The 54,909-nt window shown below is 59.9% G+C and overlaps 3 protein-coding genes across 7 annotated transcripts; 1 reads left to right on the top strand and 2 right to left on the bottom strand.

Moving 5' to 3' along the window:
- The first annotated feature begins 13,219 nt into the window (after positions 1-13,219).
- Positions 13,220-34,058, top strand: HSPA12B (heat shock protein family A (Hsp70) member 12B). Of its 2 annotated transcripts, none has more exons than XM_085577377.1 (13): positions 13,220-13,304; positions 15,357-15,413; positions 18,345-18,445; positions 20,622-20,746; positions 21,385-21,571; positions 21,827-21,931; positions 22,224-22,340; positions 23,730-23,901; positions 25,861-25,947; positions 26,232-26,336; positions 28,271-28,529; positions 28,714-28,817; positions 29,820-34,058. In XM_085577377.1, the coding sequence occupies exons 2-13, from the start codon at positions 15,371-15,373 to the stop codon at positions 30,458-30,460; spliced, it is 2,046 nt and encodes a 681-aa protein (XP_085433503.1). In that variant the 5' UTR covers positions 13,220-13,304; positions 15,357-15,370; the 3' UTR covers positions 30,461-34,058. The 2 variants fall into 2 exon arrangements, with proteins under 2 accessions (XP_085433503.1, XP_085433504.1); XM_085577378.1 differs by lacking the exon at positions 13,220-13,304 and adding an exon at positions 15,185-15,259 and having other exon boundaries at positions 15,356-15,413.
- ADISSP (adipose secreted signaling protein) lies at positions 33,987-43,454 on the bottom strand. 3 transcript variants are annotated; one of them, XM_021526826.4, is made up of 6 exons: positions 43,378-43,454; positions 42,147-42,225; positions 39,217-39,371; positions 37,708-37,846; positions 35,135-35,251; positions 33,987-34,546 (listed from the first exon to the last, which is right to left on the bottom strand). In XM_021526826.4, exons 2-6 carry the CDS (start codon positions 42,163-42,165, stop codon positions 34,446-34,448), a joined length of 531 nt encoding a protein of 176 aa, XP_021382501.2. In that variant the 5' UTR covers positions 42,166-42,225; positions 43,378-43,454; the 3' UTR covers positions 33,987-34,445. The 3 variants fall into 3 exon arrangements, with proteins under 3 accessions (XP_021382501.2, XP_085433507.1, XP_085433508.1); XM_085577381.1 differs by lacking the exon at positions 43,378-43,454 and adding an exon at positions 43,239-43,318; XM_085577382.1 differs by lacking the exon at positions 43,378-43,454 and adding an exon at positions 42,947-43,207.
- Positions 43,455-46,123: 2,669 nt separating this feature from the next.
- Positions 46,124-53,455, bottom strand: SPEF1 (sperm flagellar and cilia associated 1). 2 transcript variants are annotated; one of them, XM_085577380.1, is made up of 8 exons: positions 53,296-53,455; positions 53,099-53,210; positions 51,902-52,052; positions 51,354-51,402; positions 50,394-50,451; positions 48,384-48,489; positions 46,932-47,068; positions 46,862-46,875 (listed from the first exon to the last, which is right to left on the bottom strand). In XM_085577380.1, exons 1-8 carry the CDS (start codon positions 53,414-53,416, stop codon positions 46,872-46,874), a joined length of 738 nt encoding a protein of 245 aa, XP_085433506.1. In that variant the 5' UTR covers positions 53,417-53,455; the 3' UTR covers positions 46,862-46,871. The 2 variants fall into 2 exon arrangements, with proteins under 2 accessions (XP_085433505.1, XP_085433506.1); XM_085577379.1 differs by having other exon boundaries at positions 46,124-47,068.
- Between the last annotated feature and the right edge of the window lie 1,454 nt (positions 53,456-54,909).

Below are 54,909 nucleotides of genomic sequence, written 5' to 3'. Positions count from 1 at the left end.
GACCAGCATCCTCCTGGGATCAGCATTTTCCTGGGAATGAGAACTTTCCTGAGGACCAGCATCCTCCTGGGATCAGCATCCACCTGGGAATGAGAACTTTCCTGAGGACCACAATTTTCCTGGGAACGAGAACCTTCCTGGGAATGAGGACTTTCCTGGGAACCACCATTCTCCTGGGACCAGCATTCACCTGGGAATGAGAACCTTCCTGGGAATGAGAACTTTCCTGAGGACTAGCATCCTCCTGGGATCAGCATTTTCCTGGGAATGAGAACTTTCCTGAGGACCACAATTTTCCTGGGAATGAGAACCTTCCTGGGAATGAGGACTTTCCTGGGAACCACCATTCTCCTGGGACCAGCATTCACCTGGGAATGAGAACTTTCCTGGGAACCAACATTCTCCTGGGACCAGCATTTCCCCGGCAATGAGAACATTCCCGGAGACCAGCGTTTTCCTGGGACAAAGCCCCGCCCTTGGCCCATGGTGTCCCCACGCCGCGTGTCCCGCTCTCATTCCCGGGGCGGGTGGAGCGAGGTGCGGGAGGCCGCGGCTCATTCCATGCCCGGGAGGAATGTGGGATGGGCGGCGCGCCGGAGAGATAACCGGGAATTCGGGTGTGCGAGAGGAAAACAGCGATGGGAAGAGTGGGAATAAATCACTCGTGCTTTGGCGGGTGTGGGCCGTGCCAGGGACTCCAAATCCAGGGCAAAATTCCCTCTTCCCGGGAAAACCCTTTCCACTTCCCAACACGGAGCGGCGGCCGTGGAGGGAGCGGGAGGAAGAGGAGGCAGCGCTGCGGGATGGGGCCGATTTCCCTCCAGCCCCTCCCGCATTCCTCCCTTCCCTTTCCTGGCGTGAAAAGTTGAAGGAAAAGGACAAATCCAATAAATCTGGGCTCGGGCGGGGACACCGCGGTGACAGCCGCGTCACCGTCCCGGCGCTGGCACCTGAGTCAACACAGACCGGTTTGCTTTGGCTGGGAGGACTGGGAAGCGCTGTGGGGCTTCGAACCGAGGGGAAAACTTGGGAATTCCGGCTGCTGGGACATTCCCGAGCGCCCCATTGCCGCTTCTCAGCCCCGGGCAGATGTTGGGGACAGCGTACCCCGAGCACATCTGGATTCCCTGCGGCTGGAATGCGCGGGGGTCCCAAGGGTGGGTGGCAGGTATGGAATTGTCCCGTCCCCGCGGCCAAGGGTCACCCAGGCCTGGGAACGCCGCTCCAGGGAAATGTTTGCTTTGGCACGGCGGAGGCTCCCGGCTCCCCTCGGCTCCTCCCGGATCCCGCTGGGCTCCTCCAGCTGCCCCAAATCCCCTCAATCCCCTCCCAATCCTCCCAGTTCATCCTCCTGGCTCTCCCAGCTCTGCCCAGTTCCTCCCCCAGCCCAGTACTCCCAGTTCGCCCGTGCTGGTTTCTGCTCTCCCCCCACAGCTCCCCCTGGCCCCAACCCCTCCCAGTCCTCCCAGTTTCCCCAGTCCCCTCCTGCCCTCTCTGGTTTCCCCCCCAGATCCCTTCAGCTCCTCCCAGTACTCCCAGTTCCACCCAGTTCGCCCTGCTCGTGCTGGTTTCTGCTCTCCTCCCCCAGCTCTCCCTGACCCCAATCCCCCCCAGTTCCCCCAGTTCCCCCAGTCCCCTCCTGCCCTCTCTGGTTTCCCCCCCAGATCCCTTCAGCTCCTCCCAATTCCTCCCAGTTCACCCTGGCCGTGCTGGTTTCTGCTCTCCTCCCCCAGCTCTCCCTGACCCCAATCCCCCCCAACCCCCCCCAGTTCCCCCAGTTCCCCCAGTTCTCTCTCGTTCCCCCCCAACTCCCCTCAATCCCACTCCAGTACTCCCAGTTAACCCTGGCTCCCCTTCACCTCCCCCAGTTCCCCCCCAAAATCCCCACCAGTCATCCCAGTTTGCCCTGGACCTCCTACCTCCTCCTGCTCTCCCCAGCTCCTCCCAGTACTCCCAGTTCCCCCAGTCCCCTCCTGCCCTCTCTGGTTTCCTCCCCAGATCCCTTCAGCTCCTCCCAGTTCCCCCAGTTCCCCCCCCAAATCCCCACCAGTTATCCCAGTTTGCCCTGGACCTCCTGCCGCCTCCTGCTCTCCCCAGCTCCTCCCAGTACTCCCAGTTCTCCCTGGTTTCTGCTCTCCCCAGTCCTGCCCAGCTCCCCTCGACTCCCCCAAAATCTCCCCCAGTTTCCCCTGCCCCATCCGTCCCCAAACCCCCCCACCACTGCCCATGGCTCCCCTCAATCCTCCCAGTCTTCCCAGTTTCCCCTGGCCCTGCTGCCTCCTCCTGCTCTTCCCGACTCCCTGTGGCTTTTCCCAGATCTCCCCAGTTCCCTCCAGAGCCCCCCAGTCCCTCCCAGTTGCCCCCAGTCGTGGTCCCAGTTCCCCTCAGCTTCGCCCAGCTCCCACCATCTCCCCTGGATCTCCCAGTCCTCCCAGTTTGGGTTCCACAGATCCAGAGGTGGATCCCACACTGATCCCTCCCCATCCCAGGGGTGTCCCAGCCCCGCTGGTGTCACCGTGTGTCCCCAAATCTGTCCTGGGGTGTGACTCAGCCCCACGGTGTGGGAAGAGAGGAGGGAACGTGGAGGATCCCTGGGATGGGATGGGATCCATGGGATGGGATGGGGGAAGGAGCTTCCTCAAATCTGGGGGAGCACAAGTCCAGCCCAGTGTCCTGGGGGTGTTTGGAACCCCAAAATCTGGGGGTTCACAACCCCCAGCTCCAATTTCCACCCTGGGAATGTTTTGGATATTTAAAATCCAGGAATTCACAACCCCGAGCTCCAATTTCCACCCTGGGAATGTTTGGGAGCCTCCGAATCCAGGGATTCACAACTCCTAGCCCCAGTTTCCACCCTGGGAATGTTTTTGATCTTTCAAATCCAGGGATTCACAACCCCCAGCTCCAATTTCTACCCTGGGAATGTTTGTGACCCTCAAAATTCAGGGGTTCACAACTTCCAGCTCCAAATTCCACCCTGGGGATGTTTGGGACCCTCCAAATCCAGGGATTCACAACTCCCAGCCCCAATTTCCACCCTGGGAATGTTTGGGAGCCTCCGAATCCAGGGATTCACAATTCCCAGCTCCAATTTCCACATTGGGGGTGTTTGGGGCCCTCAAAATTCAGGGGTTCACAACCCCCAGATCCAATTTCCACCTGGGAATGTTTGAGATCTTTCAAATCCAGGGATTCACAACCCCCAGCTCCAATTTCTACCCTGGGAATGTTTGGGACCCTCCAAATCTGGGGGTTCACAACCCCCCCACCCCAATTTCCATCCCAACTCCTGGGCTTATTCCAGCAGGAATTTCAGGCTGAGCTGGTGCCCGGCTCCAAGGAACCATTTTGGGTTGGATTCCTCTCATCCCGGAGCCTTGTCCACTCCCACGCGTGGGAGCTTCCAAGCAGAAAATCAATCCCTAATGCACAAACCTGACTTTTACATTTCGGGAATGCCAGGATGGAGCGGTCTCGAGCCACTGATCCCAAACGCCTCATTAGCTCCGGAGCGAGCCGGGGTCCCCGAGGAGGAGCGGGACGTGAATTATTCCTGCGACACAGGGGGCGATTACGGTCCGAGGTAATGGGATATGACACGGCCCCGCTCCTGCCGCGCTAATTCCTGATTCCCTAAATGTGCCGCAGTGCCGAGGCCAGGCAGGGACACTCTGGGGATGGCAAGGGACCGGTGGCACCACTCCAAAATCCCAGGGTTTGCTTTTCCCGATCAGTGTCTACCTGGACAGAGGTCCCTGTCCATGAGGAGATCCCAAATCCAGCTGTCACAGCCCTACCCGGGCTTGGGATGATGTTCCAACTTCCCAGATCTGGAATGATGACAGTCCCATCCTGGCTTGGGATGATATTCCAACTTTACAGATCTGGAATGATGACAGTCCCATCCCAGCTTGGGATGATGTTCCAACTTTACAGATTTGGAATCATGACAGCTCCACCCCAGCTTGGGATGATGTTCCAACTTCCCAGATCTGGAATGATGACAGCCCCATCCCAGCTTGGGATGATATTCCATCTTCCCAGATCTGGAATGATGACAGCCTCATCCCGGCTTGGGATATTGTCCCAACTTCCCAGATCTGGAATGATGACAGCCCCACCCCAGCTTCGGATGATGTTCCAACTTCCCAGATCTGGAATGATGACAGCCCCATCCAGGCTTGGGATGATGTTCCATCTTCCCAGATCTGGAATGATGACAGCCCCACCCTGGCTTGGGATGATGTTCCAGCTTCCCAGATCTGGAATGATGGCAGCCCCACCCGGGCTTGGGATATTGTTCCAACTTCCCAGATCTGGAATGATGACAGCCCCACCCTGGCTTGGGATATTGTTCCAACTTCCCAGATCTGGAATGATGACAGCCCCACCCCGGCTTGGGATGATGTTCCAGTTTCCCAGATCTGGAATGATGACAGCCCCACCCCGGCTTGGGATGATGTTCCATTATCCCAGACCTGGATCCAGGACAACTCCATCATTCCTCAGGTGATGTTCCATCTTCCCACCCCTGGAGCCACAAAAATCCCGCCTCCCTCAGGATGATGCTCCAACATCCCAAAGCTGGAGCCAGGATATCCCTGTATTTCCTTGGGATGATGTTCCAACTTCCCAGACCCAGGGCCATGACATTCCCAACCTCCCTTGGGATGATGCTCCATCCTTCCACACCCAGGGCTGTGACATTCCCATCCTGGTTTGGAATGTTGCTCCATCATCCCAGCCCTGGAACCACAACATTCCCATCCTGGTTTGGAATGATGTTCTATCTTCTCACCTCTGGAGCCACAACATTCCCATCCTGGTTTGGAATGTTGCTCCATCATCCCAGCCCTGGAACCACGACATTCCCATCCTGGTTTGGAATGTTGCTCCATCATCCCAGCCCTGGAGCCACAACATTCCCATCCTGGTTTGGAATGATGCTTCATCCTTCCACACCCAGAACTGTGACATTCCCATCTTGGTTTGGAATGATGCTCCATCTTCCCAGCCCTGGAGCCACAACATTCCCATTGTGGTTTGGAATGATGTTCTATCTTCTCACCTCTGGAGCCACAACATTCCCATCTTGGTTTGGAATGATGCTTCATCCTTCCACACCCAGAGCTGTGACATTCCCATCCTGATTTGGAATGTTGCTCCATCATCCCAGCCCTGGAACCACAACATTCCCATCTTGGTTTTGAATGATGCTCCATCATCCCACCTCTGGAACCACGACGTTCCCATCCTGGTTTGGAATGTTGCTCCATCATCCCAGCCCTGGAACCACGACATTCCCTCGGGATAATGCTCCATCCTTTCCGGAGCTCCAAAGGCATCCTGAGGAGCATTCCAGGAGCTCCAAACACCCTCCAGGTTCCATGCAGGGTGACAAAGGCGCTTGGGAATGTTTTGCTCCAAGGCCTGGGGTCGGATATGGGCTCACTCCACCCTCACAGGCAGAATCCGGCTTTCCCAGCTCCGGGGTGGGACTTGGCTCGGGAATGCGGGGATCCCAACCACTCCAGCATCCCGCAGTGCTGGTTTTTGGTTTCTTTCTGCTGAGATCGGCATTGAAGGCACTCGAGATGGTGTTTCAGGTTCAGGCTCGGGTGTTTATTTTTTCCTCTCTGTGCTGCAGTCTCGCGGCCGTGAGCTCTGCAGCATTTCCCCAGCAAGGCACAAAATGTCCAACTCTCTCTTGTTACGAGGCCTTTCAAGGCTAAACTGTCCATTCCAGAAATGACACCTAAATTATTTTCACTTTTAACCCAATAACTGATCACTCGAAATCCGCAATGGGGACCTTTTTATCCAATTACACAAAACCACCCAAACCCATGGAGAAGGTGAGGAAGACTCCGTCTTGCGCCCTGTATATCGGTATATTCTAAAACCTTAAACTTTACATTTTCCACACACTTCCCATCAACTCCACACCCACAATCCCAATTCTATCATTCCATTTTGGAAGCCTTCTCCACGGCCTCAGGTCAATGCACTGTTCTCCTGGGGGTCAGTGCCTGGCAGCACAGAAAGTCTGGAATTCTCAGCATCCAGGACTCCAGCACCACAGGCCATGGAATTCTGGAGCACAGGGGTGCAGAGCTGATTTTGTTCCATCCCGGCCCCAATCCTGAGGGATCAAACCCTCCTCTCCCAGCTCAGCTCCAGGGGGACATTCCCATCCTCTGGAGCTGTCTGGCACCACCAAAATTCCCCCTCGCTCCCACTTGTGGTGCTGCTGGGATGGGATTTTCCCGGTGGAAAATCATCCCACAGACCCAAGAATTCGTTTCTCCTGGGGGTTGTGGCTCTGTCCCTTTTTCCCACCCACCGGACCCCCAGGAGCCGCTTGGGATCCTTGGGATAAGCCCCTCGGTGCCGAGAGATCCCGGTGCGGCGATTTGGGAGGCCGAGGGATGGAGCGTGGGATGAGAAACGGCTTTTCCCATCCGGGGGAGGTTCGGCGAGGAGCAACAACAGCAGCTTTGGGTTGGGAACATCGCAGTTTGGCAGGAGAAGACCGTTCCTGCCAAAACTCCTGGCAGGAAAACCGCGGCTTGGAACTCCCGGCGCTCGCGGGGGAGTTCAGGGAAAGCAGCTTGGCTGGGAATGTTCGAGGCGTCCTCCCTCATCCCGGTGTTCCCTCAGGAGTGCCCAGCTCCAGGGGGACACCCCAGGGCTGTCACCCCGTGGGACACGGGGACATTTTTCCCCTCCCAAACCCCTCTCCAGCGCTCGGAGCCAAAACTTTGGGAATCTTTGGCTGCTTGCGGGAGAAGGTCCAGGATGTTCCTGGCTGCTCCCACCCCCTCCTGAACATTCCTGGGATAGGGATGAGGATCCCAAAGTGCAGGGTGTGTTTAACATCACTCAGGGATGGCCGCTGTCACATCGATGTCCCCAACACCGCTCTCACTTCCAGCACTGCCGGGAACGGGGGAATTGCGGCGGCTGATCCGCGCCGGATCCGTGTTGCCAATCCGTGTTCCCACTTCGCGACATCGTTTTGCATTTTGCTCCTCATTTTTGCACTTTTCACGCTTTTCAGGACCTGAACCATCAGTCCTGGCAGCTGGAGGCGGCAGGAGCTCCCCCCTTTTCCTGCCTCAGCGATGTGAGGGAATGGGAAGAGCTCTTTTCCTCCCAAATCCTCAATTTTCCTCCCAAAGGAGTGACTGAGGGGGGCTGTGCGATCCAGGGGGAATTCCCGGCTCCCCAAATCCCTCTGGCCTCATCCAGCTGGAGGGATCCCTGAGTTTGGGGTGCTCCAGAGGGGCAGGGGCACAGGGAACGCTTGGGATAGCGAGGAGTGGGATATGTGGGAAATGGGAACGCTGCTGTGGGGTGGCAAAGCCACAGCGGGACAATGGGGACAGATCCCAAACAGGGTGGGGGTCACTTTTCCCTCCCTCATCTCCAGGATGGGAATTCCTGGATTTAACCCCTCACAAGAGGTGATAAAGATCCCTGATTTCCAGGCTGCAGCCCCCACTGGCTCCTCCATTCCCAAATCCCGGCTCCCGGTGGAGGGAAGGGTCCCAGCGCAGTGCCCAGGGGTGGCTTTGCCGGGTCAGGGACAGCAGGGTGGCGACTGTCACCGCGGAGACACACCTGGGCACACCTGGGCACGGCGAGGGTGCCCTGGAGACCCCAATCCCCCCCAAGTTGGGGACCCCACCGAGGCAGCGCGGCTGCAGCCCCCCCGTTCCGCGCCCCTCACGGTTTGTTTTCCTTTCCCGGAGAACTCCGGCTGACCCGGGGCCGGGAAGAGCCTCTGGAGCGGGGGGAGCCCGGCGGGACCCCCAGAGCAGCCCCCGCCTCTCGGTAAAGGTTCGCAGCTGCCTCCTCCTCACCTTCCTCTTCCTCAGGAGGGGCTGGGGGACACCACGGCACGGCCAGCGACACCCCGGGAGGAGACACGGGGACAGAGGGGCTTGGGGACATCATGCCACAGCCAGGGACACTTGGGGAGGGACACGGGGGGCTGGGGGACACCATGGCATGGCCAGGGACACCCCGGGAGGGGACACGGGGACAGAGGGGCTTGGGGACATCATGCCACAGCCAGGGACACTTGGGGAGGGACACGGGGGGCTGGGGGACACCATGGCACGGCCAGGGACACCCCGGGAGGGGACACGGGGACCGGGGAGACAGGGGGGCTTGGGGACATCATGGCACGGCCAGTGACACCCGGGGAAGAGACATGGGGACACGGGGGGCTTGGGGACATCATGGCACAGCAAAGGACACCCGAGAAGAGGCACGGGGGCAGGGGGACACCGTGGCACAGCCAGGGACACCCCGGGAGGGGACACGGGGACAAGAGGGTCTAGGGGACACCACGGCACGGCCAGGGACACCCCGGGAGGGGACACGGGCACCGGGGGGACAGGGGGGCTTGGGGACATCATGGCACAGCCAGGGACACCCCGGGAGGGGACACGGGGACAGGGGGGGCTTGGGGACATCATGGCACGGCCAGCGACACCCGGAGAGGGGACAGGGGGACACGGCGGGCATGGGGACATCATGCCACAGCCAGGGACACTCGGGGAGGGGACAGGGGGATACGGAGACACCACGGCACGGCCAGGGACACCCCAGGAGGGGACACGGGGACCGGGGGGACAGGGGGGCTTGGGGACATCATGGCACGGCCAGCGACACCCCGGGAGGGGACACGGGGGGCTTGGGGACATCATGGCATGGCCACCCCGGGAGGGGACACGGGGACACCATGGCACGACCAGGGACACCCCGGGAGGGCGGGAGGGGACATGGGGACAGGGGGACACGGGGGGCTTGGGGACACCACGGTACGGCCAGGGACACCCCGGGAGGGGACACGGGGACCGGGGGGACAGGGGGGCTTGGGGACACCACGGCATGGCCACCCCGGGAGGGGACACGGGGACACCATGGCACGACCAGGGACACCCCGGGAGGGGACAGGGGGGGCTTGGGGACATCATGGCATGGCCACCCCGGGAGGGGACACGGGGACACCATGGCACTGCCAGGGACACCCCGGGAGGGGACAGGAGGGGCACCAAGAGGGGAAGGGTGGAGGTGTGTGTGCCCACGGCGCGCGTGTCTGTGTGTGCACACGTGTGTGTGTGTGGGTGCACATGGCTGCGGTGTCCAGGTGTGTGAGCGTGTGTGTGCACATTGTGTGTGCACACGGGGTGTATGTACGTGTGTGTGTGCGCATACGTGTGTGCACATGGGTGTACGTACACGTGTGTGCGTGAGCACATGGTCTGTGTGTGTGCACATGGGCGTGAATGTGTGTGTGCACATGGTATGTGTGTGCAAGTGTGTGTGCACACGGTGTGTGTATGTACACGTGTGTGTGTGCACATGGTGAGTGTGTGTGCATGTGCACGTGTGTGTGCTCACGGCATCCATGTGAACACATGTGTGTGCACTGTGTGTGTGCAAACGGGGGGTGTGCACACATGGAGCGTGTGAATGGGTTTGTGCGTGTGCGTGTGTGCACATGGAGTGTGTGAACAGGAGTGCATGTGCATGTGTGCATGTGTGGGAATGGGCGTGTGTGCACGTTTGCATGTGTGTGCAGGTGGAGTGTGTGAAAGGGTGTATGTGCAGTTGTGTGTGTGTGCACACACGTGTGTGAATCAGTGTGTGCAGATGTGTGTGCACACAGGTTGTGCACATGTGTGTGTGTACACGGGATGTGCACAAGTGTGTGTTTTATGTGTGCACACGTGTGTGTGTACACGGGGTGTGCACACGTGTGTGTTTGTATGTGTGTGCACACGTGTGTGTGTATACACGGGGTGTGCACACGTGTGTGTTTGTATGTGTGTGCACAGGTGTGTGAGTGTGTTTGCATGTGTGCGCATGTGTGTGTGTGCACATGTGTGTGTACACGTGTGTGTGTGTTTGCATGTGTGCACGTGTGTGTGTGTATACATGGGGTGTGCACACGTGTGTGTTTGTATGTGTGTGCACAGGTGTGTGAGTGCATGTGTGCGCATGTGTGTGTGTGCACGTATGCGTTTGCATGTGAGTGTGTGTGTACACGGGATGTGTACATGTGTGTGTTTGTATGTGTGTGCACACGTGTGTGTGTATTTTTGCACGTGTGTACGTGTGTGTGTACACGGGATGTGCACATGTGTGTGTCTGTGTGAGGTCATGGGCTGTTTGTGCAAGACCCCGTGCGTCTGCAAGAACCCATGCGTGCATGTGTAGGGCTGCGGGCATCACGCGTGTGTGTGTACACACGTGTGTGTACACGCGTGTGTGTGCAAAGGCGAGGGGAGCCGAGTCCGTGTGGGCGTGCAAGAGCGCCCGCGTGTTCCGCTGGGCGTGCAAGGGGCCGTTCTGAGCGCGTGTGCAAGAACACGCGTGTACACGAGACCCGCCCCGAGGGGAAACTGAGGCCGGCGCGCGGTGCCCGCGGGTGCCCCGGAGCTCGGGGCTTTCCGGGGGCTCCCGGGGCTTTCCAACCCCAAAATCCCCCAAATTTCCCCTCGCCGGGAACAGCGCCGGGGTGGCTGGGGAGGGGACAGCGCGGGGAGCCGGGCGGTGTGGGAACGGCAGGTTTGGGATGGGACGGCGGGACGGCCGCCGGGAATTTGGGAATTCGGGTGGCACCGCGTCGCCTCCCCGCTGGCACCGCGTCCCCGCGGGCGCCGTGCCCTTGGCGGGGCGGGGGAAGGAAGCGATCCAGCCCTTCCCGGGCTGGCCGGGATCCAGCCCTGCTCCCGGAGCTCCGGGACCGGGGCTGTGGGCGGGTTTTTGGGGGGTGTGTGGGGGGGGCTGCACCCCCCTCCCCGCGGGGTCCCCTCGGCCTTGGGGTCACCTCGGTGTGGTGGGGGGGGACAATGTCCCTCATCCCGGTTTATCCAGCTCTGCCAGCTCCGTGCGGGACATGCGGGATGGGAGTGATGGTGGTGGTGGAGATGATGATGATGGTGATGATGGTGATGATGATGATGAAGATTCCCCTCAGCCCGCTGCGGGTCCCAGCCCGGGAATGCCCAGTTTGTCCCCAAAAAAAGCTGGGAAGGAGCAAACTGGGAGCACTGGGCGGGACGGGAGGGGCTGTCCCCACGCTGTCCCCAGCTCCCCGGTTGGGGACGCGATGCCACCCCCGTGTCCTGGTGGGGGACATCGCTGTCCCCACCGGCTGTGGGGCTGGGCTGGGCTCCGGCCTCGCTTCCAGCCCCGTTTCTCCGTCCTCATCCCGGGTTTCCTGTCCCCGCAGCACTTCCATGGGCCGGGCCTCAATTCCCGGAAAGCGCTACCTCATCCCTGTCGGGGCGCCAGGGACGCAAACACGGGCGGAGCCCCCGCCCTTGTCCCTGTCCCCCCGCTCCAGAACCTTCCCCGGCTCCGGGCAGCGGTGCCAGGCAGGGCTGGGGGGGTTGGATGCCCAAAAAATCCCGGTAGAGCCCTGGGATAATCCCAAATTCCGCTCCGACATCCCATGCCTGTCCCCTTTGGGGTCCGGAGGTCCCCTGGCTCAGGAGGTGACCCTTTGTCCCCTCAGCGGTGTCACGCCCGTGGTCACAGCTGGCACGTCCCGCTCCAGGCCACCGCATTCCCGGCCAGGGCCTTCCTGACCTTGATCCGAGTGGTCCCAGGGCCTTGATCCCAATGATCCCAATGATCTCGGTGTTCCCAGCAAACGAAATGATCCCAGCCCGCAATGATCCCAAATCCCCAATGATCTCAGTGATCCCAATGAGCCAAATGATCCTAACGATCTCCGTGATCCAAATTATCCCAATTTTCTCAACATCCCAAACGGTCTCGCCGATCCCAATGTTGTCACGGATCCCAACGACCCCCAATTATCTCAGTCGTCCTAAAAATCTAAACAATCCAAATTATCTCAGCGATCCCAGCAATCTCAGCAACGCCAAAGATCCAAATGATCCCAATTATCTCAACCATCCCAATTATCTCAGCGCTCCCAATTACCTCAACTCAGTGATCCCAAATATCTCGATTATGGGGAACGATCCCAAATATCTCAAATACGGGAACAATCCCAATGTTCTGCCTGCGCTTTTGAGGCTCCCACGGGTGAATTCTTCCCATTGTGGAGATTTTTGGGAATGACAGGACAGACCCTTTGTGTGCTTCCTTCCTTTGGGGTCCCACAGATCTGATCCCAAATCTGGATCCCAAATCTGGGATCCCTCGGCTCTGATCCCACCCTCGGGATCTCCCAGCTCTTATCCCAAATCTGGGATTTCTGGATCAGATCCCACTCCTGGGACCCCCCGGCTCTGATCCCAAAACTGGGATTCCCCGATCAGATCCCACTCCTGGGACCCCCTGGCTCTGATCCCAAAACTGGGATTCCAGGATCAGATCCCAAATCTGGGATTTCCGGATTAGATCCCACTCCTGGGACCCCCCTGGCTCTGATCCCAAATCTGGGATTCCAGGATCAGATCCCAAATCTGGGATTTCCGGATCAGATCCCACTCCTGGAACCCCCCGTCTCTGATCCCAAATCTGGGATTCCTGGATCAGATCCCAAATCTGGGATTTCCGGATCAGATCCCACTCCTGGGACCCCCCGGCTCTGATCCCAAATCTGGGATCCCCGGCTCTGCTCCCACTCCCGGGACCCCCCAGCTCTGATCCCAAATCTGGGATTCCTGGATCAGATCCCACTCCTGGGATTTCCAGATCAGATCCCACTCCTGGGACCCCCCAGCTCTGATCCCAAATCTGGGATCCCCGGCTCTGCTCCCACTCCCGGGACCCCCCAGCTCTGCTTCCCGGATCCAGGATCCCCCTTTGGGAATGGGAACGGCGGCGGGGAGGAGAATCCCGGGATAACCCCGAGCTCTGGAGCCGGGCTGGGGCTGGATGTGGGGACAGAGCCGATGACCCCCGGGACACGCGCAGCGACAAACCCGGCAGAGCGATTGACACAAATTCAGGGGGGACACTTGTGGGGGTGGCGTGTCCCCCATCCCGGCCGGCTCGGGACCCTTGTCCCCCCTCAGTGGCCGGGCGGGGAGCGGAGGTTCCGCTGCTGCGGGACTGGGGCTGGCCCTGCCTCCTCCTCCTCCTCCTCCTCCTCCCGCCGCTCCCGCTCCCACATCTGCAGCTGGAATTGCAATTTGAGGCGCTGCCTGGGCCGGGACAGGGAGTGGGAGGAAGCCGGAGCGCGGGGGGCTGCGCGGGGCCCCGACGGGGACGGAGCCGCGGGGACGGAGCCGCGGGCACCGCCCGGCGGGTGACACAGCGGGGGCTGCACCGAGGTGTCCCCAAAGCCCGTGTGCCCCCCAACAGCGGTGAGTGGCCGGCGGGGGTGGCGGGAGCCGGGCGAGGGGACGTGGGGAGCAGCCCCGAACCCTGGCCGAGGTGAGGGTGGCATCGTCCCTGGGGTCTCTGCCCGGTTTGGGGACACCGGGGTTGGGGGGCGGTGGTGCCAGGATTCCGCTGCCTCTTCCCAGTGGGAATTGGGGGGGCTGTGGGCACGGTGGGGAGTGGGGATGGACACTCGGACACTCGGACACTGTCCCCGTGTGTCCCGTCCTGGGGGACACCGCTGGGACCACCGGGGACACCGCAGGGACAGTGCCACAATGTGCCAGCACCGTGCAGGGGACACCTCTGGCTGCCTCCTGTGTCCCAGTCACGGATGAGAGGACCGGGAAGGGCTCCAGGGAACCCCAACAGCTTCCAGGGAGGATTTGGGGGGTCGCCACCCCCAGAGCCATGCTCAGCCCTGGCACAGCGGGGATGTGGGGACAAACAGCTCCGTCTGTCCCAGCACAGCTGGATCGGAGCCCCACAGCTGCCCTGAGCCTCCCAGGTGTCCTGCGGGGTCACCCCGAGTTTGTGGGGTCACCATGCCCGGTCAAGCGGGTGTCCCCGTGCCACTCGTGGCCGTGCCACAGCCCCGGTGTCGCTCCTGGCTGCTCCACCCTGATCCCGTCCCAAACTTTGTTTCCTCTCCTCGTTTCCGTGAGCCCCCGTGGAGACGGAAATGGTGGAAAATCCTCAAAATCACTGCTCCGGCCGGAGGGAGCCCGGGAGCCACCGGGATCCTGCCCCGGGAGGGACCCCCAGAGTCGGGGGCTTCGTCCTGTGTCCCCTGGGTGACCACAGCGTGGTCACTGCCCGGTGCTGGGGGACACTCGGGGGCTTGAGGCCACCCACCCTGCTCGCCTGGGAGGGGAATGGCACCCTGGGGACAAAGGTGGCTGCTGGTCACCCCCTGCCAGGCCTGGAGAAGGAGGATTTTGGCCACCTGGAGCCTGAGGGTCAGCACAGACCCCAAAGTGACCCCCTGGACCTCCCCCATGGCCATGGAGGGACAGGGAACGAAGCCACCGAGCCACCAAGGGCTGGTGTGTCCCTTTCAAACCGCGGGGCTGGGGACACTGGGGACATCCCTGCACATCCAAACCACAACCCGAGCCCCAGGCAGCTGGAAAAGGACACAAATCCCAGAGCTGGGGGCTGACTTCCTGCAGGAAAACCTCCTGAGAAGCCCCATTTTGGTGGAAAAACCCCATTTTGTTGGGAAAAAACCCCTGGACCACCCCCAGGACCCCCCCGTGTGTCACCCCAGGGCCACCAGCACGGCCTTCCCTGCCCACAGCTCTGGGGTGGCCAGAGCTGGACCCCCCATTCCAGGGAAAGGCTCCCCACCTGCCGTCGGTATCCCGAGGGGGATTTTTTTGGGAAGAGGGGAGGCTGTGGGGCCGGCAGCTCGTGGGTGGGTTTGGCTGGTGGCGAGGCCTCTCCCGATGAGCTCAGCCCTATCCCGAGCCTCTGGATTTGTGGGATGAGAGCAGCCGGCGCGGGCCGGGGGGCTCGGGGGTGGTGGGAGGCTGTGGCCTCGGGAAGGGAGCCAGGAGCTGGGGTGTTATCCCGGGAAGAAGATTTGGAGCTGGTCCAGGCCGGGTTATAATCCCTGGGAAGAGCTGGGATCCCTTTGGCCACCGCGCTTCCATCACGAAAATCAACTGGGATTTTTTCCAAAACCGAAAGGGCTTTGGTTGAGGGTAAAAATGTGCAGGAGCAGCGATTTCCAGCCTGCACATCTGCATCCTGCACATCTGTCTGACCTGCTCGGTGGCAGGAACTCGGGTCCCTGTCCCCGCAGTGGTTGTGACAGCCGGGGACACCCTGGACGGTGACAATCGCATGTGCCCCAAACGGGGACAGCCGCACCCCATGGTGAGCTGGGATTTGGGGTCCCCTCCCGCCAACCCTACGGATCTCAGCCTCATCCCCGGTGCGTTTTTGGGGCGGTCAAGGCTGCAGTGACACTGAGGGGACACCGTGGCCACCGAGGGGACACAGGGATGGATTTTGTCCCTTCCTTTTCCAGGTGGGCAGCGAGGCCATGGCGATGCTGCTGGAGCCCGGGATGCAGAGCCTGCGGATGGGTGAGGATGTCCCCGGGGGGTGGCACGGGCTGGGATGTCCCCTGACCGCCCCCAGATGATCACTCCGTGTCCCTTGCTGTCCCCTCTCTGTGTCCCCTCCACAGCTCCTGTGCTGGGGGAACCAGAACCAGCTGTGGGAGGAGGCTTGATCCCACCATCCCAAACTTGATCCTGCCATCCCAAATCTGATCCCGCCATTCCAAACCCAATCCCACCATTCCAAACCAAATCCCACCATCCCAAACCTCATCCCTCCATCCCAAACCTCATCCCAAACCTGATCCCACCATCCCAAACCTCATCCCTCCATACCAAACCTCATCCTACCATCCCAAAGCTGATCCCAAACCTAATCCCTCCATCCCAAACCTGATCCCACCATCCCAAACCTCATCCCAAACCTAATCACTCTGCCCCAAACCTTATCCTGCCATCCCAAACCTGATCCCACCATCTCACACTCAATCCTGCCATCCCAAACTTCATCCCGCCATCCCAAACCTCATCCCAAACCTGATCCCACCATCCCAAACCTCATCCCAAACCTAATCACTCTGCCCCAAACCTTATCCTGCCATCCCAAACCTGATCCCACCATCTCACACTCAATCCTGCCATCCCAAACCTCATCCCAAACCTGATCCCACCATCCCAAACCTGATCCCACCATCCCAAACCTTATCCCAAACCTGATCCCACCATCCCAAACCTCATCCCAAACCTAATCACTCTGTCCCAAACCTCATCCCGCCACCCCAAACCCAGGAATGTGGAGGCTGTGGCAGGATTTACCCTCCCGACCCCGATCCTTCTCCGCAGGAATGAGGTTTCATGTCCGAGGCTCTCCAGATCTCCCGGGGGGCCACCGCTCCCGCCGGCTCTGTCGCACGCGGAGGCGGCGCAGAGCCCGTTCCCATTTGTCTGGGATCAAATATTTATGGGACAGACATGGATACAGGGAAAGGCACTTACGGAGCGGGCGTAGGGGACAGCAGAGGTGTCACCAGCACAGCCCTGGGGTGGGGGGACACGGCAACCGCCGTCCCCAGCTCTGTGATGTGGCTCTTCCCCAGACACGGAAAATCGGGATCAGACCGATCCCAATCAAATCTGAATCCCAATCCCAATCCAAATCTGAATCCCAATCCCAATCCCAATCCCACAGCTGCTGCTGTTGAGGGATCCCAGAGCATTCCCTGGGGCTCCTGAGCTTCCTGAGGGTGTCCCAGTGGCTGTCCCAGGGCAAACTGGTGGCACTGGGAGCCAGGGTGGGTTTGTCCGGACACTGGTGAAAGAGAGATGGAGTTTTGTTATTCCTGGAGGATCCTCTGCTGTTCCCAAATCTGTCCAACCACGGAGTCTGATCTGTTCCCAAAACTCTCCAACCATGGAGCCTCCTCTGTTCCCAAATCTCTCCAACCATGGAGCCTCCTCTTTTCCCAAATCTGTCCAGCCACGGAGTCTGATCTGTTCCCAAAACTCTCCCACCATGGAGCCTCCTCTGTTCCCAAATCTCTCCAACCACGGAACCTCCTCTCTTCCCAAATCTCTCCAACCATGGAGCCTCCTCTCTTCCCAAATCTGTCCAACCATGGAGTCTGATCTGTTCCCAAATCTCTCCAGAGCCTGGCTGGGGGCGGGCGCTGCTCATCCCTGCTCCCACAGCCCTGATCCCGGCAGGATCCCGGCTGGATCGGCAATCCCAAAGCGCAGGTTTTAGAGCCGACAGCCCCTTCACCTCACCGGAGTCACCGCCCAGACCCCACAGCCCCTTCCCAATGCTTCACCCCATCCCAGTCCCTTGGGAAAGCCGCTCCGTCAGCTCCCCCAGATCCTTCCAGCTGGAGCCGCTCCAGCGGCTCTTTCGTGGGCGGTGATTAATTAATGCCGGCTGCTAATTGGAGCCAGGTGCCCAGGGCAGCGCGGCTGGGACAGCCCCGTGTCCCCGCTGTGGGGTGGGGACTCTGGGGCTCACCCCATCCCGATTCTGGGATCATCGGGGGTCCCCGGCGCTGGAATTCTGCTGCTGGAGGGGACAGGGATGTGGTGGCTTCAGGAGGAGGGAAAATCTGCTGTGGCCATGATCCCCAGCCCCAGATTTTGGGATTACCACGGGCTCACGCAGGAGCTTCCAGGGTCTCCAGGAAACAGGGATGTTCTGGAGCATGGCCAGGGGTCTGATCTGGACCCACCCTCCCTTTCTGGTTCTCCATGGATTTCAACCACAGACACTTCCTTTTCCTTCTTTCCAAGTTTTCCCTCATTCCCACTGAATCCAGACCTTCCAGCTGCTGGTCCCGAGCAGCTTCCCCTGGAAGTGTCCCCTTGGACACATCCCTGGAAGTGTCCAAGGCTGAGTTGGATGCACCTGGGATAATGGAAGGTGTCCCTGCCCATGGACGGGGTGGCACTGGATGGGATTTAGGGACCTCCCCAACTCCAACCATCCCACAATTTCATGATTTTAGGAACTCCACTTCTGGAGACCCCACAGCGTCTCTGTCCCCTCCTCCACCACATCCACCCTGGATCCGTCTCCAACGGGATGTCCTGGGTGGTCTCTCCTTGGGGAAGGGTCTTTGGGAAGGGCTGGGATCCCTTCCCACCTGGATACATCTCCAACGGAATGTCCCAGGTGGTCTCTCCTTGGGGAAGGGTCTTTGGGAAGGGCTGGGATCCCTTCCCACCTAGATCCATCTCCATCGGGATGTCCTGGGTGATGCCTCCTTGGGGAAAGGATTTGGGAAGGGCTGGGTTCCCTTCCCACCTGGATCCATCTTTATCGGGATGTCCTGGGTGATGCCTCCTTCGGGAAAGGATTTGGGAAGGGCTGGGTTCCCTTCCCACCTGGATCCATCAGGATGTCTGGGGTGGTCTCGCCTTGGGGCAGGGTCTTTGGGGTCCCCCAGACTCTCCCATCCGTGTCCCCAGGTGCCAGCGACGAGCGGTTCCCGACGCCGTCCCCACCCGGCTCCCCGGGGACACCCCACGACAGCTGCAGCATCGCCCCACTGACGCCTTCCCAGTCACCGGTGAGTGCGGGACCAGCGGCACCAGGGCGGGACCAGTAAGGCCAGTGTGGGGTTCCCAGTAAGGCCAGTGTGGGGTTCCCAGTAAAGCAGCTTTGGGTTCCCAGTAAGGCAGCTTTGGGTTCCCAGTAAGGCCATTATGGGGTTCCCAGTAAGGCCATTATGGGGTTCCCAGTAAGGCAGCTTTGGGGTCCCAGTAAGGCCAGTGTGGGGTTCCCAGTAAGGCCAGTGTGGGGTTCCCAGTAAGGCAGCTTTGGGGTCCCAGTAAGGCCAGTGTGGGGTTCCCAGTAAAGCAGCTTTGGGGTCCCAGTAAGGCCAGTGTGGGGTCCCAGTAAGGCCAGTGTGGGGTTCCCAGTAAGGCCAGTGTGGGGTTCCCAGTAAGGCAGCTTTGGGGTCCCAGTAAGGCCAGTGTGGAGTTCCCAGTAAGGCCAGTGTAGGGTTCCCAGTAAGGCCACTGGGGTCCCAGTAAGGCAGCTTTGGGGTCCCAGTAAGGCCAGTGTGGGGTTCCCAGTAAAGCAGCTTTGGGGTCCCAATAAGGCCATTGTGGGGTTCCCAGTAAGGCCAGTGTGGGGTTCCCAGTAAGGCAGCTTTGGGGTCCCAGTAAGGCCATTATGGGGTTCCCAGTAAGGCCAGTGTGGATTTCCCAGTAAGGCCAGTGTGGGATTCCCAGTAAGGCCAGTGTGGGGTTCCCAGTAAGGCAGTTTTGGGGTCCCAGTAAGGCCACTGGGGTCCGTCCCCCTGTCCTTTCCCCCTCTGGTCCTTCCCCAGTTCCTTCTCTCCTTCCCCTCCACTCCCCTCCAAGTCCAGCCTCCATTCCCCCCCAGTCCCACAGGATGGGTCAGTCTATCCCCAGGACCTCTATCCATGGGATTTTTGGGATGGAGGTGTTTTCCAGCTCTGGAATGACCCACCAGGAAAAGTCCAACCCCACAAAACTCCTGCCCTCCTCCGGGGCTGGTGGGTGTGGGAGGCCGCGTTCCAGAGTCGGATCCTCCCTGGAGTTCCTTGTCCCTGCACATTCCTGCGCCGGCCGCCTCTTCCCTGCTGATCCCGGCATTTTTCCCGGCCAGCTCGTGTCCACATTTAAAACTGGGGACATTAAAAGTTAACGAGGCTTTTGGCTTCCCGTGGTGACATGGGGACAGGGCCTCGTCACATCCTTACGGATTCTTCGGCACGAGGAGGGAGGGGACATGGAGTGGGGACAGGAAAAGTGTGGGAGCAGTGGTGGGAACATCCCAAAATGCCTGGGCCAGGGGGATTTCCAGCTGGGCAAGCCTTGGGGACACCTGGGACAAGGTGAGATTGGACACAGGGAAGGCTTTTGGCTGGGTGACCCTGGGGACACCTGGGATGGTGTCACCTCGTCCAAGATGGAGAGCAGGGAATGGTTTGGGTTCAGTGAACCTTGGGGACACCTGGGACAATGTCCCTTGGAGCAAGACTAGAAACTGGCAAGGTTTTCAGCTGGGTGACCCTTGGGGACACCTGGGACAATGTCCCCTGGAATGAGACCGGACACAGGAAGATATTTTAGCTGGGTGACACATGGGGACACCTGAGATGATGTCACCTAGTCCAAGATGAGGAGCAGGGAACTGTTTGGATTCAGTGACCCTTGGGGACACCTGGGACAATGTCCCTTGGACTGAGACTGGACACAGGGAAGGATTTTGGCTGGGTGACCCTGGGGACACCTGGGATGGTGTCACCTAGTCCAAGATGAGGAGCAGGGAACAGTTTGGGTTCAGTGACCCTTGGGGACACCTGGGACAATGACCCTTGGAGCGAGACCAAACACAGGCAAGGTTTTTGGGAATCTTGGCTCCAATTTCCGGGTCCAAGTGAGGGGGGCTCAGCACAATATAAACAGGGGCCCCCAACCACCCTGGCTGCTCCCATGGGCACCAATCCCCTTCCAGGGCTGCCCAAATCCCTGCGTCCCATGGGAACCACCTTTGGGAACGACCACAGCTACCCCGTGGGACATGGGAGACGCTTTTCCCAATGAGCTGAAGATGTGTAAGGAGAATCACTCATCAGAAATCATCAAACTGAGTGAAAATCCAAGAAAAATCCTGAAAATCCTGGGGAAATGAGCCTGTTCCTGGGGTTTTTACTGCTTTTCTGGAATCGCCCAGTCCCAGCTGAGTGCTTGACCCCATTCCTTGCCTTCCAGCGGAGTGAGGCGCGTTCCAAGCAGACCCCGTCCTTCTCCGTGGTGGTGGCCATCGACTTCGGCACCACCTCCAGTGGTTACGCCTTCAGCTTCACCAGCGATCCCGAGGCCATCCACATGATGAGGTGAGGACCTGCCAGGGGCCTCGGAGCTGGGAAAGGACCTTTATGGCCCCAAGATGGTCAGAAGTTGGGTTGCTGGGAGATGGTTCCTGGAAGCGGTGGTTGGGAGGTGTGGGGTGAGGATACTCCAAGGGCTGGAGCCCCTCTGCTCTGGAGCCAGGCTGGGAGAGCTGGGAATGTTCCCCTGGAGAAGGGAAAATTCCAGGGAATGCTCAGAGTGCCTGGAGGGGCTCCAGGAGAGCTGGAGAGGGACTGGGGACAAGGGACAGAGGGACAGGAGCCAGGGAATGGCTCCCACTGGGAAAGGGGAGCTTGGGCTGGGATCTTGGCAAAGAATTGCTGGCTGGAATGGAATTCCCAGATTTGCTGTGGCTGCCAATGGATCCCTGGAAGTTCTCAAGGCCATCTTGGATGGACCTGGATTCACCTGGGATTGGAAGGGATGGTGGCACTCAGTGGCCTTCAAGGTCCCTCCCAACCCAACCCAGTCTGGAATTCCATGATATTCCTCAGAGGATGGAGCGGGATCACCCCTCCTCCTCCATCCTCCTTTAAGGTCCTTCAGACCACGCCCACAGAAATTAATTAAACCTGGCAGGACCCATTCCCTGGAAGTTCACCTGCTCCGGCTCCTCTTGCAGGAAATGGGAGGGAGGGGACCCGGGCGTGGCCAACCAGAAGACCCCCACCAGCCTCCTGCTGACCCCGGAGGGGACATTCCACAGCTTCGGCTACACCGCCCGCGATTACTACCACGACCTGGACCCCGAGGAGGCCCGCGAGTGGTTCTACTTCGAGAAGTTTAAGATGAAGATCCACAGCACCAGTGTGAGTCGCTGCTCCCATTCTGACGTTCCTGGTGTTCCCAGGGGGATCCTGGCCGGGCTGGGAATTGAAATTTTGGGAAAAATTCCATTTTAGCCCATTTTAGGGGGTGAATTTGAGGTTATCCCATCCGAGCTGCTCCGGGGTGGGTGGATGTGGTTGCACAAAGCTTCATGTGCTGGAGCAAATTCCTGAGATCTGGTGATGGATCCGGCCACCTCCCAGCCCCTCGTGTGATCCATTTGCTGCTCCCGGCAGGATCTGACCATGAAAACCGAGCTGGAAGCTGTCAATGGCAAGAAGATGCCGGCGCTGGAGGTGTTCGCCCACGCGCTGCGCTTCTTCAAGCAGCACGCGGTGCAGGTGGGGCCACCTCCATCCCTCCTCCTCCGTCCCAAATGGAATCCTCGGTGTCCTCCTTGTGCACTCCATGTGAGGGTGGGGAGATCCTGGAATGGAATTCCCAGATTTGCTGTGGCTGCCCCATCCCTGGGAGTGTCCAAGGCCAGGTTGGACACTGTGACTTGGAGTGACCTGGGATCGCGGGAGGTGTCCCTGGGTGGGACTGGATGGGATTTAAGGTCCCTCCCAATCCAAACCATTCCGTGATTCACCGGCAGCCCTCAGGTGTCACCTCCTGCTTGTCCCCTGGCAGGAGCTGAAGGACCAGTGCCCGTCCCTGCCCGAGAGCGATGCCATCCGCTGGGTCCTCACCGTGCCCGCCATCTGGAAGCAGCCGGCCAAGCAGTTCATGCGGGAAGCGGCCTACAAGGTGGGGGGACTCCAGAGGGTGACCACGTGGTGACCCTCGCAGGGGTTGTGGTCTCCGGGGCATCCCCTTCCTCCCTCAAACGGAATTCCCACTGTCAGAGGGTAGCGTTAGGTGGGATCTTGGGATGGAATTCCTGGCTGGGATGGAATTCCCAGATTTGCTGTGGCTGCCCGTGGATCCCTGGCAGTGCCCAAGGCCAGGTTGGACATTGGGGATTGGAGCAACCTGGGATAGTGGGAGGTGTCCCTGCCCGTGGCAGAGGGTGAAATGGGGTGGGATTTAAGGTCCTTCCAACCCAAACCTACCAAAAATTGTTGGGTGAGCAGGTGGATAATTTGCCAGGTGGGTGGTTAAGTGGATGGTTGGGTGGTGGGTTGAATTGTTCAGTGGTTGGGTGGTTGGTTTGGGGCTAGGTCATTGGTTGAGCAGTTCTCTGGTTGAGTGGTTGGGTTGTTGGTCAGTGTGTTGGTTGAGTGGTTGGTTGGTTGGTTGAATGGGTGGGTCATTGGTTGGGTGGCTGGTTGAGCAGTTCAGTCACTGGTTGGGTGATTAGTTTGGTGGTTGGGTCATTGGCTGAGCTGTTGGTTGGTTGGTTGTGTGCTTGGTTTGGTGTTCAGGACATTGGTTGGGTCATTGGTTGACTGGTTCATTGGTCAAGCAGTTGGATGATTGAGCAGGTGGTTGGTTTGGCAGTCAGGTCTTTGGTTGTGTGGTTGGTTGGACGTTTGGTTGGGTGGTGAGGTCATTGGTTGGTCAGTTGGGTGGGCGGATGGTTTAGTTGGGTGTTTGGTTGGGTGGTGATGTCATTGGTTGGTCAGTTGGGTGGGTGGATGATTTAGTTGGGTGTTTGGTTGGGTGGTGAGGTCATTGGTTGGTCAGTTGGGTGGGCGGATGGTTTAGTTGGGTGTTTGGTTGGGTGGTGAGGTCATCAATTGGTTGGACGGATGGTTTGGTGGTCAAGTCATTGGATGGGTGGTTGGTTTGGGTGTGAGGTCATTGGTTTGGTGGTTGGTTGGATGGTGAGGTCATTGGCTGGTTGGATGGTTAGTTGGCTGGTGAGGTGGTTGGTTGGTTGGGTGGTTGGTCTGGTGGTCAGGTCATTGGGTGGTCAGTTGGGTGGTTGGTTTGATGGTTGGGTGGCTCTATGGCAGGTTGAGTGGTTGGATTGTCACCTGCACGCTTGGGCTGTTGGTTGAGCTGCCGGGTCACGGGTCGGGCAGCTCATTGGTCGGTTGAGTTTCTGGGTGCACATTCCCATCTTGGCGAGCGTTGGGTCCTCCCGCGTTCCACAATTCCAGATCCGCGTGAGCACCGAGGGGACGGGGACACCCCGGGGACCACCCCCCATCCCCTGTCCCCTCCCCGCCCTGTCACCGCGTGTCCCCGCAGGCCGGGCTGGTGTCCCCGGAGACGCCGGAGCAGCTGCTGATCGCGCTGGAGCCCGAGGCCGCCTCCATCTACTGCCGGAAGCTGCGGCTGCACCAACTGATCGAGCTGAGCTGCCGCCCCCCGGCCGGCGGGGCTGAGCCCCCCCAGCCCATCGACTCCAGCTTCCGGCAGGGTGAGGGGTGGGAATGGGGAATGGGGAATGGGGTGGGGACAGGGCCGGGGGCTGGCAGAGCAGGGAATGGGATCCGGCCCCGCATGCCAGGTCTGGAGGGTCCATCAGCTGCTGTGGCTGGGAAAGTCCCCGGAGACCCCAGTCCCAGAGATCCCCTGTCCCCAGAGATCAACCCCGTTGCCAGAAACCCCGTTCCCAGAGATTCCCCATTCCCAGAGATCATCCCCATTGCCAGAAATCCCGTTCCCAGAGATTCCCCATTCCCAGAGATCATCCCCATTGCCAGAAATCCCATTGCCAGAGACCCCATTGCCAAAAATCCTATTTCCAGAGACCTTGTTGCCGAAGATCCCAATCCCAGAGATTTCCTCGTTCCCAGAGACCCCCTGTCCCCAGAGATCCTCCCCATTGCCAGAAACCCCATTCCCAGAGATTCCCCATTGCCAGAGATCCCCAATTCCCAGAGGCTTCCAACCCTCACACCCCCATTCCCAGGGATTTCCCATTCCCAGAGATCCTCATCCCCAGAGACCCCTTATTCCCAGACCCCCTCATTCCCAGATCTCCCCATTCCCCGAGATCCATCATTGCCAGAGACCCTCCCTTCCCAAGGACCCCATTTCCAGGCTCCCCCATTCCCAGAGACCCCATTCCCAGACCCCTCATTCCCAGAGATCCCCCGGCTCCAAAGACCCCATTCCCAGACCCCCCATTCCCAGAAACCCCATTCCCAGACCCCCCCATTCCCAGAAACCCCATTCCCAGACCCCCCCATTCCCAGAAACCCCATTCCCAGAGATCCCTCAGCCCCAGAGACCCCATTCCCAGAGACCCCATTCCCAGACTCACCATGCACTGGTGGCAATCCCAGATGGAGATTTGGGATCCCATGGGGGATTTATGGGGTTGCTCAAGCAGATCCCAAGGATGAGGAATTATCCGCACATGCCAAAAATATCCCAGGACAACCCCACCTTTCCCAACTCATCCCGGCCCTTCCGGGCGGCTTTGATGTCCCTGGGATGGGGGGAGCAGAGGAAACCCCACCCGGGCTGTGGGGTGTGAGCTGGAGGTGGCATCGCCCAGGGTGGGCACAGGGTGATCCCATGGGATCCGGGGGGATCCTTTGGGATCGCAGCAGGGCAGAGGGAAAGCTGGATCAGCCCATCCATGGTGGAGCTGGGTCATATTGGGGTCCTGGCTGGAGAAGGGCGGTCACCAGTGCTCCCAGTACAGACCCCACAGTGGGAATGGGATGGATCCTGGGGAATGGGGTGGGTACCATGGAAATGGGGTGGATCCCACGGAAATGGGCTGGATCCCATGGAAATGGAGTGGATCCCACGGAAGTGGGGGGGATCCCACGGAAATGGGCTGGATCCCATGGAAATGGGTTGGATCTCATTAATGTGGGGGGATCCCATGGATGTTGGGGGGAGGATCCCACGGAAATCTGATAAATCCCATGGAAATGGGGTGGATCCCAGCAATGTGGGTGGGATCCCACAGAAATGGGATAGATCCTATGGAAATGGGGTGGATCCCGTGGAAGTGGGGTGGATCCCACAGAAATGGGGTGGGTACCATGGATGGGGGAGGGATCCCACGGAAATCGGATAAATCCCATGGAAATGGGGTGGATCCCATGGAAGTGGGGTAGATCTCATGGAAGTGGGGTGGATCCCATGGAAGTGGGGTGGATCCCACAGAAGTGGGGTTGATCCCACAGAAATGGGGTAGATCCCATAGAAGTGGGGTGGATCCCATGGAAGAAGGGTGGATCCAATGGAAATGGGGTGGATCCCATGGAAGTGGGGTGGATCCCATGGAAGAAGGGTGGATCCCATGGAAGAAGGGTGGATCCCACGGAAATGGGGCGGATCCCATGGAAATGGGGTGGATCCCATGGAAGTGGGGGGGATCCTGGCCCCGCTGCCGACCCCCGGCTCTGTCCCCCAGCCCGGGAGCAGCTCCGGCGATCCCGGCACAGCCGCACCTTCCTGGTGGAGTCGGGCGTGGGCGAGCTCTGGTCGGAGATGCAGGCAGGTACGAGGCTGGGGACACGGGTGAGGGGTCCCCCCTGGGGATTCCCAAATCCTGCGGTCCCCCTGGATGTCCCCTCCGTGTCACAGCCACCCCCAAGCACCCAAAGGTGACACGGTTGGGGTCTGTCCCTGACCACACAAAAGGGACGAGGTCTCCGTGCCACCATCCCATCTCTTTGTCTCTCCGCCCGCCCCGATTCCCGATATTTTGGGAAAACGCAGCTCTGGGTCCTCACGGGTGGGTGTCGTGGGGACCACCACCCTGTCGCTGTCCCCCCCCCGCAGGTGACAGGTACATCGTGGCCGATTGTGGCGGGGGGACGGTGGATCTGACCGTGCACCAGATCGAGAAGCCGCAGGGGACGCTGAAGGAGCTCTACAAAGCCTCGGGTGGGATGAGCATTCCTGGTCATCCTTTTGTCCCCCACTCTGGGACCCTCCTGGGACCCCAAAGCCGGGCAGAGACCCCAAATCCTGGCCGGGACACCAAGCCCGGGCTGGGACCCCAAACCCTGGGTGGGACCCCAAATCCTAGCTGGGACCCCAAACACCGGTGGGGACCCTAAACCATGGCTGGGACCCCAAACCCCAGCTGGGACCACAAATCTGGGCGGGGACCCCAAATCCTGGCTGAGACCCCAAACCCCGGCTGGGAGCCCAAATCCGGGCTGGGACCCCCAAATCCCGGCAGGGACCCCAAATCCGGGCTGTGACCCCAAACACTGGCTGGGAGCCCAAACCCGGGATGGGACCCCAAACCTGGGCTGGGACCTCAAATCCCGGCAGGGACACCAAACCTGGGCTGGGTCCCCAAACCTCGGTGAGGACCTCAAACCCTGGCTGGGACCCCAAATCAGGGCTGTGACCTCAAATCCGGGCTGTGACCCCAAATCCGGGCTGGGACCCCAAACCCGGGCTGGGACCTCAAATCCCGGCTGTGATCCCAAATCCGGGCTGTGACCCCAAATCCGGGCAGGGACCCCAAACCTGGGCTTGGACCCCAAACCTCGACGGGGACCTCAAACCAGGGATGGGACACCAAACCCTGTCTGGGACTCCAAATCCCGGCTGTGACCCAAAATCAGGGCTGTGACCCCATACCCCGGCAGGGACACCAAACCTGGGCTGGGTCCCCAAACCTCGTCGGGGACCTCAAACACAGGAGGGGACACCAAACCTTGGCTGGGACCACAAACCCGGGCCAGGACCCCAAATCCGGGCCGGGACCCCAAACCCGGGCTTGGTCCCCAAACCTTGGTATGGACCTCAAACCTGGGCTGGGACCCCAAACCCGGGATGGGACCCCAAATCAGGGCTGGGTCCCCAAACCCGGGCAGGGACCCCAAGCCTGGGCAGGGACCCCAAATCCCGGCAGGGACCCCAAACCCGGGCAGGGACCCCAAGCCTGGGCAGGGACCCCAAATCCCGGCAGGGACTCCCAAACCCGGGCAGGGACCCCAGGCCCGGGCAGGGACCCCAAATCCCGGCAGTGACCCCAAACCCGGGCAGGGACCCCAAATCCCGGCAGGGACCCCAAACCCGGGTAGGGACCCCAAATCCCGGCAGGGACCCCAAATCCCGGCAGGGACCCCAAACCCGGGCAGGGACCCCAAACCCGGGCAGGGACCCCAAACCTGGGCAGGGACCCCAAACCCGGGCAGGGACCCCAAGCCCGGGCAGGGACCCCAAACCCGGGCTGGGCCCCCCCGCCCCACGAAAGGGTGGTGGGTGGGGCTGTGGCTCCACCTGGTGGCGGCGGGGGGAAGTGCAGAGGGACAGGGGACGGGACAGAGGGAAGCGGGGACGGGCTGGGGGGACAAGGAGGGACAGGGGCGGATCAGGGGGACAAGGAGGGACAGGGGTGGATTAGGGGGACAAGGTGGGGCAGGGAGGATGGGGAGGGTGGGTGTGGGGGGACAGAGGGACAAGGAGATGGGGTGGAGGGGACAGGGGCGTGTGGGGGACTTGGGGACATGGATGCCACAAGGACATCGAGATGTGGGACATGGGGACATGGTGATAGGGGTGCCTCGGGGATGTGTGGGGACCTGAAGATATGGGGGACATGGGGGAGACAAGGACGTGGGGATGAAGGACATGGGGACATGGGAATATGGGGATATGGTGTGGGGGGGACATGGGGACATGGGGGATTATGGGGGATGTAGGGGTGTGGGTGCCATGGGGACATGGGGACAGAGGGAAGGGGGGACACGGGGACATGGGAATGTGTGGGGCATGGGGACGTGGAGATGTGGGAGAACGCGGTGATGGGGGACATGGCTACCACAGGGTCACCTCCTGACCCCACCCTGGTCCCTCAGGAGGTCCCTACGGGGCCGTGGGTGTGGACCTGGCCTTTGAGAAGCTCCTGTGCCACATCTTTGGGGACGATTTCATCGCCACCTTCAAGGCCAAGCGTCCGGCAGCCTGGGTGGACCTGACCATCGCCTTCGAGGCCCGGAAGCGCGCGGCCGCCCCGAGCCGCTCCAGCCCCCTCAACATCTCCCTGCCCTTCTCCTTCATCGACTTCTACCGCAAACACCGCGGCCACAACGTCGAGACCGCGCTCCGCAAGAGCAAGTGAGGGGTGACGCGGGCTGGGGACGCCTCGGGAGCGCGGGGACGCGGTGGGAGTGACTTTGGGGTGGGAAAGGGCAGGAGAGGGGGAAAAGGTGGCATAGGGGTGGAGGTGTGGGAGCGGAGAGGACAGGGAAGGACCAAGTGGGAGTTCCCGGTCACCCTCGGGTCCCCTGTCTGTCCCCAGTGTCAACCTGGTGAAGTGGTCGTCCCAAGGGATGCTGCGGATGTCCCCCGAGGCCATGAACGAGCTGTTCCAGCCAACCATCACCCACATCATCCAGCACATCGGTGGGGCCTGGGGGCACGCCCATCCATGGGGAACCCCTGTCCCTGTCCCAACCCCGTCCCTGGGATCACTCCTCGTCCCTGGGACCTTCCCTGTTACTGGGAGCCCTCCATTCCTGGGATCATTCCCATCCCCTGGGGGATGCCCCCCGTTCCTGGGAGCTCCTTCATCCCTGGAAGCGTTCCTGTCCCTGGGACCATCCCTATCCCTACAAGCCCCCCATCCTTGGGACCATCTCTCCCTGAGACATCTCCCTCATCCCTGGGACAATCCCACACCCTGGGATCCTCTTTGTCTCCATGACCCCACTCCTGTCCCTGGGACCCTCCAATGCCTGGGACCCCCCTCTTCATCCCTGGGACCTTCCCTGTTCCTGGAACCCTTTTTGTCCCTGGGACCACTCCTGTCTCTGGAACCCACCTTGTCCCTGGAATCCCCCATTCCTGGATCTCCCATTCCTTGTCCCTGGAACTCCCTGTGTCCCTGGAAACCTTTTATCCCTGGAACCACCCTTGTCCCTAGGACCAGACCTTGTCCCTGGAACCCACCTTGTCTGGGAACCCCCCTTGTCCCTGGAACCCTCCCTTGTTCCTGGAACTCTTCCTTGTCCCTGGAACCCCCATTGTCCCTGGAACCCTCCCTTGTTCCTGGAATCTCACTTGTCCCTGGAAAACTTTTATCCCTGGAACCCCCATTGTCCCTGGAACCCTCCCTTGTTCCTGGAATCTCACTTGTCCCTGGAAAACTTTTATCCCTGGAACCCCCCCCTTGTCCCTGGAACCCTCCCTTGTCCCTGGAATTCCCCTTTTCCTTGGAAACGTTTTATCCCTGGAACCCTCCTGTCCCTGGAACCCTCCCTGTCCCTCAGCCCCATTCCATCCCTGGAACTGCTCCCATTCCTGGGCTCCCCTCATCCCCGGCCCTCCATCACCCCCATCCCTTCCCCACACCCCTTCCTCCACCATCCCAACCCTCCAAACCTCCCCTTTGTATCCCCGCTCCAGACACCCTCCTGAAGAAACCCGAGGTCCACGGCATCAAATTCCTGTTCCTGGTGGGCGGCTTCGCCGAGTCGGCCATGCTGCAGCGGGCGGTGCAGGCCGCCTTCGGCCACCGCTGCCGCGTCATCGTCCCGCAGGACGTGGGGCTGACCATCCTCAAAGGGGCCGTGCTCTTCGGCCTGGACCCCGGCGTGGTGCGGGTGCGCCGCTCCCCGCTCACCTACGGCGTGGGGGTCCTCAACAAGTTCGTGGAGGGCAAGCACCCGCGGGAGAAGCTGCTGGTCAAGGAGGGCAAGAACTGGTGCACCGACATCTTTGAGAAGTTCGTCACCGTGGACCAGTCGGTGGCGTTGGGCGAGGTGGTCCAGCGCAGTTACTGCCCGGCCCGGCCCGGCCAGCGCCGGACCATCATCAACATCTACTGCTGTGACACCGATGACGTGGTGTACATCACCGACCCCGGCGTCAGGAAGTGCGGCACCATCAGCCTGGAGCTGGGGGACGCGGGGGACGCGGGCCCGGCGCGGGGCCGGCGGGAGATCCGCACCAGCATGCAGTTCGGGGACACCGAGATCAAGGTGACGGCACTGGACATGAGCACGGCGCGCAGCGTGAGGGCCACCATCGACTTCCTGTCCAACTGAGACCTTCCTGGAGACTCCACCATTGAATTCATCTCCAACTGAGACCCTCTGCCATCATGGGGACATGCTCAGGATGTGCCACCATCGACTTCCTGTCCAATTGGGACTACCCAGGATGTGCCACCATGGGGGACTACCCAGGATGTGCCACCATCAACTTCCTGTCCAACTGAGACCTTCCTGGAGACTCCACCATTGAATTCATCTCCAACTGCCACCCTCTGCCATCATGGGGACATGCTCAGGACGTGCCACCATCGACTTCCTGTCCAAATGGGACTACCCAGGATGTGCCACCATGGGGGACTACCCAGGATGTGCCACCATTGACTTCCTGTCCAACTCAGACCTTCCTGGAGACTCCACCATTGAATTCATCTCCAACTGCAACCCTCTGCCATCATGGGGACATGCTCAGGATGTGCCACCATCGACTTCCTGTCCAACTGGGACTACCCAGGATGTGCCACCATTGACTTCCTGTCCAACTGAGACCTTCCTGGAGACTCCACCATTGAATTCATCTCCAACTGTGACCCTCTGCCATCATGGGGACATGCTCAGGATGTGCCACCATCGACTTCCTGTCCAACTGGGACTACGCAGGACGTGCCACCATCGACTTCCTGTCCAATTGGGACTACCCAAGATGTGCCACCATCGACTTCCTGTCCAACTCAGACCTTGCTGGAGACTCCACCATTGAATTCATCTCCAACTGTGACCCTCTGCCATCATGGGGACATGCCCAGGAGGTACCACAATCAACTTCCTGTCCAATTGGGACTACCCAGGATGTGCCACCATCAGCTTCCTGTCCAACTGGGACTACACAGGATGTGCCACCATCAACTTCCTGTCCAACTGAGACCTTCCTGGAGACTCCACCATTGAATTCATCTCCAACTGCGACCCTCTGCCATCATGGGGACATGCCCTGGATGTGCCACCATCGACTTCCTGTCCAACTGGGACTACCCAGGACGTGCCACCATCGACTTCCTGTCCAACTGAGACCTTCCTGGAGACTCCACCATTGAATTAATCTCCAACTGTGACCCTCTGCCATCATGGGGACATGCTCAGGACGTGCCACCATCGACTTCCTGTCCAATTGGGACTACCCAAGATGTGCCACCATCGACTTCCTGTCCAACTGGGACTACCCAATATGTGCCACCATCGACTTCCTGTCCAATTGGGACTACCCAATATGTGCCACCATCGACTTCCTGTCCAATTGGGACTACCCAATATGTGCCACCATCGACTTCCTGTCCAATTGGGACTACCCAGGATGTGCCACCATCAGCTTCCTGTCCAACTGGGACTACACAGGATGTGCCACCATTGACTTCCTGTCCAACTGAGACCTTCCTGGAGACTCCACCATTGAATTCATCTCCAACTGCGACCCTCTGCCATCATGGGGACATGCTCAGGACGTGCCACCATCGACTTCCTGTCCAATTGGGACTAGCCAGGACGTGCCACCATCGACTTCCTGTCCAACTCAGACCTTCCTGGAGACTCCACCATTGAATTAATCTCCAACTGTGACCCTCTGCCATCATGGGGACATGCCCAGGAGGTACCACAATCAACTTCCTGTCCAATTGGGACTACCCAGGATGTGCCGCCATCAGCTTCCTGTCCAACTGAGACCTTCCTGGAGACTCCACCATTGAATTCATCTCCAACTGCGACCCTCTGCCATCATGGGGACATGCCCTGGATGTGCCACCATCGACTTCCTGTCCAACTGGGACTACCCAGGACGTGCCACCATCGACTTCCTGTCCAATTGGGACTACCCAGGATGTGCCACCATCGACTTCCTGTCCAATTGGGACTACCCAGGATGTGCCACCATTGACTTCCTGTCCAACTGAGACCTTCCTGGAGATTCCACCTTTGAATTCATCTCCAACTGCGACCCTCTGCCATCATGGGGACATGCCCTGGACGTGCCACCATCGACTGCCTGTCCAATTGGGACTACCCAGGATGTGCCACCATCGACTTCCTGTCCAGCTCAGACCTTCCTGGAGATTCCACCATTGAATTCATCTCCAACTGTGACCCTCTGCCATCATGGGGACATGCTCAGGATGTGCCACCATCGACTTCCTGTCCAATTGGGACTACCCAAGATGTGCCACCATCGACTTCCTGTCCAACTGGGACTACCCAGGACGTGCCACCATCGACTTCCTGTGCTACTGGGACTGCCCAGGATGTGCCACCATCAACTTCCTGTCCAGCTCAGACCTTCCTGGAGATTCCACCATCGAATTAATCTCCAACTGAGCTCCTCTGTCATCATGAGGACAATCCCAGGACCTGCCACCATCAACTTCCTGTCCAACTGAGGGGCCCTGGCATTTTGGGGACATCCCTGGAATCTGCCACCATTGAGTTCCCGTCCATCTGAGACCCTCCTGGAGATGCCACCGTGGACTTCATCTCCACCTGAGGGATGCTGTGATTGTGGGGACACCCCTGGGAGATGTCACCATCAACTTCCTGTCCAAATGAGAGTCCCTGCAATTTGTGGGGGCAATCCCAGGACCTGCCACCATCAACTTCATCTCCAAATGAGAGTCCTGTCGTTGTGGGGACACTCGTGGGAGCTGCCACCATCAACTTCCTGTCCAAATGAGACCTCCCTGGAGATGCCACCATGGACTTCCTGTCCAACTGACATTGGGACCACCATTGTGGGGACCACTGGGAGATGCCACCACTGACTTCAACTTCAACCGAGGCCATCCTGGGATCTTCCACCACTGAATCCCGTCCAACTGAGAGTCCCTGTCATTGTGGGGACATCCCCAGGAGCTGCCACCATCAACTTCATCTCCAGCTTAAAGCCTGCCAACATCATGGGGACCTCTGGAGATGCCACCATGGACGCCTCGTCCAACTGTTACCTTCCTGGAGATGCCACCATGGAATTCCTGTCCAACTGAGATCTTGCTGGAGATGCCACCACGGCATTCCTGTATAACTGAGACCTTGCTGGAGATGCCACCATGGAATTCCTGTATAACTGAGACCATTTTGGAGATGCCACCATGGAATTCCTGTCCAACTGAGACCTTCCTGGAGATGCCACCATGGAATTCCTGTCCAACTGAGACCTTCCTGGAGATGCCACCATGGAATTCCTGTCCTACTGAGACCTTCCTGGAGATGCCACCATCAATTTCCACCCCAGCTGAGACCTCCTGTCACTGTGGGCACCACACCAGGACCTGGCACCATCGATTCCCTCCCAGACTGAGACCCCCACCCTTATCTTGGGGACCCCAGTCCCTGCCCCTCACCCTCTCCCAGCCCCCTTTTAACTGGAATTTCCCTCATGATCCCTTCCCATCCCCCATCCAGGACTATTTGGGATTGTCCACCCGGGGTTGTCCCCTGTCCCTCTGGGCAGGTTCATGGAGGGGTTTTGGCTCCCAGCCCATTCCCAGTGGGATTTTCCTCCTTCCCGAGGTGGGATTTTGTACTTTAACCCCCCCCAGGCATGTAAGATATCTTTATATTTAAATATATATATATATATATGTAGGCACATAAAATTTCCTGAAACTGCTCCTGGTCCTTGTACCACGAGGAAAAAAAAAAAATGGGAAAAGAGGGGGAAAACCCCAGGAAAAATCGGAGAAAAATCGGAGAAAAAACCCAAAAAAGAGGCGCTGGCAACAACAGGAGGACACGGCCGTGGGACATGGCCCCAACCCCGAAACCACGGGGGACTCCCCACTCCCACCCCACATTCCACGGGCAAAATTCCTCACCCACCCCAGAGAAGAGGAAGATTCCCACCCCAAGAGGCACAATTCCCCCAAAACCCCCCCCCGGGGCTGCGGGGTAAGGGCGAAGCAGCGGCAGCAGCAACAAGGGGGTGCCCCCCGCCCGCTTTTGGGGACAGTCCTTGTGCTTTTGGGGACTTCGGGGTCCCCCGGGGTGGGGTTTGGGGTCAGTCGAAGCCGTGCCAGTCGCTCTGCTCCGAGTCGTATTCCAGCTCGGCTCCCACGCAGCGCACCCCGTCCAGGAGCATCGGCGTCCCGTGGTGGCGGTCTGGGGACGTCGGGGGACAGGGCTCGGGGACAGCTCGCTGTCCCTTTTGAAGGGGTTTTGGGGGGTTTTAAGGGGTTTTGGGGGGTTTTTAGGCTCGCAGGGGTTGGTTCATCCCAGCAATGTTGGGCGCGGGTGGGTGGGGGATGTGCTGTCCCTTGTGTCACCGCTGTGGTGACCGTCTCGGGGGGCTGGGGGTGGCTGGGATATGGGGTGGGGGACACGGGGAGCAAGGGGGTGTTGGGGTTTTTAGGGAGGGTCCCAGGGATGGGGGAATCCCAATGAAAAAGGGGTTCCAGGGACAAAGGGGACATCCCAGGGACAAGTTGGGGGTCCCAGGGACAAACCCAGCCAAGCACAGGGACCCCGGGGACATTGGGGTCATCCTTTACCCCCTCCCTTCACCCCTTCCCGGGGCTCTCCTCAACCCCCAGGCTGGGGAACTTTTGGGATGAAATCACCCGTTTTGGGCAATTCCTCAGCAGGCACAGCGCCACGCCTGAACTGGGACAACTGGGAAGAGTGGCTGGGCCCGGGGTGGGGAGAAGGGGACAGGGAGGGACCCCGGGACCCCCTCCCAGAGCCCCTTACCCATGACCCGGGCCTGGACGGTGACCCTGATGTGGGTGGGGCTGTGTCCGGCCAGGAGCAGCTCCTCCTTCAGCACGCCCTCCTTGTGCGCCGTGTACTCGCAGCGCACGTTGTGCCCTGGCACCGGGGACACCCAGAAGCTGCCGGAGCCCTGCCCGTGCCCACCTCACCCTGCCTGCACCTTCTGGAACCTTCCCTGAACCTTCTCTGCCCTGCCCGTGCCCACCTCACCCTGCCTGTGCCCTCCTCACCCTGCCTGCACCTTCTGGAACCTTCCCTGAACCTTCTCTGCCCTGCCTGTGCCCTCGTCACTCTACCTGCACCTTCCAGAACCTTCCCTGAACCTTCCCACCCTGCCCGTGCCCTCCTCACCCTGCTTGAACCTTCCTGAACCTTCCCTGAACCTTCCCACCCTGCCCGTGCCCTCCTCACGCTGCCTGAACCTTCCGGAACCTTCCCTGAACCTTCCCACCCTGCCCTGTGCCCTCCTCACCCTGCTTGAACCTTCCAGAACCTTCCCTGAACCTTCTCTGCCCTGCCAGTGCCCTCCTCACGCTGCCTGAACCTTCCGGAACCTTCCCTGAACCTTCCAGAACCTTCCCTGAACCTTCTCTGCCCTGCCAGTGCCCTCCTCACACTGCCTGAACCTTCCTGAACCTTCCTGAACCTTCCGGAACCTTCCCTGAACCTTCCCACCCTGCCCGTGCCCTCCTCACCCTGCCTGAACCTTCCGGAACCTTCCCTGAACCTTCCCTGCCCTGCCCCGTGCCCTCCTCACGCTGCCTCTGCCTTCCTGAACTTTCCCTGCCCTCCCTCAACCTTTCCCACCCTGCCTGGGCCTGCCTGCACCTCCCGGAACTTTCCCTGCCCTCCCTGAACTCCCAGCTGCAATCCCATCTCCAATCCCAATCCCAGCTCCAATCCCAAACCCAGCTCCAGTTCCACTCCCAGCTCCAATCCCGATCCCAGCTCCAATCCTGATCCTGGCTCCAATCCCAATCCCACCTCCAATCCTGATCCTGGCTCCAATCCCAATCCCATCTGCAATCCCAATCCCGGTTCCAATCCTGACCCTGGCTCCAATCCCAATCCCATCTCCAGTCCCAATCCCGGTTCCAATCCTGATCCTGGCTCCAATCCCAATCCCGGCTCCAATCCCGATCCCAGCTCCAATTCCAATCCCAGCTCCAATCCCAGTCCCGTCTCCAATCCCGATCCCGTCTCCAATCCCGATCCCACCTCCAATCCCGATCCCAGCTCCAATCCCAATCCCAGCTCCAATCCCAATCCCATCTCCAATCCTGATCCCAGCTCCAATCCCAATCCCATCTCCAATCCTGATCCCAGCTCCAATCCCAATCCCAGCTCCAATCCTGATCCCAGCTCCAATCCCAATCCCATCTCCAATCCTGATCCCAGCTCCAATCCCAATCCCATCTCCAATCCTGATCCCGGCTCCAATCCCAATCCCAGCTCCAATCCCAATCCCATCTCCAATCCTGATCCCAGCTCCAATCCCAATCCCATCTCCAATCCTGATCCCAGCTCCAATCCCAATCCCAGCTCCAATCCCGATCCCGGCTCCAATCCCAATCCCAGCTCCAATCCCAATCCCAGCTCCAATCCCAATCACATCTCCAATCCCAATCACGTCTCCAATCCCAATCCCAGCTCCAATCCCGCTCTGATCCCATTCACAGTCCAGATCCCAGCTCCAATCCCAATCTCAGCTCCAATCCCGCTCTGATCCCATTCCCGGTCCAGATCCCAGCTGCAATCCCAGCTCCAATCCCGCTCTGATCCCATTCCCGGTCCAGATCCCAGCTCCAATCCCAGCTCCAATCCCGCTCTGATCCCATTCCCGGTCCAGATCCCAGCTCCAATCCCAGCTCCAATCCCGCTCTGATCCCATTCCCGGTCCAGATCCCAGCTCCAATCCCAGCTCCAATCCCGCTCTGATCCCATTCCCGGTCCAGATCCCAGCTCCAATCCCAGCCCCAATCCCGGATCCCCATCCTGGTCCAGCCACCCACCCCTGATCCTGCTCCTGATCCCGATCTCGATCCCAACCGCTGTTGGGACTCTCCAAACAAACCCTCAAGCTTTTTTGGGATGGAGCCAGTGGCGGGTGGGAAAAGCCCTGCTCCCACCCTGTCCCCACCCTGTCCCCACTGCCGGGAGGTGACACCGATGGCCCCGAGGGGACAGGGATGTGGGACAACTGGGATGGGACCGAGGTGGCCTCGGGGACCTGCGGTGTCCTCGGAGCGGAGCCCGTGTCCCCAAGGAACTGCCACCCCACCCAGGGTGACACTCAGCTGTCCCCAGGCTCTGGGATCCCGTGGATGGATGTGGCAGCGCCTAATTGTCCCCAAAGTGGAGGGTGGCATTTCTTGGAGCCATCCCTGTCCCCCCGGGAAAGGAAAATCCCAACAACAACAAAAAAAGCGGAGCTTGGGGACATCAGGGACCTTGAGGAGAAGGAATTGTCACCTCGCCGAGACACTGAGGGGACACCTGGGGGTGGCCTCGGCCCGTTTGGGGACGTTGGGGACAAGGAGGGGACACGGTACCTTCCGGCAGGGAGGTGACGCTGATGATGCGCAGGTTGGGGTTGGGGACAGGGAGGGGACAAACGTCCTTGCCCAGGTTGGGCACGGGGGGCAGCTGGAAGGTGATCTCGTACTTGTGGAGGATCTTCAGGAATCCCACCTGGAAAAGCGGGATATGGGGGTGACACCACGGCTGGGGTGTCATTGTCACCCCCGCCTTGGGGACAAGGGACACTGGAGAGTCCCCAAGGAAAGTGAGGACCACACCTGGAGAGGGGGAATTGTATCCTAAACATTCCCCCGCTTACATCCCTGTTGGAGGGAAGGGATTTGTGCCCTAAAAAAATCCAGGAAATAGTAAATAGGAGATAATTTAGGGAATAATAGGAATGATTTAGGAAATAAATCAGGAAAAGGTGATTTTGCCCCCAAAAAAACGCTGTAAAAATATGGAACATGGACAAAATTCTGGGAATAACAACCCGTGGATGTCACAGGAGCAGGGAGAGCTTTTCCAGCTGTTCCTGGAAAAGGCTGGAGCGCCTCTTCCCGTGGAATTTTCCTGCTGTCATGACAAAAAGCAGAGCCCTCCAGAGCCTTGGAAAAATCCATTTTGGGAAGGGAGAGAGCTGGGAACGATCCCTGAGGGGAAAAAAAAAAAAAAAATCCGGGGCCAGGATCCGGAGGGTGGAATTCCCAAAATCCCCCCGGGGCTGGGATCATCCCAAAGAGCTGGAAAAGGATCCGGGGAGAACCTTCCAGAGCTTCAAAAGGCTCCAGGAGAGCTGGAGAGGGACTGGGGAGGACAAGGACACAGGGAATGGGGACATTTGGGGTGGGATTTTGGGAAGGAATTGGGCTGAAATTCCCAAATTTTCAGTGGCTGCCCCATATCCCTGGAAGTGTCCAAGGAACCGCGATGAGCTCCAAGCTCTTTCCCCACTCCCCCCCACCAAAAACCATGCTGGGGATTGATTTTAAAGGGATTTATCCCTTTAAAATCCCGGGAAAAAACAACCGGGATCTTCTTTTCCCAACCCCACGGGGGACCCGTCCCCGTGTCGCCGTGGGTGGCACTGCCACCCCCCTCGTCATGCGGTGGGAAAACAACGGGGGCAGCGCCGGATTTGGGATGGAATTCCGGCCACGAGGCTCTGACTCAGCTGCAGGTGCCACACGTCGGTGGCACCGCGGGTGGCACTTTGTCCCCCACCCGCTGGCACCGCCCCCGGAGCCATTCCACCCGCGGGATAACCGGGAAAAGCTGGGAATGGCCCTGCTGGCATCCGGAGCGGCCCCAGAACGGGGCGGAGGGGACAGTGCCACGTGTGCCCCGTGTCCCCAACGCCACCCAAACGTGGCGCTGGATTTGGGGGACAATCCGGAGTTGGTGCCCTCAGGAGCGGCCCTAGGGAATGACATGGAATTGTGGCGTGGGAATGCCTCAAAATCCGGGAATTTTCGGGGAGCTGGCAGCCCCGGAGTGCCCAGGGGACAGTGACACCCCCCTGTTGTCCCCCTGTCCCCCACCTTGACCAGGAAGTGGCCGTCCTTGTCCTGTGTCACCATCACGGCCGAGTCGTGCAGCTGCTCCTGGAAGTGGACGTGGCCCTGTGTCCCCTCCTGGGGGTGGCCCTGTATCCCCTCGGTGGTGAAGCGCACTCCTGTCCCCTTCCCCTTGCTGCCTGCAGGTGACAAAGGCCACCCCGGTCACTGCCGTGTCCCCAGGGGAGGTGGCCTCGAGGTGGTGGCACCAGGAGAGGCTTCCCTGTCACCCCCTCCCTGTGTCACCTGGGACACGGGGGACCTGTGGGGACAGCCAGCTCCTCTCCAAGCAGGGGCCTGCCACTGGCTGATGTCCAGAGGGTCCCCAAGTGTCCCCAAGTGTCCCCAAATGTCCCCAAACGTCCCCAAGTGTCCCCAGGCTTGGCAGACTCCGCTCCCTCCTGTGAAGCCCTCAGGACAGGTGACACTGGTTGGGGACATGGGGACATGGGGCAGGGGACAGGTGAGAAGGGAGGAGAGCATGGAAGTGCCACCAGATGATGTCCAGAAGGTCCCCAAGTGTCCCCAAATGTCCCCAAGTGTCCCCAAGTGTCTCCAGACTCAGCAGACTCTGTTCCCTCCTGTGATGTCCTCAGGACAAGTGACACAGGGACAGAGGGACACAGGTGACCAAGTGACCACAGCCAGCTTCCCTCTGAGCAGGGGCCAGCCACCAGCTGATGTCCAGAGGGTCCCCAAGTGTCCCCAAGTGTCCCCAAGTGTCCCCAAGTGTCCCCAGGCTCAGCAGACTCTGTTCCCTCCTTTGATGTCCTCAGGACAGGTGACACTGGCTGGGGACATGGGGACATGGGGCAGGGGACAGGTGAGAAGGAGGAAGAGCATGGAAGTGCCACCAGCTGATGTCCAGAAGGTCCCTAAGTGTCCCCAAGTGTCCCCAAGTGTCCCCAGGCTCAGCAGACTCTGTTCCCTCCTTTGATGTCCTCAGGACAAGTGACACTGGCTGGGGACATGGGGACATGGGGCAGGGGACAGGTGAGAAGGAGGAAGAGCATGGAAGTGCCACCAGCTGATGTCCAGAAGGTCCCCAAGTGTCCCCAAGTGTCCCCAAGCGTCCCCAGGCTCGGCAGACTCCGCTCCCTCCTCGGGCTGCGCCGGCGAAGATGACACAGGGGAGGTGACAGGGCTGTGACAAGGCCAGCAGGACAGGCCAGCAGCTTGGGGACAGCGCTGTCCCCACGGAGGCCCAGATCCCGTGGGATTTTCCACGTGCGCCGCTTCCATGGAAAATCCTCCCCTTCCTCCTCCTCCTCCTCCTCCTCCTCCTCCTCCCGCCGAGCCCCGCTCCCAGCTGGCAGCAGATTGTCACCGCTGCCAGCAGCAGATTGTCGCCTCCCTTGTCGCCTGAAGAAAAGGCTCTTTGTGCTGGCAGCGCCGGCAATCCCGGCCTTTAATGAGCCGGGCTTTAATGAGCCGGGCGTTAATGAGCCGGGCGTTAATGAGCCGGGCTTTAAGGTGCCGTCGCTGTTCGGCCCCAAAATCCGTCCCGCACTCCCGGGGGGACAGCGAGGGACACGGTGACAGCGTGGGGACACACGCGGGGACACGCGGGCCACTCTGCGGGGCGGCGCCGCGGCCATCCCGAAGGATCTGCGTGGATCCCAAATCCCGAGCCCAGCCCGGCAATCCCGATCCCGAAGCCCTGATGATCCCAAAGAAGCCTTTGGCGCCCTGGTGGCACTTGGGGACATTTGGCCGCCCCCTCGCCGGGCGCGGAGCCCCCGGGGAGAGCGGGATGGGAGCGGCGGGAATGGGGGACTCGGGATTTGGGGATTGGGGGATTTGGGGACAGCAGAGACAGGCAGGGGTGGCAGCCAGGGATCCGCTGGATCGGGGATTGGTGGGGTCTGCTGGATCTGGGATTGGTGGGATCAGGGAATCCCTTGGATCTGGGATGTGTGGAATCCGGGATTTGTGGGATCTGGGGTGTCTGAGGTTAGGGAATCCGCTGGATCTGGGATTTATGGGATTAGAGAATCCATTGGATCTGGGATTTATGGGATCTGAGATATATGGGGATCAGGGAATCCCCTAGATCTGGGATTTATGGGATCAGGGAATCCCTGGGTCTGGGATTTGTGGGATCTGGGATTTCTGCTATCACACAATCCCTTGGATCTGGGATTGATGGGATCTGGGATTCCCTTGGATTTGGGATTTCTGGGAGCAGGGAATCTCCTGGATCTGGGATTTCTGAGATCGTGGATTTCTGGGATCAGAGAATCCCTGGGTCTAGGATTTGTGGGATCTGGGATTTGGGGGGATCTGGGATTCCCTTGGATTTGGGATTTCTGGGAGCAGGGAATCTCCTGGATCTGGGATTTCTGGGATCAGGGAATCCCCTGGATCAGGGATTTATAGGATCAGGGATTTGTGGGATCAGGGACTCCCGTGGACCTGGGATTTCTGGGATCTGGGGTTTCTGGGATTTGGGAATCAATTGGATTTGGGATTTGTGGGATCAGGGAATCCACTGGATCCGGGACTTCTGGGATCTGGGATTTCTGGTATCACAGAATCCCTTGGATCTGGGATTTATGGGACCAGGGATTCCCGTGGACCTGGGATTTGTGGGATCTGGGATTTCTGGGATCAGAACCTGCTGGACCCTTGGGGTCACCGCGTCCCCCCAGGGGGTCTCAGGGTCCCCTCCAGGATGTTCCCAACTTTTTTTTTTTTCCCGGGAATCTCCTGAGGCTCTCTCGGCCTCATCCCACCGGGAAGGAGCCGCCCCCGGACCCATTCCCAGGGAAATTCCCGGAGCGGAATCCCACAAAGATTCCTTGGGATTTGTCTCACCCCAACTCAAATCCCTGGAGAGGCTCAGAGGACCCCAAAAGCTCCGGGAAAACCCCAAATCCCGGGATCCGGGGACAGGGAGGGATTTGGGGACTCACCCTTGCCGGCTGTCGCCATCTGTCCCCTGCGATGTCGCTGTCCCCAATGTCAGCGGCCGGGGGGCATCGTCCGGGAATTCTGCGGGAATGGGATGGGAATAGGGTGGGAATGGGAAGGCGCCAATTCCGTCCCGTATTCCCATCCCATTGCGGCGACAGTGGTGGCCCCGAGGTGGCCCCGAGGTGGCCCCGAGGTGGCCCCGAGGTGGCCGCGATGCTGGCGGGGAGGAGGAGCCAGCGGGCAGCGCCAGGCCTGGAATGGGCATTCCCTCATCCCAAATCTCCGGGAAAAGCGGGAATTAGGGAATTCCCTCCCCGCCGCACGCGCCTCAGTTTCCCCCTTTTTCCCCCCGCAAAAAAAAAAAAAAAAACCAAAAAAAACCCAACAACAACAACAAAAAAAGTCTCCGAGATTTGGGATTTTTTTTCCCAGTGTCCCAGCGCTGATCCAAAATTTGGAGCCTTTCCCAAATCGCTTTTCCCAGGATAAACGGGACATCACATCCCAAACTTGGGAGCCTTTCCCAAATCGATTTTTCCCGGGATAAACGGGAGACCAGATCCCAAACTTGGAGCCTTTCCCAAATCGGTTTTTCCCGGGATAAACGGGAGACCAGATCCCAGACTTGGAGCCTTTCCCAAATCGATTTTTCCCGGGATAAGCGGCGCGCGGAGGAGCCACCGCCAGCCGGAATTCAGGATGTGACATCCCAAAAAAACCCCAAAAAACAAACAAAAAAACCCAAACAAAAACCTAAAAAAACACCCAAAAAAAACCCCGTGGAATTGGAGGGTCAAACCTCCTTCTCCTTCCTGGGATCGCCCCAGGGGACCGGGAATGCCGGCAGGGATTGGGAAGCAGAAACCCCAAAACGCCGGGAAATCCGTAGGGGGGGGGGAAAAACCCCCAAAAAATCGGTGAAAAAAACCGGGACAAAAGAAAACCGAGCTGGAATGGAAGGGGTGTGGGGGGAAATCCCGGGATCTGATCAAGCCACACCGGGAGACAAGCAGCGCTGTCACCCAGGAGGGGACACCGCGCCCGCCGCTGTCCCCGCCCCCCTTTGCCGAGCGCTCCCAGCCGCGTTTCACCTCCGCCATCACCCGCGGCCCGCCAGCCCCTCCGCGGGGCCGGCCCGGTCCCCTCTGCCACCCCCCGGGTGTCCCCGTTGTCCCCCGTTGTCCCCCGTTGTCCCCCGGTGTCCCCCCGGTGTCGCCGCGCCCCGCTCACCCCGCCGCTCCCGCCGCCCGCTTCCCGCTGCGGGGACACGCCCCCGGGCTCCTATTGGCCGGCGCGCCCACACCTCGCGCTCCCATTGGTGGGCGCGCACGCCGGTCACGCCTCCAGGCCACGCCCCCAGCGGGCGTTGCTAAGGGGCGGGATCGTTGCTAAGGGGCGGGGCAAAAGGCGGAGCAGCCAATGAGGGAGGGCGCTCGCGCGGCGGGGCGCCCCCTTGCGGGCGGCGGGGAAAGCGCGGGGGCGTTGCCATGGGAACGGGGGGTAGGGGAGGGGCCTTTCCTTTTTCCTTTCCTTTCCTTTCCTTTCCTTTCCTTTCCTTTCCTTTCCTTTCCTTTCCTTTCCTTTCCTTTCCTTTCCTTTCCTTTCCTTTCCTTTCCTTTCCTTTCCTTTCCTTTCCTTTCCTTTCCTTTCCTTTCCTTTCCTTTCCTTTCCTTTCCTTTCCTTTCCTTTCCTTTCCTTTCCTTTCCTTTCCTTTCCTTTCCTTTCCTTTCATCTCATCCCAATTCCATCAGATTATCTAATCCCGAATTATCCCAATTCCTTCCTGTCCCATCCTAATTCCTTCCCATCCCATCCTAATTCCTTCCCATCCCATTTTAACTCTGTCCCATCCCATCCCATCCCATCCCATCCCATCCCATCCCATCCCATCCCATCCCATCCCATCCCATCCCATCCCATCCCATCCCATCCCATCCCATCCCATCCCATCCCATCCCATCCCATTCCCCGTGTCCTTCCTGTCCCCATCCCAAGCTCCGTGTCCCTTCCCACGGGGACAGGGAACGTTCCCATCCCATCGGGACGCGGCAAACGGAGCCAGTTCCCATCCCGAGATTGTCCCCCGGGAATGTGGGGGGACAGCGGGGTCAGGGGACACGTGAGGGACACAGGGGACAATGCCACCCCCGCTGCTCCAGCTGCTGGAACGCTTAAAATCCCGGGATCCGCATTCCCAGAAATCTGGGATCCACGTTCCCAGCGGTCCCCAGAGCCCCGGCGATGTCCTTGTCACCACCACGGTGACATCACAGCCGGCTTGTCCCCACGGGAGGGGACACCAGGGCCCGGCTTGTCCCCGATTCCCACATCTGGCGGAAATTCCAAGTTTTCCCTAAGAAGCCACTCTGGCACAGGGACGGTCCCCAGAGCCACCCCCGGGCGTGTCCCCATGGCTGGGGATGTCACCTGGGGGTGGGGACACCGGGGACGTCGCTGTCACCTCCCAGCGCTGCTGCCGGGCACAGATTTGCTCCGGGATTACGAAAACAAAGGGATTTGGGAAGGGATTAAATCCCGGCGGCCACCGGGCAGGAGGAGCGGCCACCGCGTCCCCAGGGTGTCACCGTGGTGTCCTCAAGGCATCCCCACCGTGTCCCCATGGTGTCCCCATGGTGTCCCCACAGCAACCCCAGAGTTGTCCCCACATGTCCCCATGGTGTCCCCAAGACATTCCCAGAATGTTCCCAGAATGTTCCCATGGTGTCCTCAGATTGTCCCCAGAATGTCCCCATGGTGTCCTCAAATTGTCCCCAAGGTGTTCCCAAGGCATCCCCATAGTGTCCCCATGGTGTCCCCACGATGTCCCCCATGGTGTCCCCATAGCAACCCCATGGTGCCTCCATGGTGTCCCCAGAATGTCCCCATGGTGTCCCCATGGTGTCCCCAGAATGTCCCCATGGTGTCCTCAGATTATCCCCATGGTGTCCCCAGAATGTCCCCATGGTGTCCCCAGAATGTCCCCATGGTGTCCTCAGATTGTCCCCATGGTGTCTCCATGGTGTCCCCAGATTGTCCCCAGCATGTCCCCATGATGCCCCCATGGTGCCTCCATGGTGTCCCCAGATTGTCCCCATGGTGTCCCCAAGGCATCTCTATGGTGTCCCCATGGTGTCCTCAAAGCATCCCCACGATGTCCCAAGGTGTCCCCAAGGCATCCTCACAGTGTCCCCATGGTGTCCTCAGTGTCCCCATTGTCCCACAGTGTCCCAGGCGCTGTCCCCACAGTGTCCCCATGGTGTCCCCAGTGACCCTACAGTGTCCCCAATGTCCCCACAGTGTCCCAATGTCCCCAATGTCCCCGTATCCCCAATGTCCCCAATGTCCCCACTGTCCCCACAGTGTCCCAATGTCCCCAATGTCCCCAGTGTCCCCCTGTCCCCAATGTCCCCAGTGTCCCCCTGTCCCCAATGTCCCAATGTCCCCAATGTCCCCAGTGTCCCCAATGTCCCCAATGTCCCCAGTGTCCCCCTGTCCCCAATGTCCCAATGTCCCCAATGTCCCCAGTGTCCCCAATGTCCCCAGTGTCCCCCTGTCCCCAATGTCCCAATGTCCCCCTGTCCCCAATGTCCCAATGTCCCCAATGTCCCCAATGTCCCCAGTGTCCCCAATGTCTCCAATGTCCCCAATGTCCCCAATGTCCCCAGTGTCCCCAATGTCCCCAGTGTCCCCCTGTCCCCAATGTCCCAATGTCCCAATGTCCCCAGTGTCCCCAGTGTCCCCAATGTCCCCAGTGTCCCCCTGTCCCCAATGTCCCAATGTCCCCAATGTCCCCAATGTCCCCAGTGTCCCCAATGTCTCCAATGTCCCCAATGTCCCCAGTGTCCCCACAGTGTCCCAATGTCCCCAATGTCCCCAATGTCCCCAGTTTCCCCAATGTCCCCAATGTCCCCAGTGTCCCCAATGTCCCAATGTCCCCCATGTCCCCCATGTCCCCTCAGTGCCACTCTCTCCCTGCCAAGATCCAACCCTTTAATTGCAGCCGCGCGGGACTTGGGGCGAGCTGGGCCACACCGGGGCCACCAAGGGCCACCAGGGGCCACCAGGGGCCACTGGGAACAACCGGGAGCCACCACGGCGGTGCCACCCTGCGGTGGCGACGGTGTCCCTGTCGCGGGTCAGGGGCGGGGTCCCTGTCACGGGTCAGTGTCCCTGTCCCTGTCCCCTCTCGGGCTCGCTGTCCCTGTCCCGGGTCAGGGTCGCTGTCCCTGTCCCGGGTCAGTGTCCCTGTCCCGGGTCAGGGTCGCTGTCCCTGTCCCCTCTCGGGCTCGCTGTCCCTGTCCCGGGTCAGTGTCCCTGTCCCTGTCCCCTCTCGGGCTCGCTGTCCCTGTCCCTGTCACGGGTCAGTGTCCCTGTCCCCTCTCGGGCTCGCTGTCCCTGTCACGGGTCAGGGTCAGTGTCCCTGTCCCGGGTCAGTGTCCCTGTCCCTGTCCCCTCTCGGGCTCGCTGTCCCTGTCACGGGTCAGGGTCGCTGTCCCGGGTCAGTGTCCCTGTCCCTGTCCCCTCTCGGGCTCGCTGTCCCTGTCCCTGTCGCGGGTCAGTGTCCCTGTCCCGGGTCAGTGTCCCTGTCCCTGTCCCCTCTCGGGCTCGCTGTCCCTGTCCCTGTCCCGGGTCAGGGTCGCTGTCCCGGGTCAGTGTCCCTGTCCCTGTCCCCTCTCGGGCTCGCTGTCCCTGTCCCTGTCGCGGGTCAGTGTCCCTGTCCCGGGTCAGGGTCCCTGTCCCTGTCCCCTCTCGGGCTCGCTGTCCCTGTCCCGGGTCAGTGTCCCTGTCCCTGTCCCCTCTCGGGCTCGCTGTCCCTGTCGCCGGGGCCCCGCCGCTGCTGCAGCCGCCGGCTCAGGTCGTCGATGCGGAGGTTCTTGAGGAGCAGGAGCTGCTCCAGCCGCCCCACCTTGGCCTGCAGGATCTGCGGGACCGGGATTGGGGAAAAAATCCCAAATCCTAAACCCCCTAAATCCCCCAAATCCGAAAACCCCAAAATCCCCAAATCCCGAACCCCCAAAATCCTGAAATCCCAAAACTCCAAAATCCACAAAACCTAAAATCCCCAAATCCCAAATCCTAAATCCTAAAATACCGAAATTCCAAAATTCCCAAACCCCTAAGCCCCAAAACCCTGAAATCCTGAAATCACAAAACCTCAAAATCCCGAAATCCCAAAACCCCAAAACCCCAAAAGCCCTAAATCCCCAGAACTCCATAATCCCCAAATCCCAAAATTCCTGAACTCAAAACCCCAAAATCCTGAAATCCCAAAACCCCTAAACCCCAAAATCCCCAAAACCCCAAATCCCAAATCCCAAATCCTATATCCTAAGATACCGAAATTCCAAAATCCCCAAACCCCCAAGCCCCCAAACCCCGAAATACTGAAATCCCAAAATCCCAAAACCCCAAAATCCGCAAACCCCAAAATCCCCAAAACCCCATACCCTTGTCCCAGGAGGACGAGGAAAATTTTAGGGAAGGAAGGACTGGGAAAAACAGGATTGGGGGGGGGAGGGAGGAGGGGGGGCAGGGAAAAACCGGGAAAAGCCGGGTAAAACAGGAAATTTCAGGGAAGAAGGGACAGGGAAAAGCCGGGAATAGGGGACAGGGAAAAGCCGGGAATAGGGGACACGGAAAAGTTTGAAAGGGGAACAGGGAAAAGCCGGGAAAAGCCGGGAAAAAACTGGGAAAAACCGGGAAAAACTGGGAAAAACCGGGAAAAGGGACAGTGGAGAACAGGGAAAAGACAAGAAAAACCGGGAAAAGCCGGGAAAAGCCGGAAAAAAACGGGAAAAAACAGGGAAGGGGACAGGGGAAAACCGGGAAAAACCGGGAAAAGCCGGGAAAAATAGGGGAAGGGAACAGGGGAAAACCGGGAAAAGCTGGAAAAAAAACGGGAAAGGAGACAGGGGAAAACCGGAAAAGCCGGAAAAAAACGGGAAAAACCAGGGAAGGAGACAGGGGAAAACCGGGAAAAGCCGGAAAAAAACAAGGAAGAGTACAGGGGAAAACCGGGAAAAACCAGGAAAAATAGGGGAAGGGAACAGGGAAAAACCGGGAAAATCCGGGAAGGAGGATAAAGAAAATTTTAGGGAAGGAGGAGCCGGGAAAAGCCGGGAGAGGGGGACGGAACAAACCCGGGACAAGGCGGGAAGGGGGGACAGGACAGTGCCACAGTGTCGCGCGTGTCCCCCGGGATGTCGCCGCGGATCCGGGATTTGGGATGGGCTCACCTGGATCGTGTCCCGCGCCAGCTGCAGCGCCTGCTCGCGGTCCGCCAGCTGCTGTCGCATGTCCCCAAGGCCACCCCCGGGCTGCTGCGCTGGCACTGCCACCGCCCTGCCGCGGGGACACGGGGGGACACAGCGCTGAGCCCTCCCTGCGGCTCCGGATGTCCCCAGATCCTGTCCCCAAATCCTGTCCCCAGATCCCGTGGGAATGTCCTGATCTCCCGTGGGGACAGCGCTGAGCCCTCCCTGCGGCTCGGGATGTCCCCAAATCCTGTCCCCAAATCCTGTCCCCAAATCCTGTCCCCAAATCCTGTCCCCAAATCCCGTGGGAATGTCCTGATCTCCCGTGGGGACAGCGCCGAGCCCTCTTTGTGCCACCCTCCGAGGTGATGTCCCCAAATCCTGTCCCCAGATCCCACGGGAATGTCCTGATCTCCCGTGGGGACAGCGCTGAGCCCTCCCTGCGGCTCGCGATGTCCCCAAATCCTGTCCCCAAATCCTGTCCCCAAATCCCGTGGGAATGTCCTGATCTCCCGTGGGGACAGCGCTGAGCCCTCCTTGTGCCACCCCCCGAGGTGATGTCCCCAAATCCTGTCCCCAAATCCCGTGGGAATGTCCCGATCTCCCGTGGGGACAGTGCTGAGCCCTCCTTGTGCCACCCCCCGAGGGGATGTCCCCAAATCCCATCCCCAAATCTTGTCCCCAAATCCTGTCCCCAAATCCTGCCCCCAAATCCCGTGGGAATGTCCTGATCTCCCGTGGGGACAGCGCTGAGCCCTCCCTGCAGCTCCAGATGTCCCCAAATCCTGTCCCCAGATCCCACGGGAATGTCCTGATCTCCCGTGGGGACAGCGCCGAGCCCTCCTTGTGCCACCCCCCGAGGGGATGTCCCCAAATCCTGTCCCCAAATCCTGTCCCCAAATCCCACGGGAATGTCCTGATCTCCCGTGGGGACAGCGCTGAGCCCTCCCTGCGGCTCGGGATGTCCCCAAATCCTGCCCCCAAATCCTGCCCCCAAATCCCACGGGAATGTCCTGATCTCCTGTGGGGACAGCGCTGAGCCCTCCCTGCAGCTCCAGATGTCCCCAAATCGTGTCCCCAGAACCCACGGGAATGTCCTGATCTCCCGTGGGGACAGCGCTGAGCCCTCCTTGTGCCACCCCCCGAGGTGATGTCCCCAAATCCCATCCCCAAATCCCATCCCCAAATCCTGTCCCCAAATCCTGTCCCCAAATCCCACGGGAATGTCCTGATCTCCCGTGGGGACACCCAGGGGACACCCAGGGGACACTCGGGGACACCCAAACCCCAGAGTGAATCCCTGACCCACACAAGGACCCCAAGAGCCAAAGGGGGATGCCCTGACCCCCATGGAAACACCCCAAACCCTCACAGTGACCCCAGACCCCCATGGGGACACCCCAAACCCCACAGAGACCCCAAATCATCACAGAGACCCCAAACCCCTATGGAAACACCCCAAACCCTCACAGTGACCCCCAAACCGCTATGGGGACACCCCAAACCCCACAGTGACCCCAAACCCCTATGGAAACACCCCAAACCCTCACAGTGACCCCAAACCCCCATGGGGACACCCCAAACCCCACAGGGACCCCCCCAAACCTTCACGATGACGCCAAACCCCACAGAGAAGCCAAACTCCCATGGGGACACCCCCAACACCACAAAGATCCCCTGACCCCCCTCAGGGACCCCCAAAACACGGCAGTGACCCCAAACCCCACAGGGACCCCAAACCCCACAGGGACCCCAAAATCCACAGTGACCCCAAAATCCACAGTGACCCCTCAAACTATCACAGTGACCCCAAAATCCACAGTGACCCCAAACCCCACAGGGACCCCCTGACTCCCACAGTGACCCCAAACCCCACAGTGACCCCAAACCACCACAGGGACCCCAAACCCCACAGGGACCCCCTGACTCCCACAGTGACCCCAAAAAGACCCCCTGACCCCAAAAGGGCCCCGTGCCCTGCCCAGCCCTCACCTGTCAGTGCCCTCCTGGCTGCAGCCCCTTCCCAGATCACTGCGGAGCTTGGGCTGGCCTGGAAAACCCAACGGGATGGACGGACGGACGGACGGACGGATGGATGGATGGATGATGGATGGATGGATGGATGATGGATGGATGGTGGATGGATGGATGGATGGATGATGGATGATGGATGGATGGATGGATGATGGATGGATGGATGGATGGATGGATGATGGATGGATGATGGATGGATGGATGGATGGATGATGGATGGATGATGGATGGATGGATGGATGATGGATGGATGATGGATGGATGGATGATGGATGGATGGTGGATGGATGGATGGATGATGGATGGATGATGGATGGATGGATGGATGATGGATGGATGGATGGATGGATGGATGGATGGATGATGGATGGATGGATGGATGATGGATGGATGGATGGATGATGGATGATGGATGGATGATGGATGATGGATGGATGGATGGATGGATGGATGATGGATGGATGGATGATGGATGGATGGATGGATGGATGGATGATGGATGGATGATGGATGGATGGATGATGGATGGATGGATGGATGGATGGATGGATGGATGGATGGATGGATGATGGATGGATGATGGATGGATGATGGATGGATGATGGATGATGGATGGATGGATGATGGATGGATGGATGGATGGATGATGGATGGATGGATGGATGGATGGATGGATGATGGATGGATGGATGGATGGATGATGGATGGATGGATGATGGATGGATGGATGGATGGATGGATGATGGATGGATGGATGGATGAATGGATGGATGATGGATGGATGGATGATGGATGGATGGATGGATGGATGGATGGATGGATGGATGGGATCACCTGCCTGGACACTTCTGTCCCCTCTCAGGGACCCCAAAAAGTCCCATTGGAGGATTTGCGGATCCTTTACCCCCCATCCCTTACCTGTGTCCAGGTACCCGCCCTCATCCAGCGCTGCCGGCTCCGCTGGGGGCTGAGGAGAAGCAGGAAAACCCCTGGGACACACCTGGGACACACCTGGGACACACCCTGCCACCAGCCCCGGTGACCCAAACCCGGCCTTGGGCACTGCCAGGGATCCAGGGGCAGCCCCAGCAAATCTGGGAATTCCATTCCAGCCAGGAATTCCTTGCCAAGATCCCAGCCCAAGCTCCCCTTTCCCAGTGGGAGCCATTCCCTGGCTCCTGTCCCTCTGTCCCTTGTCCCCAGTCCCTCTCCAGCTCTCCTGGAGCCCCTGCAGGCACTCTGAGCATTCCCTGGAATTTTCCCTTCTCCAGGGGAACATTCCCAGCATTCCCAGTCTGGCTCAGAGCAGAACCCAAGAATTATTTCTGTTGGGAACAACCCTAAATCCCACCCATGGATCATTCCCCTATCCCATCCAGAACCCCATATCCAACCTTTCCCAGGATTCCCATTCCCAGGAATTCCTCATTTTTAGGATTTCCTCACCATTTTTGGGATTTCCTCACCTTCCCAACGCCTCCCTTGGTGTTCCTCTGCTTCTGGAGGATTTTGGCCCTCAGGAGCTGCAGGAGCTGCTCGGCCGTTCCCGGCCGGCTCCGCACCAGCGCCTGGATCATCTCCTCCGGGAGCCGCAGGTTCAGCTTGCTCAGCACTTTCCTGGAATTTGGGATCGATGGAACACCCGGGGAGGTGACACAGGGACACAGAGGGACACGGGGGACGGAGGGACACAGTGGGACACAGGGAGATCCAGCACCTGGATCCAAAAATTCAGGGAACCAAGAATTCAGGGAGCCAAAAATTCAGGTTACCCAGTACTTTCCTGGAATTTGGGATCGATGGAACACCTGGAGTGGTGACACAGGGACCCAGAGGGACCCAGAGGGACACAGGGGGACACAGGAGGATCCAGTGCCTGGATCATCCTTGGGAGCCAAATATTCACCTTACTCAGCACGTTCCTGAATTTTGGGATTGATGGAACAGCCGGGGTGGTGACAGAGGGACACAGGACACAGAGGGACACAGGGGGACACAGGAGGATCCAGCACCTGGATCATCTCTGAGAGCCAAAAATTCACCTTACTCAGCACTTTCCTGAAATTTGGGATCGATTGAACACTGGGAGTGGTGACAGAGGGACACGGGGGGTCACGGGGGGACACAGGGGGACACGGGACACATGGGGACACAGAGGGACACTGGGGGATACAGGGAGATCCAATGTTTGGATCATCTCTGAGAGCCAAAAATTCAGCTTACTCAGCACTTTCCTGAAATTTGGGATTGATTGAACACCTGGGGTGGTGACAGACAGACACAGGACACAGAGGGACACATGGGGACACAAAGGGACACAAGGGGACACATGGAGATCCAGTGCCTGGATCATCTCCAGGCGCCAAAAATTCAGGTTACTCAGCACTTCCCTGAAATTTGGGATCAGTGGAACACCCGGGGGAGGTGACAGAGGGACAGGGGACACAGGACACAGAGGGACACAGGGACACAGAGGGACACGGGGGGACACAGGGGGACACCAATCCCCACCCGCAGCCCGCCACCGTGGCTCTGTGGCCACACGGAGCTGTCGGGTGGTGACAAACAGGGGCGACACCGCCCGCAGGACAGGTGGGGACAACCTGGGGCCACCCCAGATGGGCCGTGGGGAGTGACACGGAGCTGGTGGCACCCATCCCTACCTGTTGAGGTGGCCCCAGTTGGCGACTTTCTGCGCCGTGGAGCTGGTGGGGACAAAGCTGTGCATCTCCACCAGCGAGGGGAAGAAGAACTTCACCACCTCGGCCGCCAGCACTGCGGGGACAGCGGGGACACGCTGCGGCTGGCACCACGGCCACAGCCCGCCCCGGCCACCCCGCCGCGTCCCCTCAAGGCCAACCCCCGTCGCTGAAGTCGCGGGCGATGTTCCTGCGCGGCCGTGACAGCGGCACCGTGTCCAGCCAGCGGTACAGGGACACCAGCGACGAGTCCGGGCCCGGCTCCGGCCCCTCGGCCGCCATCAGGGCCCGGCCGCAGCGTCCCCGCTGCCATGGCAACGGGGCGGGGCTTAACGGGAGCGTCTCCGCTGCCATGGCAACGGGGGCGGGGCCTGAGCTGAGCGTCCGCGCTGCCATGGCAACGGGGGCGGGGCTTAACGGGAGCGTCCGGGCTGCCATGGCAACGGGGGCGGGGCTTAACGGGAGCGTCCCGTTGTCATGGCAACGGGGGCGGGGCCTGAGCTGAGCGTCCGCACTGCCATGGCAACGGGGCGGGGCTTAACGGGAGCGTCTCCGCTGCCATGGCAACGGGGGCGGGGCCTGAGCTGAGCGTCCGCACTGCCATGGCAACGGGGCGGGGCTTAAAGGGAGCGTCTCCGCTGCCATGGCAACGGGGGCGGGGCTTAACGGGAGCGTCTCCTCTGCCATGGCAACGGGGGCGGGGCTTAACGGGAGCGTCCGGGCTGCCATGGCAACGGGGGCGGGGCTTAACGGGAGCGTCTCGTTGTCATGGCAACGGGGCGGGGCTTAACGGGAGCGTCTCCGCTGCCATGGCAACGGGGCGGGGCTTAACGGGAGCGTCCCGTTGTCATGGCAACGGGGACGGGACTTAAGGGGAGCGTCCCCGCTGCCATGGCAACGGGGCGGGGCTTAAGGAGAGCGTCCCGTTGTCATGGTAACGGGGCGGGGTTTAACTGGAGCGTCCGCGCTGCCATGGCAACGGGGGCGGGGTTTAACGGGAGCGTCCGCGCTGCCATGGCAACGGGGCGGGGCTTAACGGGAGCGTCCCGTTGTCATGGCAACGGGGACGGGACTTAAGGGGAGCGTCCCCGCTGCCATGGCAACGGGGCGGGGCTTAACGGGAGCGTCCCGTTGTCATGGCAACGGGGACGGGACTTAAGGGGAGCGTCCCCGCTGCCATGGCAACGGGGGCGGGGTTTAACGGGAGCGTCTCCGCTGCCATGGCAACGGGGGCGGGGCTTAACGGGAGCGTCCTGTTGTCATGGTAAAGGGGCGGGGCTTAAAGGGAGCGTCTCCGCTGCCATGGCAACGGGGGGTGGGGCTTAATGGGAGCGTCCCGTTGTCCTGGCAACGGGGGCGGGGCTTAACGGGAGCGTCCGCGCTGTCATGGTAACGGGGGCGGGGCTTAATGGGAGCGTCCGCGCTGCCATGGCAACGGGGCGAGGCTTAACGGGAGCGTCTCCGCTGCCATGGCAACGGGGCGGGGCTTAACGGGAGCGTCCTGTTGTCATGGTAAAGGGGCGGGGATTAACGGGAGCGTCCCCGCTGCCATGGCAACGAGGGCGGGGCTTAATGGGAGCGTCCTGTTGTCATGGCAACGGGGCGGGCCTTAATGGGGGGGGGCGTCCTCGCTGCCATGGCAACGGGGGCGGGACTTAAGGGGAGCGTCCCGTTGTCATGGTAACGAGGGCGGGGCTTAACGGGAGCGTCCTCGTTGTCATGGTAACGAGGGCGGGGCTTAACGGGAGCGTCCTCGCTGCCATGGCAACGGGGGC

The sequence above is a fragment of the Lonchura striata genome, chromosome 4, assembly GCF_050655825.1.
Source record: "Lonchura striata isolate lonStrDom1 chromosome 4, ASM5065582v1, whole genome shotgun sequence".
Lineage (NCBI taxonomy): Eukaryota > Metazoa > Chordata > Aves > Passeriformes > Estrildidae > Lonchura > Lonchura striata.
Note: the sequence above shows the minus strand (reverse complement) of the source record. Positions and strands in the feature narration are given on the sequence as shown.

Bases quoted from the DNA above. Each gene is read 5' to 3' on its own strand.
- HSPA12B (XM_085577377.1), top strand. From the start codon at position 15,371: ATGGCGATGCTGCTGGAGCCCGGGATGCAGAGCCTGCGGATGG. The intron at 22,341-23,729 runs GTGGGGGGACTC...GTGTCCCCGCAG, and splicing joins TGCGGGAAGCGGCCTACAAG to GCCGGGCTGGTGTCCCCGGA. The intron at 28,530-28,713 runs GTGAGGGGTGAC...GTCTGTCCCCAG, and splicing joins ACCGCGCTCCGCAAGAGCAA to TGTCAACCTGGTGAAGTGGT.
- ADISSP (XM_021526826.4), bottom strand. The intron at 35,252-37,707 runs GTACCGTGTCCC...CCCCGGTGCCAG, and splicing joins CGTCACCTCCCTGCCGGAAG to GGCACAACGTGCGCTGCGAG. The intron at 34,547-35,134 runs GTAAGGGGCTCT...CGACGTCCCCAG, and splicing joins CGTCCAGGCCCGGGTCATGG to ACCGCCACCACGGGACGCCG.
- SPEF1 (XM_085577379.1), bottom strand. From the start codon at position 53,416: ATGGCGGCCGAGGGGCCGGAGCCGGGCCCGGACTCGTCGCTGGTGTCC. The intron at 53,211-53,295 runs GTTGGCCTTGAG...CTGTCCCCGCAG, and splicing joins CCGCGACTTCAGCGACGGGG to TGCTGGCGGCCGAGGTGGTG. The intron at 52,053-53,098 runs GTAGGGATGGGT...CCCAAATTCCAG, and splicing joins AACTGGGGCCACCTCAACAG to GAAAGTGCTGAGCAAGCTGA.